Source organism: Phoca vitulina, unplaced genomic scaffold, assembly GCF_004348235.1.
Source record: "Phoca vitulina isolate PV1807 unplaced genomic scaffold, GSC_HSeal_1.0 scaffold41, whole genome shotgun sequence".
NCBI lineage: Eukaryota > Metazoa > Chordata > Mammalia > Carnivora > Phocidae > Phoca > Phoca vitulina.
In genome coordinates this window covers 16,267,477-16,333,179 of record NW_022589744.1, presented here as the reverse complement: position 1 = coordinate 16,333,179, position 65,703 = coordinate 16,267,477, and the positions used below count along the sequence as shown (strand labels likewise).

Genomic DNA, 65,703 nt, shown 5'->3' with positions numbered 1-65,703 from the left:
GGCAGCCTGCCCAGGCCAGAAGGGGCCAAGCAGTAGCTCCAAGCAGCCAGGAAGCTGGGACCACTCCCAGAGCCCTGGGAGACCCTGAGACAGACAGCGGGTTCCTGCTTTCAGGTTCATAGCTGCGAGGCCTTGGGCACGACGGAGCTGGACCAGCAACATGCAGGAGGCAAGTCCTGTGCAGAAACGATTTTCCTGAAACCTAGTCAGAACGCAGTGCACAAAGAGCAGCCCCAGGCTGGGCTCTGCAGAGCGGGTCAGGCCGGGAAGGGCAGAGCGGTGGGGGGTGTATCACTGCTACAAACCAGCCGCTGGTCTGAGCGAGGAGGGCACATCTCAGGTGAGCCAGGGAAGACACACATCAGGGTCACGGTGTGTGCGGGGGGCGGTGGGGGCGGGCAAGCAGGCCTGACCCGTCCAGCTTCATGCCTGAGCCAGGACTGCCCCTGCCCTGGGGCGGTTGGCTACCTCCTCAGGGACGGCTCTGCCGGAGCCAGAAACCCCCGAGACCCCACAGCTGGCTTCCTTCAGGGGCCCTGCTCCCACTGCAAGCCTCACGGGGAGCATGGCCCCCCAAGCACAGGGCCTCAGGGCCTAGGCTCTTCCTCCTCCCCGAGCCTCACTTTCTCCCCCACCCCCACCCCGGCGGCAGCGGATTGCGAGGGTGGACTCAGGCAAGGCCCACGGAATCCCTAAGAGGGCCGGTCCCTCACGTTGTGGGGTCAGGGTCCCAACCCTGCCCCTCCCCACTGGCCGCTGCCTTCCAGAAGGAAACCACGCAAGCAGAGGATGGGCCTAGATATCATCAGCTATCAGGATGGGGCTGACGGGAAGTCAGGACCTGAGGGTCTGCTTCCAGAGACACAGGGCAGGAGAGCATGTGTGGAGGAGGAACTGGTCTGCGGCTAGAGAACCAAAGGCACGGGCCTTTCCTTCATGAGGGAGATGCAGCCCTGGCCTTGGGAAGCGGAGAGGAACAGGGACATCCAGGGACCAACCTCACTCCACTCCAGGATCCTGGTGCTTGGAGCCTAGGCAATAGGAGGAGAGCAGGGCCGGGCGCCGGGACTGGGTCCAAGGGCACAGGAGGGGGGCCTAAGGCTGTGTGACCCCAAGGAGGCTGCAGGGAATGGAGCAGTTCCAGGTGCTCAAGAGGACAGAAGAGGCCCAAGTGAGAGCCAGGGACCCGGGTACCCATGGCCGACCTCCAGCTCCCAGTGCCGGGGACACTGCAGGCCCGCGGTGTGCACCACCTGTGTGTGCTTTCCGAAGCACGGGCCTTCTGCTGTCCCTTCGGCCTGTCCTCAGGCCTGGCCCGGGTGGGTCCCTGCCACGCGGCATCCCCCACCTGTGCTGCACGCCACCCTGTACCAGCCAGGCCCCATGTGGTCGCCTCCGAGACGCTGGGCACATGGTGTGCGTGTCACCCGTGTGTCTCGTGTGCGAGATGCTGGTGCCAGGCCCCACCTTCCCCCGTCTGTACTCTCCGGGGCAGCATTCCCATCCAGTGTGGACCCTCCTGGGGCTCCACAGACCCCGGCCCTACCTGCTGGGCCAACCCACAGGGAGAGCCACTCTGACCTTGCATCTTACAGCTGCTTCCTAATAACATCTTTTTTGTTTTGTTTTTACAAAAGAAACACACTCCTAGTTCTAAAAACTTGGCAACTAGAGAAGAGCTTGGAAACTGAAAGTCTCCTCCCACGCCCTAGTTCAGAGACACCGTGGTGGCCTCTTTGGAAGGGCTGCCCCTGCGTGTTGGCCCACGCGTACGGCATGTGGCCCAGGCTCCTGGGTCCTTGGCCTGTGCCTGGACACACACGTCAGGGCTGCTGGGCGGCTGGGGGTTCTGGTGAGCACGGCCAGCAGACAGAGGGTGCTTGACAGCTGGGGAAGGGCCCAAGACGTGCTGTGGGTCAACCATTAACCTGGGCGCCCCCAGGGGGCCCATTACGAAATGGTCCCGGCAGGAGATGACATTTTCAGGGCCAAATGTCCAGAGTGCCCAGTGGAGGGGCAGGCCCAGGCCCTGCGGTGCATCTGGAAAGCATGTGTCCCAGGGGCCTCTTGTGCCAGGACCCCAAGCCGCAGCTGCTGCCCTTGAGCACCTTCCCCGGGGAGGGCCTCTGGCCTGCTAGGCTCTGGAACGAGAGCCAGGGCGTGGGGTTTCTGGGTCCTGCAGGCTGGAGGCACAGCCGCTTGGCTTATACTCGGGGAGCCTAGGCTTCCCACCCCTTCCTGCCCTTCGTGCTGTGACAGGCCCTTCTCTTGCTGTTCTTCAGTAGAGTTCACGGCACGTCCAGCAGCCGACAGCCTCGGACACCCGGACAGGAGCCCTGTGGGGACATGGGCAGCCTTTGCCATTGAAGGGATGAAGATGGAAGCGCAGGCAAAGGCCAAGCCCACCAGACCCTCCAGGGCTCACCGTGCAAAAACTAAAGGCTGCCAGAGACCCCCCAAGATCCGTAACTACAATTTGAAGGACTGACTTCTAGAGCCTTCCTTCTCCCACGCCCTCCCCCTTCCCCTCCCCTCCCGTGTTGGTGCTTGGGGCCTGTGCTTTCACCATGCATCAGGGGGGTGTGTGTGCAAGCACCCACACATGCACGAGGAGAGTGCGAGTGCGTGTGTGCGCGCACAGCTGCAGGGCGGCTTCCCCGGGCTCTGACCGACCCAGAGCCATTAAAGGCCCTGCCTCTGGTGCTCTCGCTGGGCCCTGGAGTTATTGACCTGTCCTACAGTGCCCCAGTGACATGGGGAAGGAAGCCAGGAGGGCCCCCGGGGGCGGGGGTCACAGCGTGGCCTGATGAGGGTGTGGGGGCACGGGGAGCAGAATGCCCACCCACAAAGTAGGCGTTTCCCCACAGAGTGCTGCACGTGGGAGGGGACCTCCTGGAAGAAGGGAGAACCGGGGTTGTGGGTGAGCCAGCGGCCAGACCAGAGGCCTGCTCCCCTGCTCACGTCAGGGAGCTGATGGGGTGGGGGTGGCACTTCCAGTGCTCGTTGGCCCCGTGAGACCAACCCAGCGGGTCAGTCTGGAGCCTTCCACGTCCGCACCCCCCCCCACACCGCGTAGGACAGGAGTGGGGCATCCCCCACAGCTAGATGCCTGGGGCCCGGCACCTGATACCCTTCTCCAAGTACCACAAAACCACACCCACACTTCCCCGCCTGAAAAACGTCTCATAAACTCTAACCACACAGCCTTGACACTTGTGGATTTGCTCTACAGTGAACTTCATGCTCAAGATCACAATCTCCTGCCTCAGGAGGCTCAGCGTGGGAGAGGCTGGGGCAGGCGCTGCGTCACTCTCCCGGAGCCCTCAGCCCGTTGCCCACACCGGGCTGGCAGCACCGGAGCACCCCTTGCCCACGGCAGCTCAGAAATGGGGACAGCCTGTCCCCGCTCTAGGCAGAGCATGGTTGTGCCCTCAGGCAGCCTGGGCCCTCCCCACTGAGGCTTTCCCTTTCCGGACAGCCAGCTCGCACGGAACCGGGCAGACCGCTTCTCCGGGAGGACGGGAGAGTGCTGGGGGAAGGCTGACCTACACACGTCATGTGGCCTTCGTGGCTTCCGTTGGCCGTCAAGTAAAATGTGCACAGTGTCCTCTCCCTACCTGGCTCACAGGTGAGGGGCACATGAGGATGCAACATCACGGGGAGAGACCACAAACAGTAGTGGTGCATGCATGTGCCCGATGCAGGGTCATGCATGTGCCCGATGCAGGGCCACGAGATCACAGACCAGGCCCCAATGATTTGCAGCGGCTCCTGCCCCATTCCGTGCACCCTTGAGCTCCAAGTGACGGCACGCGGGCCTGAGGGACATCCTTGCCACAGGCTAAGTACGCAGCCTGGGCACGCTGTGCTTCCAGGAGCTGCGGAGGCAACGCTGGGCCGTTCCCGCCGTGCCAGGAAGCAGCAGCCTGGAAGCAGCTTTGCCGAGGGGTGGCAGGGGTCTCGGTGCTCGGCTGTGTCCGACGTGGGCCCTCAGAAGGGACGCACGGCTGTGTGACTCCCTGAAGCTGAAAACCTGAGCAGAGATGCCTTGTCACTTTCCAAAGAGGCACTTCAGAGCCCGTGAGCGAGTCTCCGAGCCCTCCCTCTAGGGTGCAGACCCAGGCCCTCCATCAAGGTTGGCCCAGCCTGGGATCAGCCCCCATCACCTGGGCCCCTGGCAGGCTGCGGTGAGCAGAGCCCCACTGATCAGCAAGAAATGAGCCTGGGATGATTTAAGTCACCAAAAGTTGGGAGCGTTACGCAGCATGGTCCAGTGACTCCTGGCCCAGGGTGCAAGGTATCTGAAAAATTCTTAAATTGGAAGAGAAAGAAAAACCCATGGGAAGGTTGTTCAGGACATTAATTCAGCTGGTGGGCCTTAGGGCACTCTCCCACCTCTTCCTGGCCTGCCCTTTCTTCTGCTGTCAGGAGTTAGAAGCCCCCAGTGACAGGATGCCAAGGGAAATATGGGAGCATCGGAGCATGGAGTGGCCACTGGGACCTAACGGGGCTGGTGAGCACTGTGGGGCATGCAGGAGCATGTGGCCAAGTGAAGCTGTGGCGTCTGGTTTCACCGTGCCAGTCCCGTTCTGTGCTGTCCCTGAGCGTCCCTGGCCAGTGTCCTGCTCCACACAGCCCCTGAGCTCGTGAAAGCAAAGCCGAGGGGTTGCCATGGAGCGCAGTGAGGAGTGCAGCGTTTGATTTCAAGACAATGAGGCGGTGGAGAGGAAGCAGGGCACTGGCCGTCCTGGGGACCAACAGGGACTCCGCTGGCCTCACAAAGGACCTGCTTGGGGGCCCGTAAGGGGGCCTGGGTCCTGCAGGGCATGGCCGCTAGGGAGGGAGGGCGGCCTTCCTGGACTCTCAGCTGACCCCTAGACCGGGGGTCTGTTTCGTTTCGGTCTGGAAGCCGAGGTCTTTTTCTAAGTTCGGTAACCATGTGAGCAGGGGAATGCACGGAGACGCAGGGCTGGAGCTTCAGCCGGGGCGTGTGCGCGCCCGTGGGTGCAAGTGGCCACGTGCGCGCGCGAGTGCCTCTGCCCAGGGGGGCGCCTTTGTTCGAACCACGCCAAGCGGTGTCCGTGCCTCGCTCCACCCGCGGGCTCCGGGAGCCGTGGAGCACGCGCGCGGGTCCGTAAGACTGGGGAGGCCGCGCCGCGCTGCGGTGACCGGCAGTGACCCCGCCCGGGGCGCCCTCGGCAGGGGTCAACGACCGCCGAGCAGCCCAGCCCATCACCCTATCGCCTAGCAACGCCCACTCGCGCGCCGCCATTGGGCCGGTGCGCACGCCCCCGGCCCCCGATTGGCCGCGGCGGCGGAGCGAGTCCCGCCCCTTACCCCCCCACCCCGGCCCGGCTCCGCGCGGCCAGACCGCGGGCCAGTCGGTCGGTGTTCCCGGGGGTCCGGCCGGTCCCCGGCGTGCCCCCAGAGTGCCCCCAGAGTGGCGCCCAAGCACATTCCCGTCCAGCTTCACCCGCGCGGCGCGCACACGTGGTCCCGCGGCCCGAGGGTGTGGGGGGCGGCCCCGGGAGGGGGCGGGGGCCCGCCGGGGGCTCAGTCCCGGCGCGTGCGCGTGCGCCTCCGGCGGTTCCGCGCCACGGACCCGCGGGGGCGGGGCACAGACGCCGGGGGCGGGGGTGCTGAGGCGCCCCTCCCGGCGCCCCCGGAGCGCTGGGTTCCCCAAGCCTGCGCGCCCCCGCGCGGGGTCCCGGCGGCTCGGCGGCGCGCGGCATCACCCCACCGGCGGCGGCGCGCCGGGTCCCGGGGCGCAGCCCCGACGCTCATTGGCCTGGGCGGCGCAGCCAAGCTGTCAGCCCATGTGGCGTGTCCGCGCGGGGACGGCCGCGGTTAAATAGAGTCGGCGCCGGCCTAGAGGGAGCCAGAGAGACGGCAGCGGCCCGGCCTCCCCTCCGCCACCGCGCTCCATCCTCGCTCCCCGCCGCCCGCTCCGCCGCCCGCGCCCAGACCAGGTACGAGCGGCCCGGCGCGGACCGGGTACCGGGGGGCCCTGGGGGGGGGGACGGCCCGGCTCCGGGGCGCCGCCGGTCCGCACCCTCCGGTCTCGGGGCGCTCCCGCGGGGAGGGGTCGGCCCGTCGGGCCGCGGGCTCCGAGGCCCCGGTCTGGCTGTGCGGGGCGCCGGCATCCCGGCGCTGGAGGGCCGGCGGCGCTGCGCCCGGGGCCCGGCGGGGCAGGTGGGCGATAGCGAGGGCCGGACGCCGGGCACGCCGCGAACAGCCATTTTGGTCGCGGGCTGGGCCACGCGGGCCGCACCGCCCAGCCCCTCCGCCCGCGCATCCCCCACCCCGGTGCCGGAGGGCCGCGGCCGGGCGGCGGGGGTGGTGTGGGGGGGGGGACCCGGCTCCCGTCACGTGGGCGCCGCGCGGAGCCCCGAAGCTCTGGAGGGCGGGCGGCGGGGCGAGGCCGGCGCCGCGGGGTCTCCAGCCCCTGCCCGGGCCGCGCCGGACTCGGCGTGAATAGCAAGTAGGGGAGAACAGCGGGCGCTCTCTGGAGGCAGCAAACGCCCCCGAGCCGATGCCTCTTGGGCCTCCAAAGGGCTCTTTATTCGGCGCTGGGGGTGGGGGCTCCCTCCCGGCGGGGACTCAGGCACGCCGGGCCACGCGAGGGAGACGCTGCTCTCTGCCGCGCGCCCTTGCTCGGAGAGACCGGGAGACCCGGGACGGCCGGAGGGTGGCGTGACCACCGGTCCTTAGCGCCACGAGACCCTGGGGCCTTGGCGGAAGTTGCCGGGCCAGCCCTGGCCTTGCCCCCTCGGGGCTACCCAAGAGCGCCCTTCCTCTGTGGCCGGGGCTTTCTGTGCAGGGGGGCCTCGGGGGACCTGGGTCTGGGTGGTCAAGCAGCCTGAGGCCTCACCTGCACAGGTGTGCGGGTGTGGGCAGCACTCGCCTGGCCCCTCACCAAGTGGCTCTCCAGGTTGGGCCCTGCTTGGGTGGTCAGACTGGCTGGGTGGACCCACCGCGGGGTAGGGGCCGTCTTTTCCCCAGAGCCCTGCAGGGACCCCTCCCCCCATGTCCCTTCCAAACCCTGGCAGTTCATGGGCTGCCCTGAGTGTGCCTGGGCCCCTGTCCCCAGCATGGAGAACAAGCTGGGATGCAGGGTGCAGGGCCCACTGGTCAGTGTGGGCTGGTGTTCCCCCCACTCTCATATGTTTTTCGCTCAAACTTCGGCACCCTTTCTTTTTTGCTTGCTTGATTTCCTGGGTCAGCTCTTAACACACTGATGGCCGAGTGGCCCTGTCCCAGGAAGGGTTCCGCTCTTCTGGGATGGCCCTGCCTGCTACCTCTCCCAGGACCCCAGCAGCAGGTTGCAGAGCCCACCGACTGTTGGGGGGCAGACACAGGGTAGCAGGGCCATGGTGTAGTCACCCAGGCCGGGGCCCCACATGTGACGGGTAAGGGCTGGCTGGACCAGCATGGACCCCCACCCCATGCGCCCTGGGCTTCTGTCCCAGCCAGCACAGCGCGCAGGAGCTAACCAACCGCTCTCAAACCCATAGGTGGTGCTGTGGGGTCAGGACGCCAGGGGAGAGGGTGGGAGGCTGCCTCCTGGTGGTGTGGCTGCCAGAGCTGACCAGCGTCAGGCTCCCACGCTGCCCTCCCTGCAGAGAGCAGCCATGGAGGAGGTGGTGATTGCTGGCATGTCCGGGAAGCTGCCCGAGTCGGACAACATGCAGGAGTTCTGGGCCAATCTCATCGGCGGCGTAGACATGGTGACAGACGACGACAGGAGGTGGAAGGCAGGTGAGTGGGTGGCCCTCGCGCTCCCCTCCCACACAAGGGGACCCTCTCCTGTTCTTGCTCTGGATGCGGCCTCCCGGCTGCCCAGGGCAGACCAGCTCCAGCCTGAGCCCCAGTCCCAGTGGCAGAGCCACTGGTCACCAAGGCGAGGCTGGGGACTGGGGGCCCACGGGAGGCTGAGGGCCAACCCTGAGCATGCATCTGCCCGTTTTATAGCCGAGCTGGGTGATCTGCTGGGGGAGCAGATCCAGGGTGAGGCCAGGTGGGCAGGCACCCTGTCCCTCCGAGCCCAGCCAGCTACCGCCACATAAGATGCCAGGCTCTCTCGGGAAGCTGGTTTGACTCCCTCCCGCCCAGTAGGTTGTTCTGCAGAGCAGCTCTACCTGATCTACGGGATGTGAGTCAGCGTGGCAGAGTCTGGCCGGCCTCAGCAGCCAGGCAGTTTAGGACAGGCACAGGGTCTCCAGCTAGGGCAGTGGTGGACAGGAGGAGGGCACTGTCCCCACTGGGCTCTGCTCCGAGGCCACCTCCCACATGGCTGCCCAGTGGGGCCCCTTCTCAGAAAGCAGGCTGGTGTCACCCAAGTGGCACCCCAGACCTAGCACCACCAGCCCCTGCCCAGTCTCCCCGGGAGCTCATGGCTCCCTGTCACAGCAGGGCCTTTGCCGTCGGTCACTCAGGGCCCACAGCCTTCCACCTGTCTATGTCTGCAGGACTCTACGGCCTGCCCAGGCGGTCTGGCAAGCTGAAGGACCTATCCAGGTTCGACGCCTCTTTCTTTGGGGTCCACCCAAAGCAGGCTCACACTATGGACCCCCAGCTGCGCTTGCTGCTGGAGGTCACCTACGAGGCCATCTTGGACGGAGGTGGGTCCTCCTGAGGCTGCTGGCCAGCGATGGCCACCTCGGGGCTAGGGGCCCGTCCCTGAGGTTCCCACCCCCAGGAATTATGACAGCATTACCTCTTCTCACTTTTAAAAGCAGAAGTCTGAAAACACAAAAATTACCAAGGAGGCAGCGCAAGGTGCTGTGGCTCTCCTGGGCCCTGGTGTAGGGCCCATGGGCTCGGGGAGGTGTGGGAGGCGTGGGCCTGGGAGCAGGTCGAGGTTTCACAACTACACACACGGTGTCCCTGGCATGCCCTGATGCCCCAATTTCCTCCCTCCCCAAAGTACAGCTGGTCTTGGGGCAAGGGTGGAGTGCCAGGCAGAGCAGGAGGTGGGGTCTGGCCCCCAGGACTCATGCTCTCCACTCTCCCCTCCTCTGGGCTGTGTCTGGCCTTGTACAAGTGCCTCGAGACAGCTGTCCCTTGTCACGGGGCACAGACCTGTCCCTACCGCCCCAGGGGCCTAAACGTCTTGCCTGGTGGGAGAGGAGGCCGGCCACGTGGGCGTGGCGCCTCCGCAGGTGGGTGGTGGGAGCCCGGGCCTGAGGGGGAGCCTGGGAGCCGGCCAGTTGTACCGCAGGCAGGCAGGCAGGCAGGCAGCCCTGGCCTTCTAGCTTGCTTGCTGCTCAGCGAGCCAGGCCTGGGGCCCGCACGGGACAGTGCTGCAGGCACACAGCGCCCTGGAGGGAAGGGCCAGCAGAGACCTTGGACGCCGTTCCCCAGAGGCTGGCCAGGGTCCCTCCCTCCTTTCCCAGCCTGGACACTCAGCCTTTGTCTCCCTGTGTTTCCTTATCTTAGCCTGTCCTAGGGTCGGCTGCCCTTGGTGCTTGGGTGCTCATTGGTCACTGGGGCTTGCCAGACTCTACTGGTGACACCAGGGGCCAGGGGAGTATCCTGGGGACAATGCTGCCTTCTCTCCTCACCTCCAGCTTTCTCTGGCCTCTGCCTGGCCCAGAGCCTGGAGCCCCACCTGTCTTCTGGGCCCTGGGTTCCTTGTGACCCAGTTATCTGTCCTCAGCCCTACCTGGGCAGGCTGCCCTGCTCGGGCCCCTCCAGAGCCAGGCTAAGAGGGAGGACTTAGCCCCAGAGCTGGGCAGCAGGCCCAGCTGCCATGTCTTACCGTTGCTTCCCGCAGGCATCAACCCAGCGTCACTCCGAGGGACACACACCGGTGTCTGGGTGGGCGTGAGCGGCTCCGAGGCCTCAGAGGCCCTCAGCCGAGACCCTGAGACCCTCTTGGGCTACAGCATGGTGGGCTGCCAGCGCGCCATGATGGCCAACCGTCTCTCGTTCTTCTTTGATTTTAAAGGTGGGTACCCACCCAGCCCCTCTGGGCCTCTGGTTCCCCCAGGAAGGCTGGCCAGGGCAAGGCGTTCGTGCCATGGGCTCCCAGTGGAGGGCACCCTGCTGGAGCCGCCGGGCCTCCCATTGTGCTCTTGCCCACAGGGCCCAGCATCGCCCTGGACACAGCCTGCTCCTCCAGCCTGATGGCTCTGCAGAACGCCTATGAGGCCGTGCGCAGCGGGGAGTGCCCCACCGCTATCGTGGGGGGCATCAACGTCCTGCTCAAGCCCAACACCTCCGTGCAGTTCATGAAGCTGGGCATGCTCAGTCCTGAGGGTACCTGCAAGGCCTTCGACGAGTCTGGTGAGCGAGCGGTGGGCGGGAAGGGCAGGGGGTGGCCCCAGAGCTTGGGCCCCCCCCGGGCCAAGAGCAGCAGAGCCCCTGGGCCTGAGGTGCCCTCTGCACACAGGGAACGGTTACTGTCGCTCGGAGGCCGTGGTGGTCATCCTGCTGACCAAGAGGTCCCTGGCCCGGCGCGTGTATGCCACCATCCTGAACGCCGGCACCAACACCGACGGCTACAAGGAACAAGGTGGGTGCCGGCGGGGGGCTGGAGGGGCCCGGGCCTGGCCGCGGCAGGTGGTCCTTGGTTGGGGGCTGAGGCCTGGCTCATCCCACAGGTGTGACCTTCCCCTCCGGGGAGGCCCAGGAGCAGCTCATCCGCTCCCTGTACGAGCCGGCTGGGCTGGCCCCGGAGTCTCTGGAGTATATCGAGGCCCACGGCACGGGGACCATGGTGAGCGCCCCGCCCACACCCCACACCCCACACCCCAGGCCTGAGAGGCACCCGGGCGGGATCCTGATCCTCCTCTTGTCTTCCACAGGTGGGCGACCCCCAGGAGCTGAACGGCATCGACCGAGCCCTTTGCACCACCCGCCGGGACCCCTTGCTGATCGGGTCCACAAAGTCGAACATGGGGCACCCAGAGCCCGCCTCGGGGCTCGCAGCCATGGCCAAGGTAGGTGGACGGGTCCGGAGCCGTCCTGCCTGCCACGCAAGGGGGGGTTCCCACAGACTGCGCCGAGGGGTACCAGCCACTGAGGCCCGGACAGCAGGGCACAAGCCTGTGACCGGTCTCTACCCTTGCTCCCTGTGGGCCAGAGGAGGGCGCAGGGGCTGCCCACCTGTCCCACAGTCTTCCTGACCAGCCGGGGGTGCTGGGTGGCCTGTGAGGAGACCACGCACTGGTAGCTTCTGGGTGCAGCGGGGGCTCCCTGGTGCTCCAGGCTCCTTGGGGCTGTGACATCGTAACCTGCTTACCGTTCCTGCAAGAACTGGGACCTGGAAGGAGCTCTGGCTGAGGGGGCCTCTGTGTCCAGGCCCACAGCCTGTCCGTCTGGGGGGCGCCCTGGGGCCCCAGGTGAAGGCATGGGGCCCAGAGAGGGGAAGGGTCCCTGGGTCCCTGCGCCGTGTCGGGTGGGCCCGACCCCAGGCAGCAGTGCAGGGAGTCCGAGGCCAGCTGCCCCACCAACTGCGAGCCCCCTGCAGGTGCTGCTGTCCCTGGAACACGGGCTCTGGGCCCCCAACCTGCACTTCCGCAGCCCGAACACTGAGATCCCCGCGCTCCGGGAGGGGCGGCTGCAGGTGGTGGACCGGCCCCTGCCCGTCCGCGGAGGCAACGTGGCTATCAACTCCTTTGGCTTCGGCGGCTCCAACGTGCACGTCGTCCTCAGGCCCAATCTGCGGCGACCCTCGCCGGCCACCCCGTGCGTCACCCTGCCCCGTCTGCTGCGGGCCAGCGGGCGCACCCTGGAGGCCGTGCACTGCCTGCTGGAGCAGGGCCACCAGCACAGGCAGGACCTGGCCTTCGTGAGCATGCTCAATGACATCGCGGCCACCCCCCCCACCGCCATGCCCTTCCGGGGCTACGCGGTGCTGGGAGGGGAGGAGGGCGGCCTGGAGGCGCAGGAGGCCCAGCCGCCGCCTGCCGGCCAGCGTCCACTCTGGTTCATCTGCTCCGGTGAGAGGCTGGCCGTGCGGGCCCTCCCGGGAGGGTGAGCGGGTGGCTGCCCCGCGGCCACCACCCCTGACGGCTCTCCTCGGGACAGGGATGGGTGCGCAGTGGCACGGGATGGGGTCGAGCCTCATGCGCCTGCACAGCTTCCGAGATTCCATCCTGCGCTCTGACGAGGCCGTGAAGCCCTTGGGCCTGCAGGTGTCTGAGCTGCTCCTGAGCACAGACGAGACCTGCTTCGACGACCTCGTCCACTCCTTCGTGAGCCTCACCGCCATCCAGGTGCGCCCTTGGGCTCCGGGGGCCAGTGGGCAGGACGGGGCTGGTGGCCGGGCGGGCGTGACTCCTCATGCCCCTCTCCCCCACCAGATCGCCCTCATAGACCTGCTGACCTCCATGGGCCTACGGCCCGATGGCATCATCGGGCACTCCCTGGGGGAGGTGGCCTGTGGCTACGCGGACGGCTGCCTTTCCCAGGAGGAGGCCGTCCTCACGGCCTATTGGAGAGGCCAGTGCATCAAGGAGGCCGACATCCCACCGGGGGCCATGGCGGCCGTGGGTGGGTGTCCTCTGTGCTCCCCGTCCCGATCCCCCCACCAGCCTCAGGGGCGTCCCTGGCCTTCTTCCTGTTCACACGGGGCGGACGCTGCGACCCACCCCAGCACCCTGCGGCCGACAGTAAACGCGCGGCCGTCGTCACCACAGGCTGGGCTGAAGCCACGTGGGGACAAGAGTGCCCCCCGCCCACGCAAGAAGCCAGGGAGCTTTTGATAAAGTCAGTGTCGGGGTGACTCGCTGTGGTTCCCTTCCGTGGGCACCTGCTCATGCCTCACGCAGGCTGGGCTGGGGACAGGAGGGACACCTCAGAGAGCCACCACCCTGAGGGGCTGTAGGGGAGGGGCCGAGGCCCGTGGAGGCCTGTCGGGGGCCCAGGACCTGGCTCCCCACCTGTGGGACAACAGAGAAGGTGTCCTCCCTCGAGATCAAACGCGGCAGGAGCGAAAGTGCCCCGTAAAAGCCCCGCTCCGCGGCTGTCATTACCGCACCCCTGTCATTAGGGCCTGCCCCGGGCAGTGCCTTCCTCTCGGGTGGGGGCCCCGGCTCCCTGCAGCCCGCCCCCTGAGGCCATCCCTGCCCACAGGCTTGTCCTGGGAGGAGTGTAAACAACGCTGTCCCCCTGGCATTGTGCCCGCCTGCCACAACTCCGAAGACACAGTGACCATCTCAGGACCTCAGGTGGGCCCTGGGAGGCGAGGCTCATCCCCAAGTCCCTTCCCCGTCCCTCGGGGGCAGCTCTGCGTGGGGAACCAGTCGCACTCGTCCAGCCCTTGACACCTCTGTCCTTAGGCCCAGGTGGTCACATTTATGGAGCAGCTGAGGCAGGAGGGCGTGTTTGCCAAGGAGGTGCAAACGGGCGGCATGGCCTTTCACTCCTACTTCATGGAGTCCATCGCCCCCACGCTGCTGCAGGCACTCAAGAAGGTGGGCTGGCCGCCCTGCGCGGGCTCCCTGGAGGCAGGGCGGTGGGGGCCGAGGCCCGGCACGGCTGACGGTGTCACGTGCGCAGGTGATCCGGGAGCCGAGGCCCCGCTCGGCGCGCTGGCTCAGCACCTCCATCCCCGAGGCCCAGTGGCAAGGGAGCCTGGCCCGCACGTCCTCGGCGGAGTACAGCGTCAACAACCTCGTGAGCCCGGTGCTGTTCCAGGAGGCGCTGCGCCACGTGCCCGAGCACGCCGTGGTGCTGGAGATCGCCCCCCACGCCCTTCTGCAGGTGCGCACCAGCGGGGCCGGGCGGGGAAGGCCGGCCGCTTCCAGGAGGGACAGTGGTCCTGGTGCGTCGGCCAGAGAAGCCGAGGGTCTGGGCCTGCGGTCAGGGGGGAACCAGTGAGGAAGGCCAAGCCCGTCTGCCTCCCCAGGGCGTCCTGAAGAGAGGCGTCAAGCCCAGCTGCACCATCATCCCCCTGATGAAGAAGGACCAGAGAGACAACCTGGAGTTCTTCCTCAGGAACGTGGGCAGGCTGCACCTGCTGGGGTGGGTCGGCTGCCCCGGCTGGGCCGCCGGGGAGGGGGCCGGGTTCCCGGTGGGAGGGGGGTGCGGTCCACCCGGAGCTTCTCCCCGACAGGGCTGCTCGGTGGCCTTGAGGTTGTCCTCAGGAAGTGGGCTGGTGGGTGCTGGGCCGCCTCGAGCTTCCTTGCTATGGCCCCCACCCCACCCCGTCTTGGTGATCTCTGGGGTCTTGTGGGAGACGGTTGGCCGAGGGTATGACAGGGTAGTCCCAGGCAAGGCCACCAGCCCAGGCGTGCGCCTCACACCTTTCCCCCACCCCCCAGCATTGATGCCAACCCCAATGGCCTGTTTCCACCCCTGGAGTTCCCGGTTCCCCGGGGGACTCCTCTCATCTCCCCCCACATCAAGTGGGACCACAGTCAGATCTGGGACGTGCCTGCCGCCGGGGACTTCCCCAGCGGCTCCAGCGGTTCTTCTGCTGCCACCGTCTACAACATTGGTGAGTGGGGGCTGAGGGCAGTTGAGGGACGGGGCGAGGGTGCCTTCTCCCTCCTGGGCGCTGGCACTAAGGTCCAGCCCACACAGACACCAGCCCCGAGTCCCCCGACCACTACCTGGTGGACCACCGCATCGATGGCCGCGTCCTCTTCCCTGCCACCGGCTACCTGTGTCTGGTCTGGAAGACTCTGGCGCGTGCCTTGAGCCAGAACATGGAAGAGATGCCCGTGGTGTTTGAGGATGTGACGCTGCACCAGGCCACCATCTTGCCCAAGACCGGTGAGATGGGGTGGCCGCCGGGGTCAGGGCAGGAATGCTGACGGCTGACCCTGCTGCTCATCTCCAACCTTGCTGTGCACAGGGACTGTGGCTCTGGAAGTGCGGCTTCTGGAGGCTTCCCGCACCTTTGAGGTGTCTGAGAACGGCACCCTGATCGTGAGCGGTGAGCAGAGGGCGTCCGGCCAGGCCACGGGCTCTCTGGTGGGGGTTGGCCTCTGAGTGGACCCTTGGTGGCCAGCTCCACTCTACGCACCTCAGGCTCTTCTGCCCCCCCATAGGGAAGGTGTACCAGTGGGAGGAGCCTGACCCCAAGCTCTTCGACAGCCAGGAGGGCCCGGACCCCACGGACCCCACAGCCGCATTCCACCTGTCCCAGGGGGACGTATACAAGGAGCTGCGGCTGCGTGGCTACGACTATGGCCCCTACTTCCAGGGCATTCTGGAGGCCGACCTGGGAGGTAGGGCGCCACATCCTCCCCTGACACTCAGGGCACGAGCCTTGGGGCCGCCTCCCTCCTTCAGGCCACACGGGGCCTGACCTGCTGCCCAGGATCCAGGTGCCACGTGGCTCCGTCACCGCCCGAGTCCTGTGGACGGAGGGCTGTGCTGGTGTGAGGGTGTGTGGAGGGCAGGGTGCCGTGAGCGTGAGAGACCCGGCCCGGCCACGCCGACGGTCCCTCTGCCACAGGCTGCACGGGCCAGCTGCTGTGGAAGGACAACTGGGTGACCTTCCTGGACACCGTGCTGCAGATGTCCATCCTGAGCATGGCCCAGCGCCCCCTGCGCCTGCCCACCCGCATCACCTCCATCCACATCGACCCCGCCACTCACCGGCAGAAGGTGTACTCGCTCAAGGGCCAGGCCCAAGGTAGCCCCGAGTCCCAGGCCCCCCCCCACCTGCGCCACCGGGCCAGCCGCGGCCCACGCTCACCGGCTCTTTCCCGCAGTGGCTGACGTGGTGGTGAGCAGCTGTCTGAACCACATGGTGGCCGGCGGCGCCCTCATCTCGGGCCTACACACCTCCGTGGCCCCGAGAAGGCAGCAGGAGCAGCTCGCCCCGATCCTGGAGAAGTTCTGCTTCACTCCCTACGTGGAGGGGGGGCTCCTGGCTGGAAACGCAGCCCTACAGGACGAGCTGCAGCTGTGCAGGGGTGAGGCCCAGCCCCTGCCCTGTGCTCCAGCCTCCATCGGAGGCCTCTGGCAAAAGGGAGTTTCTCAGCTTCCCACACAGCCCTTCGCTGGGACCCGTTCCAGCTTGACAACCTCCTGCTTCACAAGGAGCCGAAACTTGCCTCCTCGAGAGGCTCCCGGTCTTCAGGGATAGTTTAGGGCACAAGGACAGAGTCGGTCCTTCCTACCTGTGTCCCCAGCCAGCCATTTGGGTGTGACGCCACGGGGGCCTGGCCTGGCAGGCCCCGTGAGGGCTCGTACCCACGCTGATGGGTGGGGGATAACCGGCGCGGGGGATGTGAGGGCACTGAGCCCACGCTCCGTAGGGAGCCTACCCTCTGTGGAGCTCACGCCTCGACGACACCCACCCAGGGGGCTAGTTCCTAGTCCTAGAGGATCAGGCTGCGCACTCTGTCCCTCCCATCTGTTTGCTTATCTAGGGGCAGGGCCAGGCGGTGGGCCCTGGGAGGACAGGGTCACCTGGGTCCTGGTTACTGATGGATGCCTGCTCTAAGCAGACCCCTGCTGTATGGGGGTGCTTAGGGAACACTGGCCCGAGTGAGACCTCGCCTAGTGCCCATCTCCCCCTCCCCAGGGCTGGCACAGGCACTGCAGACCAAGGTGGCCCAGCAGGGGCTAAAGATGGTGGTGCCTGGGCTGGATGGGGCCCAGGTGCCCCGGGAGCCCCTGCAGCAGGGCCTGCCTCAGTTGCTGGGAGCTGCCTGCCAGCTCCAGCTCAATGGGAGCCTGCAGCTGGAGCTGGACCAGCTGCTGGCCCAGCAGAGGCCCCTGCTGCATGACGACCCCCTGCTCCACGGCCTTCTCGATTCCCCGGCACTCAAGGCCTGCGTGGACACCGCCCTGGAAAACCTGAGCAGCCCCAGGATGCACATTGTAGAGGTGGGTGTGTGGACCCAGCTCCAGGCAGGCTCAGCCGTGAGGAGTGCCAGGGCCCGTCAGAAGGTGTGCCGAGGCTGCCCTCGTGTCCTTGACCGTTCCGCCCTGCTTGAAGGTGGGCTCTGGGGGAGGACACTAGCTGGTGGTCTCAGCAGCGTGGGTGGCTGGGCCTCTCTGGCAGATGTCCGCCAGCTCGGATCAGGGTGCCTGCCCGGTGGGCAGCTGGTCCAGGAAGCTCTCCCCACCTGCAGGTGCTGGCTGGTGATGGCCGCCTGTATTCCCGCATTCCGGCGCTGCTCAACACCCAGCCCCTGCTCCAGCTGGACTACACAGCCACGGACCGCCACCCGCAGGCCCTGGAGGCTGTCCAGGCCAAGCTGCAGGAGTATGGCACGACCCAGGGCCAGTGGGACCCTGCAGACCCTGCCCCCAGCAGCCTGGGCATGGCTGACCTGCTGGCGTGCAACTGTGCCGTGGCCACCCTCCGGGACCCAGCCACGGCCCTCGGCAACATGGTAGCCGCTCTCAAGGAGGGCGGCTTCCTGCTGCTGCACACGCTGCTCAGAGGACACCCGCTGGGAGAGACGGTCGCCTTCCTCACCTGCCCAGAGCCCCAGCGAGGCGGGCAGAGCCTCCTGAGCCAGGTGAAGGGGCGGGGGCGGGGCCGGGGCTGCAGCGGGGAGGCTGGCTGAGCACTGACCCCGCCCCACCCACGCAGGACGAGTGGGAGGGTCTGTTTGCCGGGGCATCCCTGCACCTGGTGGCCCTGAAGAGGTCCTTCTACGGCTCCGCGCTCTTCCTGTGCCGCCGCCGGCTGGCCCCACAGGACAGCCCCATCTTCCTGCCCGTGGAGGACACCAGCTTCCGATGGGTGGACTCCCTGAAGGTCAGTCTCTGCTGGGCCCCCCAGCACCATGCCCACGGGCCTGGGGACCCACCCAGATGCCAGCCCTTCCCTCGTCCCGCAGAACGTTCTGGCCAACGACTCCTCCCGCCCCGTGTGGCTGACGGCCTTCAGCTGCACCACCTCGGGCGTCGTGGGCATGGTGAACTGTCTCCGCCGAGAGCCTGGCGGGCACCGGATTCGGTGAGAGACAGCCACAGAGCTGCAGGCCCCCTCTCCCTCCCCCCCTGCCCTGCCCTCTCTCCCTCCCCCTCCTCCAGCCTCCCCTCACCTGTGTGGCTGCCCACAGATGCATCCTGGTGTCCAACCTCAGCGGCACCTCCCCCATCCCCAAGATGGACCCAGGCTCCTCGGAGCTGCAGAAGGTCTTACAGGGAGACCTCGTGATGAACGTCTACCGGGACGGGTCCTGGGGGGCCTTCCGCCATTTCCCCCTGGAGCATGGTGAGCCCCCCAAGATGCCTCCCTGGCCCCCACCAGCTCCTTGCGTTATAGCCGGGTGGTCTGAGGGTGACAGGGGGCTGGGGGGCCCTGGCTAGGAAGCCCCTGTGGCAGCCGCACTTCCTGTCACCTTCAGGCCTGCCAGAGGAGCAGACCGAGCACGCCTTCGTGAACGTCCTCACCCGGGGGGACCTCTCCTCCATCCGCTGGGTCTGCTCCCCTCTGCGTCACGCCCAGCCCACTGACCCCGGCGTCCACCTCTGCTCCGTCAGCTACGCCTCCCTCAACTTCCGAGACATCATGCTGGCCACGGGCAAGCTCTCCCCTGACGCCATCCCAGGTGTGGGCTGCATCCTGCGGGCGTGGCCAGAGCAAACGCTCCCGGCCAGGGACTGGGAAGAGGAGGGCTCCTGGACCCATGGCCCTCAGGACCCTGGAGGCTCCTCAGGCCTGAGCTTGCGCACCGGGCGCCCCCACCCCCCACCCGGGGAGACGTAGGGCTCACCGCCACCATCTACCCCCAGGGAAATGGGCCTCCCGGGACTGTATGCTGGGCATGGAGTTCTCTGGCCGGGACGCCAGCGGCAAGCGTGTGATGGGGCTGGTGCCCGCTGAGGGCCTGGCCACTTCCGTCCTGCTGTCTGAGGACTTCATGTGGGAGGTGCCGTCTAGCTGGTGAGTCGGTGGGACCGTGAGCCCGGCGCCCCACGCGGCCACGGCGGAGGCTCAGGCCCGAGCTGACCTCGTGTGCCGCGCCCGCAGGAGCCTGGAGGAGGCAGCGTCCGTGCCCGTGGTATACTCTACCGCCTACTACTCGCTGGTGGTGCGGGGGCGCATGCAGCGCGGGGAGACGGTGCTCATCCACTCGGGCTCGGGCGGCGTGGGCCAGGCCGCCATCGCCATCGCCCTGAGCCTGGGCTGCCGCGTCTTCACCACCGTGGGTAAGCCCACCAGCCCTCCCGGGAGCCCGGCGCTGCCCCCGCCCCTGCCCCACGGCCTGGCTCAGCAGCACGCGCCTCTCCCTACCAGGGTCCGCCGAGAAGCGGACGTACCTCCAGGCCAGGTTCCCTCAGCTCGGCGACACCAGCTTTGCCAACTCCCGGGACACGTCCTTCGAACAACACGTGCTGTGGCACACAGGCGGGAAGGGTGAGCGCAGCTCGCGGGCCCCCGGCGGCGGCCCTGGCACGCCCACCAGTCGCTGTCCACCCGCGCTCCCACCGTCCTCCTCTGCCCTTCCTCACCGGGCCCAGGCGGGGACCAGGTCTGGGCCGGGGCCAGTGTCATGACGGGGAGGACCTCTCTTTCCCCGCACCCTCCCCCAAGGCGTCGACCTGGTTCTGAACTCTCTGGCGGAGGAGAAGCTGCAGGCCAGTGTGCGCTGCCTGGCCCAGCACGGCCGGTTCCTGGAGATCGGCAAATTCGACCTTTCCAACAACCACCAGCTGGGTGAGGCGGGCAGCGGGCGGGCGGGCGAGGTCCGCAGGGTCAGCTGGGGGCCCTGAGTGCTGAGCCCTCCCCCGCCCACCCAGGCATGGCCATCTTCCTGAAGAACGTGACCTTCCACGGGATCCTGCTGGACGCGCTCATGGATGACCGGGGCAGCGACTGGCGGGAGGTGGCGGCGCTGCTGCGGGCGGGCATCCGGGACGGCGTGGTGCGGCCCCTCAAGTGCACCACATTCCCCAAGCACCGTGTGGAGGACGCGTTCCGTTTCATGGCCCAAGGGAAGCACATCGGCAAAGTGGTCGTGCAGGTGAGCGTGGGGCCCCCGGCGCCCCCGGCTCCAGCTCCCCAGGGCAGTGCCTGAGCTGGGGGTGCTGCTTGGGCTGCAGGTGCTCAAGGAGGAGCGGGAGACGGTGCCGCAGGTGACCAGGCCCGCGCTGATGACAGCTGTGTCCAAGACCTTCTGCCCGGCCCACAAGAGCTACGTCATCACTGGGGGCCTAGGCGGGTTTGGCCTCGAGCTGGCCCAGTGGCTTGTGCTTCGAGGGGCCCAGAAACTCGTGCTGACCTCTCGCTCTGGGATCCGCACAGGTGAGCAGTCCCGAGGGCCAGGACAGGGTGGGGGGTGGTCGGCTCAGCGCTCGTGAGCTCTCTGGTCCAGAAGCCCGGCTGGCCCAACCGTGCTGCCCTGTGTCCCATAGGCTACCAGGCCAAGCAAGTCCGTGAGTGGAGGCGCCAGGGCGTGCAGGTCCTGGTGTCCACCAGCGACGCCAGCTCGCCGGATGGGGCCCGGAGCCTCATCGCAGAGGCCGCACAGCTGGGGCCTGTGGGTGGCGTCTTCAACCTGGCCATGGTGAGTGCAACTCTGAAGGGTCCAGAGCAGGCCCCCCAGGGAAGGGCCCTCCCAGGCTGAGCCCTCCAGAGCCGTGAGGTCAGGGCAGGTGCTGAGAACCCCTCACCCTCAGGTCCTGAGAGATGCCATGCTGGAGAATCAAACCCCTGAGTTCTTCCAGGATGTTAACAAGCCCAAGTACGACGGTACCGTGAACTTGGACAGGTGAGGTGTACGATCCCCCAACCCTGTCCCCATCCCCCAGCACAGCCTGGCTCTGACCTGGTGCATGCTGGGAGCAGCCGCCTCTCTTGACCTGTGTGTACCCTAGTGCAGAGTTCCCGCTGCCACTCAGGGACCGAGCAGCAGGCCTCTGCTGGGGCCTGAGCTGGGGGTTCAGGGAAGTGGAGGCTGCTGGGCACGCTGGCCGGGGTGGGGGCGGGGACTGGGCCAGCCAGCAGGGTGTGACTCGAGCACCCACAGGGTGACCCGGGCGGCATGCCCCGAGCTGGACCACTTTGTGGTCTTCTCCTCCGTGAGCTGCGGGCGCGGCAACGCCGGCCAGACCAACTACGGCTTCGCCAACTCCTCGATGGAGCGCGTGTGTGAGAAGCGCCGGCACGACGGCCTCCCAGGTGGGCCAGCTCGCTCCTCGCCCGGCAGCCCCCACTTGCCGCCGCCCCGCTGCGTGCCCCCGCTCACCCCCGGCTCGCTGGCCCTGTATTCCTGTAGGCCTCGCGGTGCAGTGGGGCGCCATCGGAGATGTGGGCATCATCCTGGAGACAATGGGCTCCAACGAAATGGTCATTGGTGGGACGCTGCCGCAGCGCATCACCTCCTGCTTGGAGGTGCTGGACTTCTTTCTGAACCAGCCCCACGCCGTCTTGAGCAGCTTTGTGCTGGCTGAGAAGAAGACCAGCGCCCAGGGTGATGGCAGCGCCCAGCTGGACCTCATGAAGGCGGTGGCCCACGTCCTGGGTGAGGGAGCCCGCCGTCCCCGCACTGTAGACCCTCAGCTCCCGCTAACTGCCGTTTCCCTGGCGGGAAGAGGCCGTGCTCTTTTGCTCCGGGAGGGGACAGGCTCCAGTGGTCGGCGCAGAGCTGAGGGCGGGGGGGGGGGGGGCGGGCGGTCACATGCCATAACCATGGTGATGGTGGTTTGGGAAGGGGACTAGCCGCCAAGGTGTCCGCGCTTACCCAGGGCCCCGCCCCACCTCCCTCCCAAATTGCCAACGGAGTACCTGTCCCCAGGCATTCGAGACTTGGCCACCATCAACCTGGACAGCACGCTGGCAGACCTGGGCCTGGACTCGCTCATGGGCGTGGAGGTGCGCCAGATACTGGAGCGCGGGCACGACCTGCTGCTGTCCATGCGGGACATCCGGCAGCTCACGTTCCGCAAGTTGCAGGAGTTTTCCTCGAAGGCGGGCACGGCTAACGGTGCGTGGCTGTGAGGGAAGCTGGAGAAAGGGGAAGGTCCCTGGGCCACCCTGGCCCCAGCTCTTCCTCCGTCCCCGGAGCAGCACGAGTGTTCCTCTGTGCCGCAGGCTTGCGAGCAGCCTAAGCGGCCCCCCCACCCCCCCAGCTCAGGGCTTGTCCATCGGGACCCTTCCTGTGAGCCCTGAGTGGGGCCTTGGGCCCCCACCCATTTCCCGCCCTGGCCACCAGCAGCCTGAGTCAGGGGTGGGTGTGTGCGCCCGTGCCCGCCGTCGTGTTTGTGCGTGGGGCATCTTGTGTGGCCCTGGCCCTCCAGCATCTGCCCCCTCCTTACAGAGCGGGCCGCCCCCACGGCCAAGGACAGCAGCCGTACCAGTCAGCAGGCCCAGCTGAACCTGAGCACCCTGCTGGTGAACCCCGAGGGCCCGACCTTGACACGGCTCAACTCGGTGCAGAGCTCTGAGCGACCCCTGTTCCTGGTGCACCCCATCGAAGGCTCTACTATCGTGTTCCACAGCCTGGCCTCCAAGCTCAGCATCCCCACCTACGGCTTGCAGTGTACCCGAGGTGTGACCCGTCCTGCGAGGCGGTCCCCACCCCCCAATAAGGCAGGGTGGTGTGCGTGTCCCACCCAGGGTCCCCTCCTGCCTGCCGCTGAGCCTCCTTCTGCCCCACAGCTGCACCCCTGGACAGCATCCAGAGTCTGGCCGCCTACTACGTGGAGTGCATCCGGCAGGTGCAGCCCGAGGGGCCCTACCGCATCGCCGGCTACTCGTTCGGCGCCTGCGTGGCCTTCGAGATGTGCTCCCAGCTGCAGGCCGCGCAGCAGAGCCCGGCCCCCTCACACAACAGCCTCTTCTTGTTTGACGGCTCACCCGCCTACGTGCTGGCCTACACGCAGGTGAGCGCCGCGGGGGCGTCGGTGGGCTCCGAGCCGCAGCCCCAGGGTCGCAGGCCAGGGCCCCGCTGCAGCAGCCCCTTCTCCCTCCACAGAGCTACCGCGCCAAGATGACCCGGGGCTGCGAGGCGGAGGCCGAGGCCGAGGCCATGTACTTCTTCACGCAGCAGTTCGTCGACATGGAGCACAACAAGGTGGGGCCGGGGGCGCCCTGCAGCCCCGAGCGGAGCGCACACGCGCGCAGCCCGCTCCGGACCCCGCGGGGCTTTGTGCCGGGCACGCGCCGCTCAGACCCCGTCCTGCACCCCCGTCCCGCAGGTGCTGGAGGCGCTGCTGCCCCTCGGGGACCTGGGGGAGCGCGTGGCGGCCGCCGCGGACCTGATCGAGCGCAGCCACGCGGGCCTGGACCGCCGCCAGCTGATGTTCGCCGCGCACTCCTTCTACCACAAGCTGCGCGCGGCCGAGCAGTACACGCCGCGGGCCACCTACCACGGCACCGTGACGCTGCTGCGCGCCAAGAGCGGCGGCATGTACAGCGAGGGCCTGGGCGCCGACTACAACCTGTCCCAGGTGTGCGACGGCAAGGTGTCGGTGCACGTGATCGAGGGCGACCACCGCACGCTGCTGGAGGGCAGCGGCCTGGAGTCCATCCTCAGCATCATCCACAGCTCCCTGGCCGAGCCGCGCGTCAGTGTGCGGGAGGGCTAGCCGCCCCCGCGGCCCGGGGGTGGGGGGTCCTGCCGGTGGGAGCCCTGCCCCCGCGCCCTGTGCGCCGCCGCCGACTCGGAGACCTGCCCCGGTCTGTGAAGGGTCGGCCGGGCGGACCCGGTGTGCCGCGTGGGGTGCGCCGCGTGGGTCTGCGCCTCGGTCCTCCGTTCGATCCTCCTATTTATTGCGTCGCTGGGGAGACGCCAGGGCCTCGTCCACCCTGTGAAGGCCGGCGGCGCGGGAGCCCCAGCCCTGGGGCCCCCATGATGCAGGGGCCTGTGGAAAGGAGCAGTCCAGGGCGCCCGGGCACCCATTCTGTGTTCGTCTGTATTCGTTTTTCAAGAAACATGATTCATATTGCTGCTTGAATTCTGGAGTTTACTGTAACTGTCCGTGTCCAGAACCACGTCTGGACTGTGTTCCAGCAGCGCTGCCCGTAAAGGCCAGGAGGTGTCCGCCAACCTGGGGGAGGCCCACCCGCCTCCCCACAACTAAACCCCACCTGAGCTCTGGCCTCCAGTCACCCCTTCTTCCCTCCTCCGACAGCTGCGTGAGGGCCCAGGGAGGGCGCCCCTCTGCTCCCCGCGGCCCTCAGACCCGGGGACAGCGCCTGGCTCCCGGAGGGCCGCGGTGGCTGCTCTGCTAGAGAAGCAGCCCGTAGGACAGGCATCCCGCCGGGCACTTCAACAGATCGGCCAGGGCAAGCGTGGGGTCCCCCCGCCCTGCTTCCTGCCTGAATTCCTTACTCCTCAGGGAAACCTTGGGATTGTTCTCCTTCCTTGAGGACACCTACCCACACCATTGAGAGTAACCTTGACCTGGAGTCAGGTGGTCATAGGTGTGAATCCCATCAACAAAATACCTTCACAGCAACACCTACGCTACTGTTTGCATAACTAGCCGAGTTGAACAAGAGACTGACCATCACACTGGTTTAGGCAAAGGTGGATCAGAGCAAGTCAGAGGGGCAGGGAGGTTCCCTGAGCATCTGAACCCTGAGAGCCGAGGGGTGAGGTGGGCACCAGTGGTGCAGGGGGGGTGTGAGTTCTGAGCCAGCTGGTGGGAATGAGCAGGGAAAGCTGGACCCTGCAGCCAGGGATCCAGGGGCCGGGGGGATCAGGCCCACCTCTAGCCTTCTAAAAGGATGTGCTGAACACAGAAACAGACCAGGGGCGCCTCCATATTCCTCAGAAAGTTCAGCATAGAATTACCATGAGCCAATAATTCCACTCGTAGGTATATACCCCCAAAGAATGACACACCGGGCTCGCACACGGCACTGCTCATAATGACCAGGAGGTGTCCGTACAGATGCGGTCCGTTCCTGCCTGGAGTACTCAGCAGTGGGAAGGGCTGTCGTTCCGGCACATGCTGCACGGGGCTCAACAGGTGCCAACAGTGAAAAAGATCTCAGAGCAAAAAATACACTCGGGATAGAAAGGGTTACTTCGTAAGAGTCAACTGGTTGAAAAGATGTAACAATCCTGAACTTTCATGCCCCATGATGGTTCCAAATCACAGGAAACAAAGGTTATAGATCTGAAGAGAGAAACTGACAAATCTGCAATGGAAGCTGGAGATTTCAAAAGCCCTCTCCTGAACTGGCAGAACCCAGAGCCCGGAAGTCAGGAGGGTGCACCAGACGGACCGTAACAACCAGCCCGTCTGCCCACAGTGACTTAGAACACTCCACCCGACAGCAGCATAACACATTCTTTCCAAATTCACATGGAACATTTACCAAGGTAGCACACATTCTGGGTCATAAAACCAGTGTCATTAAGAAATTCAACTTCTAGAAAATATTTTCTCTGACCACAATTGAATAAAATTAGAATCAATAACAAAAAAGGTCTCTAGAATATCCTCACGTGTGGAAATCAGATAACAGTTATAAAGAATCCTCGGGTTAAAGAAAAACTGGAAAGAGAAATTGGTATCTCGAGCTGAATCAGCGCAGCACCGCACCTGTTAGCGGACAGGTGTGGGCCTGAAGGCCCGTGGCAGGAATGAAGAAACCGCTCAAATTAACCTTCAGAAACTAAAACAAAATAAGGGCAAACTAGACCCAGCTAAGCAGAATAATGGAAATAGTACACACACCAGAGTGAAAATCAACTGAATAAAATACAGAAGAACAACAGAAAATTAATGAAACCAGAAGCAAGTTCTTTGAGAAGACCAGTAATACATAAACCTTCAAGCAGATCGAACTGGAAGAGAAATAAAGACACAAAGTACCAACATCAGAAACCACAGAGGTGACATCCCTGAGATTCTACACGTGTTAAAAGACTAATAAGGGAGAGCGCCTGGGTGGCTCAGATGGTTGAGCGTCTGCCTTCAGCTCAGGTCATGATCCCAGGGTCCTGGGATCGAGTCCCGCATCGGGCTCCCTGCTCCTTGGGAGCCTGCTTCTCCCTCTGCTCCTCTCTCTCTCTCTCTCTCTCTCTCTCTCTCTCTCTCTCATGAATAAATAAATATAATCTTTTTAAAAAAGAAGACTAATAAGGGAATATTATGAACGATTCTACTCCACACAATTGGACAACCTAGGTAAAATGACAAAATTCCACACAAGACACAAAGTCAAGAAGAAATCACAGCCCGAGTGACCCTGCATGTATGGAAGAAAATGAGTTTGTAGTTAAAACCTTTCCACAAAGAAAACTTCAGACCTGAATGGCAAATTCTGCTGGATACTTAAGAGAAAAATGTTACCCATTCTATCCAAACTCTCCCAGAATTCTGGCAGGGAAACCAGTCTCAGTTCAAAAGGATTCAGTTTGCATGAAATATCTGGGGACGTATTTGTCTGCTCATGCTGCCAAAACACGACACTGTGGACTGAAATTTATTTTCCCACAGCTGGGAAATCCACGATCGAGGTTCCTGCCAATTCAGTTCCTGGGGAGAGCTATCCTCCTGGCTCATAGGCTGCTGCCTTTTTGTTGTCCTCACATGGCAGAGAGCGACCACACAAGTCCTGGTGTCTTCCTCTTCTTGTAAGGACGCCGGCCCTAACAGATGAGGGGCCCGCCCTTAGGACCTCATTTTGCCTTTAACACCTCCTTATCGGCCCCATCTGCAGATACAGTCACTTTGGGGATTAGGGCTCCCACATGAATATCGGGGGACACAATTCACTCCACAGCAAGGGAGTAACGTACAGCTCTTCTACGAGGCCAGCATTCCTTTGATACCCAAACCCGACGTTACAGGAAAGCTACCAGTATCCATCATGGTCATACATGCAAAAAATCAACACAGAATTTTAGCATGCAGAATCATATTTTAAAAGGTAACACATCATGACCAAATGGGGCTTATCCTAGGAATGCAAGGCTGGTTTGACCTTGAAAAATCAGTCTCTGTAGTTCACCAGATTAATGGCCAAAACGGATCATCTCATTGGATGCAGGAAACAGCTTCTGCTGAACACAGATGCAGAACCCACACCCATTTGTGGGGCCAGCTCTCAGCCAGCTAGAGATGGGAGACCTCCTCCACCCGGTAAAGACGTCCCTGCAAAATGCCGCTGCCGTCGCCCCTAATGGCAGAAGGGCAGACGCCCCAGCTGCGACCAGGGACGAGGCAGAGACTCACAGTCCCGCCACGTCCAGTCAGCACCACGTTGGAAGTTCTAGCCAGCAAGTCACAGAACGGAGGTAAAGGTGTACAGACGAGAAAGAAGAAATCCAACCACCCCTGGTCGCAGGCAACATGGTCAGCCCTTGCTCAGAAGCTGACAGAACCCACAGAAACCTGCTAGATGTAAGCCGTGAGTGTGGGAAGACCGCAGGAGAGGTCGGTGTGCTGAGCCCAGTCACAGAATCACGCACAAGGAATGAACGGCAGGCGCTGATGTTAACAAGTCAACACCAGTCAGAGCAGTGCCCCTCAAAGAAGAGAGAGTTAGGGATGAGTGTGATGAAAGGTGTGCAAGGCCCTGCTGGGACCATCCTTTGCTGAATGGGATGAAAGGAGCGAGGAAGGAGATGTGCTGTGCTCGTGGGTTAGAAAACTCAATGTTAACGTGTAAATTCTCCCCAAAATGACCTATAGATTTTTTTTTTAAGATTCAAACTTTAAGCAATCTCTATACCCTACGTGGGGCTCAAACTCATGACCCAGAGACCAGGAGTCCCACGTGCTGACAGAGCAGGCCGGGTGCCTCCTGACCCATACATTTTATACTGTCTTGATCAAAATCCCAACAGGCTTTCTGTAGGAATCGACAAGCTCACTCTGAAATCGGTGCCAATGCAATTCGATACAGAGCAACAAAGCTGGAGAAGTTACGTTGCCTGATTCCAAGATTTTTCAAGATTTATTACAAAGCTGCAATAATTAAGACAGTGTGTTTATTAACATCAAGATACACAAGTAGATCAATGGAACAAAATAATGAGCCAAGAAATAGACTCACACATGTATGGACAGCTAATTTTCAATAAATGGTTCTGGAATAATTGGATATCCACATGCAAAAAAAAAAAAAAAAAGTGAGAAAAGAGACCTTAGATCCATAGCACAACACATACAAAAATAACTCAAAATGGATCATAAACTTAAACATAACTTTTAAAACTATAAAACTTTTTGGGGCACCTGGGTGACTCAGTCGGTTAAGTGACTGCCTTTGGTTCAGGTCATGATCCTGGAGTCCCTGGATTGAGTCCCACATTGGGCTCCCTACTCGGCGGGGAGTCTGCTTCTCCCTCTGACCCTCCCCCCTCTCATGCTCTCTCTCTCTCATTCTCTCTCTCTCTCAAATAAATAAAATCTTTAAAACTATAAAACTTTTTGAAATAAATATAGGATAAAATGTGAACTCAGGTTCGACAAAGGTTTCTTAACTAGGACACCAAAAATATGATTGATAAGAGAAAAAATTGTTAAATTAGATTTTATCAAAGCTTGACCATTTCTACTCTTTTTTTTTTTTTTTTCCTTTTAAGCAGTCTCCACGCCAAGCACGGAGCCCAACACAGGGCTTGAACTCACAACCCTAAGATCAAGACCTGAGCCGAGATCAAGAGTCAGTTGCTCAACCGACTGACCACCCAGGCGCCCCCATTTCTACTCTTTGAAAGACACTGTTCAAAAAATGAAAAATAAGTCACAGATCCCTGGAAAGTTTCTGACCAAGGATTTGTGTCCAGAATATGTAAAGAACTCTCAAAATTCAACAAAAAGAAAAGAAATAATTTAATTTTTAAAAATGGGCAAAAGAGGGTGTCAGTTGGCTCAGTTGGAAGAGCATGTGACTCTTGATGTCAGGGTTGGAAGTTCAAGACCCACGCTGCATGTAGAGATGACTTAAAAATAACATCTTTTTAAAAATTTGTTTAAAAATTTTAAATGGGCAAAAGATGTGAAAGACATTAGGAACAGACATAATATTTCATAAGGAAATGAAAATTAAGAACACAATGAGGGGGGCGCCTGGGTGGCTCAGTTGGTGAAGCATCTGCCTTCAGCTCAGGTCATGATCCCAGGTACTGGAATCGAATCCTGCATCAGTGGGGTCTGCTTCTCCCTTTCCCTCTGCAGGTCCCCCAGCTTATGCTCTCTCTCACTCACACTCTCTCAAATGAATAAATAAGATCTTTTAAAAAATAAAATAGGGGCACCTGGGTGGCTCAGTCGTTAAGGGTCTGCCTTCGGCTCAGGTCATGATCCCAGGGTCCTGGGATTGAGCCCCACATTGGGCTCCCTGCTCTGCCAGGAAGCCTGCTTCTCCCTCTCCCACTCCCCCTGCTTGTGTTCCCTCTCTCGCTGTGTCTCTCTGTCAAATAAATAAATAAAATCTTAAAAAAATAAAATAAAATCTTTAAAAAAAAAATATTACGTGTTGGAGGATGTGGAGCAACTGGAACTTTCCTGCGTCGCTAGCATAAATGAGAAACGGTGCACCGCGCTGGAATATTTTGGCAGTTTCTTAAAAAGTGAAATGTGCACTTACTGTGTGACCCAGCCATTCCATTCCTAGGTATTTACCCAAGAGAAACAGTCTGTGTCCACATGAAGACTTGTCCACAGACTTTTTTGTAGCCCAGAGCTGCAAACACGGAGACATCCATCCCAAGTGAACAGACGGGCGGATTGTGGTTCGTCTGGGCCGTGGAAGCCGCTCAGCAGCAACGCGCAACAGACGAAGGATGCACACGGCGGCGTGGATGGTCGCGAGAGGCTTATGCAGAGCGGAAACCCCAGACCAGAAGGAGTCCGCGCTGCATGAGTCCATGTCTGTAAAATCCTAGAGAGGCAAGGTAATCTCTAGCGACAGAAAATAGATCAGTGCTTTCTAGGGACAGGGGGCTGGGGGGGGGGCAGGAGGCAACATTGGGGGGTCATAAATATTTTCTTTTTTTGGTTGTGATAGTGTCACTGGCGTATGAATGTGTCATTGCTCATTGTGCCTCTGAAAGGTGTGTATGAACCAAAAGTCAGTGAGACCCCAGCGTACGGTAGGTAAGACACCTGACTTCTCTCACTGTAGGAGGAAGGCAGACCACCGTCACGCTGAGCTGTCAGTCCGGACCCGCGGCGCGGGCTGTGGGGACATGGGCTCCAGGCGCTGCTGGGAGCTCAGGCAAGGGCATGAGCCCCTGGGGGGAACCACCTTTGCACACCCGTCTTGGAATTTATCCCAGGGCACAGCGACCTGCGGCCACACGGGCACAAGCGTGCTCACTGCGGCGTTGGGTGACATTGCAAAGTATCAGCGAGCAGGTAAAGGGCAGGAGAGGTGGGGGACGCCTGAGCAGCTCCCGGGCCGCGTCTGGCGAGGAAGGCCGCCGGAGCTCCAGGGCTGGGTACGAAGTGGGGGGAGAGGCAGTGTGTGTGTGTGCGTGTGTGTGCGTGTGCGCGCGTGTCCGCGCTGGAGGAGTCACACGACGCACACGTGTGCATCGATGCTTATTTCCGCAGAAAGAAGCAAGGAGACTGGGGTGCAGGGAGTTGTGGCCAAAGGGACATGTCTCTGAACAAACCTTGCAGGAGTTTTGACTTGGGGAACTGCTCAGGACCTTGTGTGTTCAAAGAGTAAACTTAAATCTACACAGATGGGGACAAAATTAAAGCTGGAGACACAGAGAAAGACGTGAACCTGAGCGCAGTGCGCAGGGATGAGGCTGGCGCGCGGGAGCGAGCGGGGCGCCCTCGGCGGGCTGCGTCCCGCGCACAGGACCGCTCACCACCCCGACCTGGAGGCTGTAGCCGCGGGAGACACGGCCGAGGGGCCCCGGAGCCGGGCGCCCCCCACGGTGGGCTGGAGCCCCGCCCCGCTCAGTCGGCGGCCGGGGGGGGGGGGGGGGCGCAAGGACGCGCCCAGACCCGGGGGACGCCACCAGAGCCAGGCCCGCGACGATGGCAGGTCCACGCGTGCGGACGGCGGCCGGCAGCTCCGCGAACTCGCTGGAACCGGGCAGAGTCTGGAGCAAGTCATCCACAGTCTCGGAATCCGCACCGAGGGCGAGGGAGGGGCGCTTGTGCCGCAAATCTGCCGAGTCCGACGCGCCCCCGGCCCCACTCTGCTCCGGACGGGGCAGCCCCCAGCATCCCAGAACATCCCCCCGGGGCGGGGGGCTGAGCGCCGGGGGCCCCCACCCCCAGCGCGCTTGCAGAGCTGCCAGACCCTGGAGGAGGCTGCCTGGTGCCCCACTTGCGAAGCTGGACGGTCACTCAGAGTGACCTGTCCCCTCCCCGTCCCCAGCAGTGCTCCGGACGGGGTGTAGGAACAGGCGCCCCCCAAGTGGCAGACTTGATTTGGAGCAAAGCACAGGGCACGTGGCGCCAAGGAAGAAGCAGTCAGGAGGGAGGTCGGCTGGGAGCGGTGAGAACAGGGCAGAGAGAATGTTTGAAGAAATAATTGGCCAACACTTGCTAAAGTATCTTGATCTGTAAAGAGAAGAAGCTCATGGAAGCCCAAACATGATACATACCCGTAAAACCAGTCAGACGTAACATAAACAAACCGCTATAAACCAAAGATAAAGAGAAAATCTTGACCCTGAGAAAAAAAAGAAAAGCACATCACATACCAGGAAGCAATGATACGAGGACGAATGACGCCAGTTACAGCAGCTTCAGAAGAAAAGCTGCAACAGGACACACACGGGGAGGGAAGTCGGGGTGAGCCTGGTCCACGGGCGCCGTCAGGGCCCCAAAGACCCCGCGCGCCGCTCCCGCCTCTGTCCTCCCCAGTCCACCTGTAAGTTTAGCGTGACCCTAACCCGAGTCCCAGCAAGCTTCTCGTTTAACGTAGGACTTTGACAAGCTGATTCTAAAATGTATGTGGGAATGCAAAGAATCTAAAATGGATGGAACAGAAAAAGTACACAGTTGGAGGAATTAAACCCTTGATTTCAAGACTGAAGTTACCGTAATTCAAACAGTGTGGTGTGGGGGTAAAGACAGACATATAGATTAACAGAGAACGGAGAATCCAGAAATGCACCCTCACGCTTATGGTTGCTTCCATTTCTTTTTTTATTTTATTTTAGTTATTTGAGAGAGACAGAGAAAGCACACAGGGGCAGAGGGAGAAGCAGGCTCCCCGCTGAGCAGGGAGCCCCACGCGGCACTCGATCCCAGGACCCTGAGGTCACCCCCTGAGCCCAAAGCAAACGCTTCACCAGCTGAGCCCCCCAGGCGCCCAGTTTTTTCTTTTTAAACCTGAGATCAAATTGACCTCCCGCGCTGGGTGAGGTGAGGACATGCGGCGGGTGGTTTGACGGGCACACGTGGGCTAAGTGTCCCGCCAGGGGGCTCACGCACCCTCCACCTCACTGGATTTCCAGGTGGTGTTTGTCGTCACTGTGGCGAGAACAGGAAGGTGCCCTCTCTTAGCGGCTGTCAATTATGCGGCACAGTGTGGTCACCTGCAGTCCCCGCGCAGTCCCTCCGCTCCCTGGACTAACTCGCCTCCCGCCGGGAGCCTGGGCCCGTGCCCTTCGACCCACGTCCCGCGGGCCCCCCAGCCTTCCTCCACTCTGCTCCCCGTCTCTATGAGCTCGGTTTAGATTCCACACGCGAGTGAGATACTCCGTATTTGTCTGACTCCTTTCACGAAGCACAGGGTCCCCAAGGTCCATGCATGTGGTGGCAAACGGCAGGATTTCCTTCCTTTTTTTGGCTGAATAATATTCCATGTCACATTTTCTTTACCCATTCATCATCCGTTGATGGACCCCGAGGTTGCGTCTGTGTCTTGGCCATCGTGAATTATTGTTCCTTTTAACGAACCTTTAAAAATATACACGTAGATAGATTTACAGAAAGTGGCAAACAGGAGTACAGGAGACCCTCTGTCCCCTGCCCCTGCCCCCCCGTGATAACGTGTTTCTCCGCAGAGCCACACAGACGCCGGGAAGGGGCCCCTGGGGCGACGCCTGGGACTTGTGACATGTCGGCAACTCTACACACATTTGTGTGTGTGTGTTGTTCTAGGCAAATCCGTAAAACCACCACCACAACCAAGACAGAATGTCTCCTGGGAGCACCTGCCGCGGGGGCACCCAGCCGCCCCACCCTCTGAGCCGCCGTGCCGGCTCCTCGCGTGAGTGCGATTGTCCGCGTCTCCGGAGACTGTCCTCGAGAGCCAGGCCAGGCGCGGACGAGCGGTCTGTCCCTTGTGAACGTGCCAGGCATCGGATGCTGCCCCCCACTTGCAGCAGGTCCTGTCCCGGGGTCGGTTTCGGCAGCCTGTGTTTTTAGGCGTTTGCCCGTTTCCTGCAGATGATCACATCACCAATGTCAGGAGCAAAGGAGGGGGGGGTCGCTCCGTCACTAAAATCACCAGGAGAAGAACGGAGGGCACATCGGTGGGTCGGCTCTACCTTCTGATGTCCCGCGCCCTCCTTGCGTCCCTGTGGGCTGGAGCTGCACCCGGTGCCCTCGCCCTCGCCCTCGCCCCGGGGACCCTGCGCCCACTCGCCCACTCCGGGCCGCTGTGCACAGGTGCGCTCCATCCCCCTGTTTTCCACGACTGGTGTGAAATCCGTCATGGACAGAGAGGAGAAGGCATACGCATTTATAACGTCTTTCAGAATTATATCGTTACCTTTATCGGTTCTCTTTGTTGCTTCCTGTGGATTCCGACTCCTCCCAGGGGCGCTGGGCTCTGGCAGGCGGCAGCGTCTTGGGGACGCGAGGCCTCTGTTATTGGGTCCGCAAACGTGCTGTCCCCCCGGCTCCCACACAGCAAAGGCTTTCCATCTTAGTGCCGTGCGGCTCAAACATCATGACTTCGCGTCCCGTGCAGCTGTTGTTCACCCAGCCCTGGGCACCAAAGGTATTTCCCGATGTTTTATCTAAAATGCTTATAGTTGGGGCAACTTTCTTTTATTTTTTAAGATTTTATTTATTTGACAGAGAACAAGCAGAGGGAGAGAGAGGGAGAAGCAGGCTCCCTGCTGAGCAACAAGCCCGATGTGGGACTCGATTCCAGGACCCTGGGATCATGACCCGGGCCGAAGGCAGCCGCTTAACCGACTGAGCCACCCAGGCATCCCGTTGGGGCAACTTTCGAGCAAGAGAGGCGGCAGGCCGCTCGCCTTGCTCCTGATCAGAGGGAAAAGCCTCCAGGCTCTCACCGCTATGCTTGCTGTTAGTTGCACAATTTTTTTTAATGAATTTATTTATTTATTTGAGAGCGAGCACAAGCTGGGGGCGGGGGCAGAGGGAGAAGCAGGCTTCCGCCAGAGCAGGGAGCCCGACCCGGAACTCGATCCCAGGACCCTGAGCCAAAGGCAGACATTCCCCTATGGAACCACCCAGGCACCCCTCGTTGCAGGATTTTTTGTGGGTACTTTTTATCAATTTGAGGAAGTCTCTCCCTCTATTCCTAGTTTATTGAAGCCTTTTTCTTTCTTCTTTTTTTTTTTTGTAATCATGAGTACGTGTTGGATTTTGTCAAATGCCTCTTCTGAATCTATTGAGGTCATCATCAGTTTTTGGTACTTCATTCTATTAATAGATGGTATAGTAGGTTAACTGATTTCAGGCGGTAGATGGACTTTGCTTTCCTGGGGTAAATGCCACTTGGTCATGGTGTATGATTCTCTCTATACGTTCTGGAGTTTGCTAATGCTCATGGATGTCATGCTGGTGAAGCACATCAGAGTGCAGTTTTCTTTCCCCGCGAGGCCTTTGTCTGGTTGGATGTCAGGAGGATCCTTGCCTCACAGAACCGGTCGGACCATGTTCTCTCCTCTACTATTTTAGCAGCGTCTGTGGAGGATTGGTATTGATTTTTAGATCTTTCCTAGAACTCACCCAAGCCATCTGGGCATGGGCCTTTACTTCATGGGAGATTTAAAAAGACCGCCATGCTATCCCATCGGGCGTCTCAGCACCCCCGCCCCTCCTTATCTTCTTGGGGTCCACGATGATGTCCTGATTCTGCTGACCTGTGTCTTCTCTAGTCTCTCTCCATCCGTCTAGCTGAAGGTGTCTCAGTTTTGTTGACTCTTTCACAAGAAACCAGGCTTTGGTTTCATTGTTTTCACTATTATAGCTTTTCTGTTTCCTATTCATTTTTCTTTTCTGCTCTAATTTTTATCATGTCCATTATTCTGCTTGCTTTGGCTTAGTTTGCTTTTTTAATAGTTTCTTAAGGTGGAAGTTTAGATTATTGATCTGAGAACTCTCTTCTCACGAGGGAGTTTCTAGCTGCGTCCTGTAAACTGTGATATGTTGTGTTGCCATTCTCAGTCATCTCAAATTTTTTGTAAAATGTCCCTTGTGATTTCTTCTTTGACCCGTTGATCACTTAGAAGTGTGCTGTTAGGGCACCTGGGTGGCTCAGTCGTTAAGCGTCTGCCTTCGGCTCAGGTCATGATCCCAGGGTCCTGGGATCGAGCCCCACGATGGGCTCCCTGCTCAGCAGGGTCTGCTTCTCCCTCTGCCTCCGCCCCTCCTCCCTCTCTCTCTTTCCCCTTCTGCTCCTTCCCCCCCAACTCTCGCTCATGTGCTCTCTCTAAAATAAATACTCTTTCTTTTTTATTTATTTGACAGAGAGAGAGCACAGCAGGGGGAGGGACAGAGGAAGAGGGAGAAGCAGGCTCCCCGCTGAGCAGGGAGCTCAACTCGGGACTCGATCCCAGGACCCTGGGATCATGACCTGAGCCAAAAGCAGACACTTAATCGACTGAGCCACCCAGGCGCCCCCTAAAATAAATAATCTTTAAAGGATATTTTTTAACTGAATACTGGGCATTTTAGATGATGTGCTATAGAAACTCTGGGTTCTGACCCCTGCCCTCTGCCGACTTAGTGTTGTTATTGGTTCTGGTGTTGGTTTACTTAGTACTGAGCCTGGATGGTGAATTCGAGTCTGTCCCCTCTGCAGTGTGTGGCCACTGGGATCTCTACTAGGTTTCTTGTTTGTTTGTTTGTTTGTTTGTTTGTTTGTTAAGTAGCCTCCATGTCCAGTGTGATCCAGAGTCACAAGCTCTGCTGATGGAGTCGGCCAGGTGCCCCCCTGCTAGGTTTTTTTTTTAATTATTTTTAATACATAAGTCTGGTTTCCTAGGCTTCCCTGGGTCGGTATAGTTTAATGACAGTCAATTACTGGTTAGAGGTTACGCTTAAGTATCTTGAACAAGTAAGGACTCCGTCCTTTGCTGACGTTGTGTGCGTAGGTTGGGGATGCACTCAAAGTTCAAGCAGCTTACAGTTCAGCCGTGGTTTTTCCTTTTGCTTGTGCAAAGCCTCATATGCGGCCGGAGGAGAGTACAGAGCTGAGTTTACAGGCTTGGTCCCGCCTGAGCACAGACAGCCTTGCAGGCTACGGGGACAGCTGGGGGCTATCAGGGCCCAACTGCGGCTATTTTATTGACTGACTTTCCTTGTTCAATTTCCGGCTGGACTGTCTTTGCTTCAACCAGTCTCAAGGCCTCCGGCAGCTGAGGTGTGGGTCTCCGGCTAGCTGTCTGCCACCATGATGGCAACTTTCCCGACAAACACCCTGTGGGGCTTTCTGATCAGGCCAGCACCCCCAGTGTCAGGTCCTGGAGGCCTGCCTGACTCTGGTGAAATTACCACAGGGTGGGAGGAAAGGAAAGTAGCCCCCTCCTGAAACTCTACAGACTGCCACTGTTCTTACTTTTTTCCTTTTTTAAGACTTATTTATTTGACAGAGAGAGAGAGAGACAGCACAAGCAGGGGGAGGTCAGAGGGAGAGGGAGAAGCAGGCTTCCTGCTGAGCAGGGAGCCCGACGCGGGGCTCGATCCCAGGACCCTGGGATCATGACCGGAGCTGAACGCAGACGCTCAATGACTGAGCCCCCCAGGCGCCCCTTCTTTCTTTCTTTCTTTCTTTCTTTTTTAAGATTTTATTTTTGAGTAATTTCTACAGTCAACTTGGGGCTCAAACCCACAACCCTGAGATCAAGAGTCACACCTGGCCCCTGACTCCACTGACTGAACCAGCCAGGCCCACCTGATGTTCAGTAATTTTTTTCAAAGTGCTCTCAAATGTTGTATGCCTTTGGTCAAGAGTCCTGGAATGGGGGGGTGCCTGGGTGGCTCAGTCGGTTAAGCGTCTGCCTTCGGCTCAGGTCATGATTTCGGGGTCCTGGGATCGAGTCCTGCATCGGGCTCCCTGCTCAGTGGGGACTCTGCTTCTCCCTCTCCCTCTGCTGCTCCCCCTGCTTGTGCTCTCTGTCTGTCAAATAAATAAAATCTTTAAAAAAAAAAAAAAAAAAAGAGTCCTGGAATGGTTGCTTTTAACAATTTGTCCTGTTTTAACATTGCTTTTTGGGGAAGGGTTTTGGAAAACTCAATCTGCTATTCCAGAAATCCTGCCCACATACGTAATTTTAAATTTTCTAGTCACCATAAAAAAAAAAACAAAAACGCATGACATTAATTTTGGGTTTTTGTGTGTTTTCAAAAGATTTATTTACTTATTTTAGGCCAGTGGGAGGGAAGGGGCAGAGAGAGGAAGAGAGAGAATTCCAAGGAGACTCCCTGCTGAGTGCAGGGCCCGACGAAGGGCTCCATCCCACGACCCTGAGATCATGACCTGACCTGAGCGGAAACCAAGAGTGGACCGCTCAATCGAATGAGCCACCCAGGCATGCCTCCATGGCATTAATTTTAATAATGTATTTAATCTAAGTCAATATAAGAAATAGTATCATTTCAACAGGTAACCAATATTTTTAAAATTATGAATGCCTACACTTCTTTCTAAGCCTCTGAAATCTGGTGTGTTTCCCACTTACAGCAGCTCTCAGCTCAGACCAGGGGCATTCCAGCACTGGCTCCCCGGGCAGACACAGGAGAGATATTTGGTATGGTGGTTATTTTTCAAGTGTGTTAACATATCTCTCATGTTTGATATTCTTCTTGTTTTAATCCTTGTCCTTTGAAGATGCTGCAATATCTAAGGATGGAACGCCTAGCTTCCGTCCCTCCACCCTGTCGGGTTGGTGCGCAGGGGCCTGCGAATTAAACCAAGGGCGCGTGCACTCCGAGGCGCCGAGCAGGGGCTCGCGCAGCAGGCAGAGGCAGGGGGTCGGGTGCCTCGCTGAGCAGGGGAAAGGTGAGACCAAAAGGCTCCTTCAGGAAAGGGGAACGGGTTTCGGGCAACGCCATCGCAGCTACTCCTGCCGGTCGCTCCTGCCCCGACGACCCCGAACTCCCGGGTGCGCCTGCGCCAGTCCCCGCGGCGGGGAGAGCTCTGCGCGTGCGCGCTCACTTTCAAGCGGGTTAGCCTTGCGTGCACCAGGGCCTGGCCGGGCCCCGGAAGTGCAGGGGTGTGGCCTCGCGGACAGCAGCACTTCCGGCCTGTGGGGGGCTCCCTGAGGCTTCTGAGTGCTGGGCCGAGGCGGTGGGGGGGGACTTGCGGCCCTTTTAGGAGACAGAGGCAGGAGCTCAGAGTGGAAAGCGGGCGCCGGCCGGCCCGGGCCTCGGCGCCCGCGGTCGACGCGTCACCCTCCCCCGCCCGAGCGCGCTGTGGCGGGGCCCGGCCGACCTCTGGCCTCTGACCTCCGACCTCGCGGGGCGGGGCACCTCCGCGGCCGGGCGCGGTTTCCCGGGGACGCGTTTCCCGCCGCACCGCGGGCCGCCCGGACCGCCCTGGCGGAGGCACCTTCCGGCGGCCTCGGCGCGGAGCCCTGGGCCGGGCGGCGGCCCCGGCGTGGCGGCCTGCGGTCACCGAGGGAGCCCCCGCCGCGCCCTGGCTCCCAGAGGCCCGGCGGCGGTCCGGGAGGAGCCCGGGCCTGGGCGCAGGTAGGTGTCCTGTGGGTCCGGCCCGGCGGCCCCGCCAGCGCGAGGCGGCAGCGACGGTGACAGCGCCCCGCGCGCTCGTGCTCCGGCCGCTTCGGGGACTTTCCCGTGGGACCTCAGGGTCTCCGGAAGTGCCAGGCCCCCAGGTGCGCGCTCGGTCAGTGGCCAGGCCCGTGACATGGCTCGGTGATCGCAGAGCGCGGTGCGCGCCCCTCCGGAGACTGACGCTCCGGGGACTGCCCCTGGGAGCCCGCTGTCTCTGCGGGGTTCCGCTGGCTAGTTGCCCGTAGGGAAGGGCGGGTCCAGCGAGGGCATCTGCCAGCGCCGGTGGGACAAGCCAGGGAAGAGTCTGTGCACACGTCTCCTGTGCACAGGAGGCGGCCCGGCGGTCCTCCCTGACCGAGGTGTCCCGAGGGAGACGGAGCCGCAGAGTGAGCGGGACTAGGACTAGGACAGCGCATTCCCTCCTTCCTTGGCTCGCTAGGGAGCAAGGGGTGACAGCCTCCACTGGAAGGTGATGGTTCTGGGCCTGCGGCAGGTGTCACCCTGATGTTCCTGTCTGTGGCCATCAGGCTGCCCTGGAGCGGCCTCGAGGAGGGTAGCGCTTCCTCTGGCTTCGATCCTACGCTTGCGTGGACGCCCCGCCGCTGCGGCCACCAGTGGCTGAGCCCTTGGTCTCCCCCTTCAGCGTGGAGGCGATGCCAAAGCTGCAGGGCTTCGAGTTCTGGAGCCGCACCCTGGGGGGGGCTCGCCACGTGGTGGCGCCCATGGTGGACCAGAGTGAGCTGGCCTGGAGGCTGCTGAGCCGCCGACACGGGGCCCAGCTCTGCTACACCCCCATGCTACACGCCCAGGTCTTCGTCCGCGATGCCAACTATCGGAAGGAGAACCTGTACTGCGAAGTGTGCCCCGAGGACCGGCCTCTCATTGTGCAGGTGGGCAGGGGCCTGGCCGGGAACACCAGGTGGAGCATCTTTCCAGAAACAGCTTCCCGGTTGGGGGGGGTTGCTGTGATGAAGCAGCAGACTGCCAGGGGCCCCTGCTGCTGGTCTCCCAGAGATCTATCCCTTCCCCCGGAGCTGGCTCAGTTTGGATGAGGGGTTGCCTTGGGCACTGGGGAAGATTCGCAGCCCCCCCACCCCATTGCCTGCCTGCTGTCTGCCACGTGTTCTCTCGTTACCAGATGATCGGAAAGAACACTTTGCTCTCTAGTTAAAGTCAGTGATGCCAGCTTTCTGTTTACAGTCGGGACAAACGTGAATCAGTGATTCCCCCTCCTTGTGGTGTGCGCACATGTCCTGCTATAAATGTTGAGGACAGAATGCCATCCTGCAGTCAGCCCCGGGGACCCCCTGTGGGTCTGGGGAGCTGAGGCACCAGGGCCTGGCTCGGGCTCATGGCACCTTCTGTGTCTTTCCCAGTTCTGTGCCAATGACCCAGAGGTGTTTGTCCAGGCGGCTCTCCTGGCTCAGGATTACTGTGATGCCATCGACCTGAATTTGGGTTGCCCGCAGATGATAGCCAAGCGAGGTGAGTTCAGCTCCGGGTCACTGTATTGAGCACTGCTTTGGGCGGGGGCAAGGCCCTGAACCCACAGGGTACCCGGCTAGAGGCCAGGGTGTGGATGCAACCAGGGGAGGGCCTGGCGCTGCTCCGGGTGGCGTCCCAGCCCTTTCTTTGCTCCTCTCTCTGGAGGGACAGGGTTCTGCTGGCTCTCAGAGGCTCGGCACTCCCCTTAGTGCCCAGGGAGCCATCGGGCTCCCTGTGGGTAAACGCGCTTTGCAGGAAGGAGGACCCCCATCACCCTCCCCCTGCGGCTGTACGCTGCTAAGTGTGCAGTTCAGGGGTTAGGATCGTTCCCACCCCGTCTGGGGCTCAGACTTTGTTCTTCACTGAGTCTGAGGGGTTGCTGGTTGGTCAGATGCTGTGCAGGTTGGGCGTTGCGTTCGGTGCCCTTGAGCTCCGGCAGCTGGGCACACAGCCCCCACATGTGATGCTGAGAAACTGCTCAACCCAGTGACTGTTCCTGCTGCCCCTCGGGACTGGCTTGGCAGGGGGCTCGTGCCCTGGGTAGACGCGGGAGGAGAATGGGTGCCGAGGGCCATGCTGGTCTTTTGCAGGTCACTACGGTGCCTTCCTGCAGGAGGAGTGGGACCTGCTGCAGAGAATGAGTGAGTTGGCTGCGTGCTGCGGGGTCGTGGTTGGTGAAGGAACCCTGAGCCGGTGGCCGGCGTGTCCTGGCTCTGCTGCAGGGGGGGGGCTGTGAAACTTGGAGCCGGACAGCGGGTGCTGGAGGCAGGTGTTCTGGCCCTGGCCCGGCCCCTGCAGCGCCCTGGCAGATGGGAGCTTGCGCAAGGAGGGCTTCCCCACGGCCTGCCTGAGGTGAACAGCACGCTTCTCAGAAGCCGACTCTCCTTTTCCACAGTTCTGCTGGCGCACGAGAAACTCTCTGTCCCTGTCACGTGCAAAATCCGAGTCTTCCCGGAGATTGACAAGACCGTGAAGTACGCCCAGATGCTGGAGAAAGCTGGCTGCCAGGTGAGGGGCCTGTGGGCTCGCAGGGCTGCGCACTACTCCCCTGCCTCGTGTCCCCTGCACCCTGAACCAGGGGGGAGGGGTCCTTGCCCCCAGGAGCTCCCTTGAGGCGCTGACTCCCCAGGGTGGACCGGCATCATGGTGACCACGAGGCGAGGCCTGGTGAGGGTGGGTGAGCCACATGTTCTCAAGAGGGAGGCTGCTACTGGGCAGGGGGAGGTGCCAGGCCTCAGCTGCCCTCTCCCCACCTGCCCCCAGCCTCAAGGTCGGGTTGGTGTCCGCCCGCCCGTCCCTGACACGTTTGGAGCTGGGGTGCTGCCACTTCCAGGAAGACTGGCCCATGAACAGGGCTGGGCCTGTCCGCTCTGCATGCTGGGTGGATCCGTGGGACATGGGAGCCCTGGGCAGCAACCCACCAGTTGCAACCCAGGGGACTGGGGGGAAGGCACTGCGTGAGCCAGGCCCGGGGTTCGGTTTGGGGTCTGCGGCCACGAGCAGGGTGGAGCCGTGCACCGCTGTGTTCTAGTTGCTGACCGTGCACGGGCGCACCAAGGAGCAGAAGGGGCCCTTGTCGGGCACTGCGTCCTGGGAGCATATCAAGGCCGTGCGGTGAGTGGGCATGGCGGGGGGCGCGGCGGCCCGGGCTGGCAGGGAACGAGAAGCACCTGCTCGGGCAGAGTGTGGGGGATGGAGCACTGTCCTCAGGAGTGAAGGGACAGGGTCCCTCTCTCCTGAGTGTCTGCTGCCTGCTCCTGGCAGGCAGGCAGTGGCCATCCCTGTGTTTGCCAACGGGAACATCCAGAGCCTGCGGGACGTGGAGCGTTGCATCCAGGACACGGGAGTCCAGGGAGTCATGAGTGCAGGTGAGGCAGGACCACGGCTGGTAGACATCAGAGGCGCCGGGCCCCGTCGTGACGCCCCGGGCCCCGTGCTGGCCTCACTCACCCGCCTCGTCTGCCTGATGGGCCTGAGCACTCGGGCCAGCGGCTGCCCTTGGCTGGACACGGTGGGGGGGGCCGTCCCTCCGGGGACGTGAGCGCCTGCCGCCTTGAGCCCTCCTCCCCCCGACACCCCACAGAGGGCAACCTGCACAACCCCGCCCTGTTTGAGGGCCGCAGCCCTGCCGTGTGGGAGCTGGCCGAGGAGTACCTGGACATCGTGCAGCACTACCGCTGCCCGCTGTCCTACGTCCGGGCGCACCTCTTCAAGCTGTGGCACCACACGTGAGTTGCTCCTCAAGGCAGATGCCGTTGGGCCTGAGCCCTAGCTGGGGCACTGGGGGATTTAAGAGGGAGCTTTCTGGAAACGTGTAGCGGAAGAGCTTGCTCCCGAGTCGGGTCCGGGTCAGGAAAGAGACGGAGTGCGTGTGCAGGGTGCAGGGCTCGGGCTCGGCCTGGGGAGCGGGGCGGGAGGCGGGCTCAGCAACGGCGCCTCGGTCTCAGGCTGCAGGTGCATCAGCAGCTCCGGGAGGAGCTCGCCAAAGTGAAGACCCTGGAAGGTGTCGCGGCTGTGAACCAGGAGCTGAAGCTGCGCTGTCAGGCAGGTGTTGGGGCTGGTGGGGCTGCCGTGTGGCGCGCGGGGGCCTGGGCTCCGTGACGTGGGGCGCTCTGGGCTCTTGCAGGAGGATATATCCCGGCAGGAGGAGGGGGAGAAGCCCTCTGGCGGCTTGCCTTTCTTCCACTGGATCTGCCAGCCCTACTTACGGCCAGGGTGAGCTTTGCACCAGCCCGCGGGCCGGGGGTGGGGGGCCGGGGTGCACACAGAGGAGGGGGCGCTCCGCCGCTGCCGCAGTGGGAGCCTGGCCTGCTCTCTGCGGCCTCAGTGGGGGGTCCCGCGGTGCCCGCTTTGCCCTCACCCATCCGCGGGTGCTTTGGTTTTATGTCTTTCTTCCATAAGGTGATTCTCTTTAGTGCTTCTGGTCCTGGGTGGATCTGTCCTGGGGGCAAGCGGCGGACAGCCCTGAGTTCCCGCTGGGTCCTCGCAGCTGTGGCTGGGCTGTCGTGTGTGGCCACTCAGGCCCAGTCATGGCCTGGGCAGCCTAGGAGCCAAGCTGCTGGGGCGCTGTACGCACGTCCTCACCCTAGCGGGTCGCCTCTCGCGGGGGCCCCCAAGCTCTGCCCGCTGCCCTTCCCTTTCAGGCCCAGGGAAGGGAGCAAGGAGAACGGGGGTGCCCGCAGCAAGCGGGCCCTGGAGGAGGAGGAGGGCGGCACAGACGTGCTATCCAAGAACAAGCAGAAGAAGCAGCTGAGGAATCCCCACAAGACCTTCGATCCCTCGCTGAAGCGTAAGCTGGTCCCGCCGCCGGGGCCCCAGGAGCTGCTCCCCAGGGCAGGTGGGCGGGCAGTAGCAAGCGCCGGCCGTGAGCCAGGCTGCTGTTTCCCTGCCGGCCACGTGCTCCGTCGGCCACTGCTCGAAGGCACAGGTGGCCTTTGGGACCACCCTCCTGAGAAGGCTCTTCTAGTGGCAAACACCCGGTGAGCGGTGGGGGCCTGCGCGCTGCGTCCTCAGCTGGCCGCGGTGGGCAGGGGCTCTGTGGAGACGGCAGGTGGGGGGCGGGCTCACCTGCTCAGCCCGCATCTGCTCCTGTTCTTCTTTCAGCCAAATACGCAAAGTGTGATCAGTGTGGAAACCCAAAGGTGAGTGTGGCCGTGCTGCCCCAGAGGCGGTGGGCGGGGGGGTCCCCGCGGGCGCTGCCCAGGACCTGCAGGGGCTGTCCTTCCCCTGCCTGTTGAGGGGGCAGCCCGAGGGAGGGGGCTGCTTCCCGCCTCAGACAGCCCCTCACAGCATGGAAGGCAGGCCCTGGGCTGGGGTGTAGCCCCCTGGTGCTCCCGGCCAGGCCTGCGCTCTGGGGAGCCTGCTCAGGCAGTGGGGCACCAGCCACAGGCGCCCTGGTTTGCCCGGGTTCAGGGAAACCGATGTGTGTTCAACTTGTGCCGGGGCTGCTGCAAGAAGCGGGCTTTCAGAGAGGCCGCCGACTGCCCAGGTGAGGGCACCTGCTGCCACCAGCACCCCCAGTCCCTGGCCCCCAGGGGGCAGTGGGACCCTCCCTCCTGAGCCCCACTGCCTTCTTCCTCCGCCAGGTCACGGATTGCTGTTTAAAACCAAACTGGAGAAGTCTCTGGCCTGGAAGGGGGCCCAGTCCCGGCTGCAGGAGCCTCAGCCAGCAGGATCTGGGGAGCCAGGCAGCCTCCCCGAGGCTGTGGGCAGTGCCCTGGCCTGAGGGGCCGCTGGAGCCCGACGCACCGCCCCACCAGGCCCAGGACTGTTACTGAGACCTCAACATGTCCCACTTAAGGAAATGCCTTTACTCAGGGAATCTCCCGCTACTCAACACGGAAGGATGAGCTGGTCTTCCCCTCGGCCCGACGCTGGGAGCCCGGAAATGCTGCACCAGGGAGCAGGCTCCCAGGCTGGACCTGCTCCCTCCTTGCAACGTGTGTGTTCAAAAGTGAATAAACCCTTTCAAAGATGATGCATGTTCAGAGAGCCGGAGACGGTATGTGAAGGCCCCAGGCCCAGCGAAACATCGGAGCAAGGCTGAGTTGGGAGGGTGGAGTCAGGGCCAGCGAAGACTCCAAACACGCAGCCACGGGTGGGAGCCCTCTGCCTCGGGAACCTTCCTAAAGGAGGGCAGCGCGCTGGCTCAGCCTCCTCCCCGCCTGCACGAGGGGTGGGGAGCCCCAACCCCAAAGCCTAACCCCATAGACACGAGCCTCAGAAGCTCTCTTAGCAGGAAGGAACGACAGAGGGGGAGTGTTCTCAGGCTGCCCTTTAATGGACTGAGGTTGAACTTGTCTGCAACCCCAAATGACACAAGAACAGGGAGGCTGGGAGTCCGTGCCGCCGGGGTGCGCAGGGGGAAGGGGGGCAGGTGAGTCCTGCAGGCGTCTCCTTCCAGGAAGGGCCCTGAGCAGCAGCCCACGTCGCCAGGGCCCCCACCACAGGGCACAACAGGGTGGAGGGGGCCCGAGAAGCCAGATGTGGATGCCCCGGCGGGGGGTCTGCACGGGGGGGCACCTCCAGAAGCGCCACACGACCAATGGGGAGCCTGCGTGTCCGAGTCCGAGGGGGGGGGCGCACAGACTGTCCTGGAGGCCGACGGGCGCCCTCACATGTTGGTGCTCATCCGGGACTGGCTGTTGGCCGGCGTCAGCTCCCCCTGGCTCCCTTCTCGGGGAGGGGACTGGGGTGGAGACGCGGCTGCTCAGCCCAGGAACCGTGCGCGTGCCCGCCCTGCTGCTGCCCCGCGCGGGGGCCGCCCCTGCCCTCACCTTGACGTGAACCTGGTTGCGCAGCACGGCTGCTCGCAGGATCGTCGCTTTGGCCCGCCTCTGGAACTCCTTCCCCATCAGCAGCGACTTCTCAAAGGTGGTGCTGCGCTGATCCACATCCCTGGCGTACAGGATCTGCGGCAGGAGGGACGGGGCTCGGCGGTGCTCACCGGGGCGCAGGGGCCCCCTCCCTGCACCCATGGCCTGGACCCGGGCCTGGCCACCTTGCTGTGGGAGTCGATGCGGGCGTTGATGAGCCCCTCCAGGATGAGCTGCGTCAGCTCGTCCTCCAGCGCCGCCACGGTGGTGTTGAAGGCTGCGGCCATCTTGTGCATGTCCGCTGACACGTAGGGGCTGAAATACTGCAGGGCAGAGGGCACGTGGGCCTCCCGCGACTCCCAGGCCCGCCCGCGGTGCCCTGCCTCAGCCTTCGTGCCCCCACGTCTACCTGGATGAGGGCGCGGTTGCGGATCTGGGTGTACAGGGTCCTGACGTGGGGGGCCAGGTACATGTCCAAGAGCAGGTTGTCCTGGTGAGGGGACCCGGTCAGGCACCGCTGCCCCCCGCCTTCCGCCTTGACCCCCCCCGCCCAGAGGAGGCAGGTCCCTCACCTTCATCTCATCCAGCATCTTTAGGCACGAGGCGTACTTGGACTCATAGAATTTGAAGATGATGTCTCGAACCTGCGGCTCCAGCTCCAGGAACAACTTGAAGGAGCTGCAGGTGCACACCCCTCAGAGCCGGCCCTGTGCCTGCCCACAGGCCCTGAAGGCCGGAGGCGGGGAACCGGAGCCCCCCACAGGCCCGGAGAGCACCAGTCCTCAGGCTTCTGGGAGGGAGCAGGGCCAAAGAAAGGGCCCCCAACAGGGACAGGCTGCAGGGCGAGCACCCCACCCTCCACCCACCTGCTGGAGATGACGTTGCGCTGCAGCTCCTGCCGGTCAAAAGTGGCCAAGGCGCACAGGCCACCATAGACGGCCACGTTGCTGGGAGAAAGCAGCTGAAAGGCAAGAAAAGAGTTGGGTCCAGACCCCCGGGGTCACTGACAGTCGAGACAGAATCCAAGGAGGAAGCAAGCCCAGACACAAGGCTGGCTCATCCCTGCCCTGCCCACCACCCACCCAAAGAATCCGCAGGACTCCACGGAGGGGATACCCCTCAATAAAGAGCCTAACCCACAAGCCCTCCCCCTGCTTCCCAGCAAGGGCTCGTCCCCAGACACCCTCCTGTCCCTCACCTCGGGGAAATCACAGTGATCGAACGAAGCCAGCAAGAAGCACTTGGCAGCCTGCTTGTACTTGCGCGCGGCCAACTCGGCCAGGCCTAAGGGGGGGGGGGGGGGGGAGGCAGCCAGGATGAAGCCCGGTGCCCGGAGGAAGCTGCCAGAGCCACCCTCACCTCTCCCACCCCAGCTGCTGCTGCTCAGCGTCAGGGACAGCGAGTCTGGTCCAGCTGTGGCCACCCCCGCGAGCACTGACCGGGGCACTCTCCTCGAGTCAAGGGCCCAGGGAAGCCGTGCACAGCGGTGGTTACTCCTGCAAAGGACTCCCGGGCCCACCTGTTAGTCACACCTCAGCTCCCGGCCACTGGCCGCACGCTGGCCTCCCCGCCCAGGACCGGAGCCTGGCAGGCACCCCCTGGGGCCATGGGTGCAGGGCTCGGACGTTTCCTCGGCTGTGACGAAGGCCCACCACCCTGGCTGTGAGGACCCGACCTCCGGCATGCACAGGCCACCCCCAGGGCTGGGGTCAGCTGTGCGGCCTGCCGCCCCAAGACCTCACCTGCAGCACACTTGAGCTTGGTGAGGATCGCCTGGGTCTGGCTGTCCCGCTCCCCACGCTGCTGCAAGAGAAAGCGGGACACGTGAGCCCCCGGCCTCCACATCCTGGCCCTTCCCCGGGCCCTGCCCCAGCCTGAGAGGGACAAGGGCAGACCGGGTTGGACCAGGCCTGCCCGGGCCTCAACAGTCCTGGCACAAGGTCCGAGGAAGCAGAGAGGGTGGGAAGCCGGCGTTACCTCGGCAATCTCCGGGGTGGACTCGGCCTTGCTGACGTAGCTCAGCACGTGAGACCAGTTCTGCAAGTAGACGCTGACCTGGCGGGCGAGCGGGGTGGATTCAGCCTGGGACGCCCCCTCCTGGCTCAGGGGCAGTGCTGCCCTTAATCCCCTCCCGACCCGGCGAGGCAGGGCCCACCTTGATGACGTTGAGGCACATGTTGATGACATGCTTGGCGCTGGTGCAGTAGTCCCGGGCCCGGGAGTAACACTTGAGGGCATTGCTCAGGTCCCCACAGTCCAGATAGTGGTCACCAAGGTCGTCGTGGCCGCGCCTGTGGGCCCAGACATGAGCGGACCTGGACCCAGGGCCACGCGGGCCTCGCTGCCCGCCTCCCAGTCTCCCGTGAGCAGCACCTGATACTCTCCTTGATGGAGTTGCCCTTGTAGTTCTTTAGGTCCGTGTCCAGCTTCTCCAGCTTCAGCAAGGCCTTCTTCCGCGTGGCCTCCACCCAGGCTGTGTCGAGGGGCGGCGGCTCCACGCCACTCTCGGGGATGGTGTCAGGTGCGTTCTGCAGCTCCCTGAGGGAGTGCCTGGGCCATCAGGGGCCGAGGTGCAGGCAGATGGGTGCCGCCAGGGGGCCCCTGCCCGGCCCCTGCCAAGTGAGCACCCAGCCAGCACAGGAACACGGGGACCCCGGCCTGGTGTGGACGCCCAACGGGAAAAGGGTCGTGCATGCAGCCATGGCAAGAGAAGAGAAGCAAGGTGCTGTCTCCACAAACTCCGCGTGATGTCAAAAGAACTACACGTCACGTGCACACAGAGAAAAGCCAGGACGACGCAGACAGCATGTGGTGGACTGGGTGAGAACCTAGCCCGTTTTGCCATTTATCACCCTTCCTGGCTTTTCAACAAGGAAGGCCAGGTCACCACATCGAGGCAGTGATGCTACTAAGCGCCCACGTGCGGATGGTGTCAGGCGTCACAGGAGCACAGAAAAGGCCCCCGCACAGGCCAGACGCAAGGGGGACACACCACACCCAGCCCCTAGTGTCTGCTCCCATCAAGGGCCCTGCCTCCTCCTGCCAAGCCCCCGGTCTCACCTGGTGGCCTCCGAGAGCTTGCGGTGGATCTCTTCATACATGTCCACGTTGAAGGTCCTCTGCACAAAGGAGAGGGCCATCTTCAGGGCCTCCACCCGCAGCGGGGGGCAGTGGTCAGCAATGAACTGCAGTCGTTCGATGCGCATTAGCCCACTGTAGCTGGCCGCGTACTGCTCCAGATCCTGAAGTGGGGGTGGGGGGAGTGGATGGAGACTGTGCAAGGCGGGACCCCAGATCCCAAGCCCTGGCAAGTGAGTCAGGAGCAGGACCCAGATGCTGACCCTCCTGCAGTATCCGAGAGGCCCTATGCCGATAACAAGAACAACTGGGTACACGGGCACCAGACCGCTCTCCAGTGCTGGCAAAGGCCACCTGGGGTGGGCCAGGGCACAGGCCTCCAGGGTAGAGCTCTGCCCCGGGGGCTGAGGGGATGGATGGCCAGAGCCAGATGGGACCGCTCGTGCCTGCCAGTCCCCAGGCGGAGCAGTCAGGAGGCAGTGCTCCGTAGGCTGGGCCCCAAGAAAGACCCGACCTCGGTCTGAGGAAAGCTGCACATGGGCTCTAGTGTGCGGGAGAGAAGTGGGGTGCAGGGTCTCCGGCTGGACTACCACCCCTCGTCACCAGGGGGCAACTGAACAGCCTCAAGGTTTCTGGGTCAGAGAAAAACACGGGCTGGGTGGGGAGCCTGGCCTGGCGCCTTCCTGCCTGCCCCAGGCCCGGCCGGGGGGTTCCTTACCAGGGTGGGGTTCTCCACCACATAGTTGACATCGGGTGCGTTCTGCGGGTCCTCCTGGGGGTCCACATCGATCTGCATGGGCTCCACGGCCCCCTGCAACACAGGCGGGCACCTTGGCACTCGGACCAGACTGCCCAGGAAGGGTGAGAAGCCCTCACCGTGCCCGACTTGGGCCTGCCCACGGTGCCACGTCCCCGCGGATCCTGTCCAGGGGCGCCTGCCGTCCCTGCCCCGCCCTGCTCCCGGCCTGTGTCCAGCGCCGCCCCTCGCGGCCCGGCAGCTGCCGAGCACAGCGCCCAGGCGCCACATGCCCCGCCGGGCTCCGGAGCGGTCCCTCCACGGCCCAGCCGCCGTCCTGACGCAGCTTCGTCCGAGCCACCGGGAGCGCCCGGCAGCGGGGGCCACAGGGCCCGGCGGCGGCGGGAAGGGGTCTCCTCGGGGCGCCCCCCCGCGCTCGCTCGCTCCTGGGCCCCCTGTCCTGGCAGGTACCTCACAGAGCGGCGTACGGGCCGACAGGCTGGCGCTCAGGCTGAAGTCCCCGGCCGTGCCCGGCAGGAAGAGGTCTGACCTACTGCTGTGAGGGGTGCAGTACACATCTGTCACTGACGAGGAGGCCGAGCTGGGGGCCGGGCTCTCCCTCATTCTGGCCTGACTCTCTGCACCCCCCGACCCTGACACACAGCTGGCCTGCTGCCGAAGGGAGAAAGAGCGTTAGCGCCGGGCCGGGCCTGCCGGGCCGACGGCGGGGACCCTGCGCGAGGCCGCCGGGCCGCGCGGGAGCGGGGAGGCCGCGCGGGGGCCCGGCTCCGGCCCGGCGGCGGCGGGGATGGGAGGGTAGCAGCAGGGGCGGGGGAGGGCGCGGAGGGGCCGCCGGCCGCGGCTCGTTACCTGCAAGTTAAACACCTGAACCGGCAGCGGCATCTTCACCCACCCCGCCGCGGCGCGCCGTCCACTTCCGGGGCATCGCCCTCCACTTCCGGGACAGCGCTTCCGGGTCGCGGCGGGCGGGTGGGCGGGGCGGCTCTTAAAGGGGCCGCGGCGCGGCCTGGGCCCGGGCGGTGCCCGCGGGTCCCGCGGCCGCATGAGCCGCGTGCGGGGGGCGCTGTGCCGGGCCTGCCTCGCGCTGGCCGCGGCCCTGGCCGCGCTGCTGCTGCTGCCGCTGCCCCGCATGCCGGCGCCGGCGCCGGCCCCCGCCCCGGCCCCGGCTCCGACTCCGGGCCCCGGCCGGCGGGCGTCCCCCGCCCGACCCGCCACCGCCCCTCGCCTGCGGCCTGACGACGTCTTCATCGCTGTCAAGACCACCCAGAAGAACCACGGGCCACGACTGGGGCTGCTACTGAGCACCTGGATCTCCCGGGCCCGCCAACAGGTGGGCCTCGCCCCGGGATCCCCGATCTCGGCACCCCTGCCCCAGGATCCCCGGCCCCGAGATCCCCATGCCCCGGATCCCCCAGCCAGGATCCCGACCCCGGACTGCAAACGTCCGCGACCCCTGGCACCCCCGTCCCGGCAAGGGCTGCCCCAGGGACCCCATCTCCGGGACCCCCTATCCACTGCTGTGTCTCCAGAGTGATGGCCAGACCCCTGCTCTGAGTCTGTGGGGACCCAGGCCCGGCGCCCCTCCTACCTGGGTGGGTTCTCTCAGCTGACACTGGACCAGGACCCCACAGACATCCCGTGAGAGCAGGCCTGGTCCCAGCCGCACCAGGAGATGCCAGGGACAGTAGCAGGAAGTCGCTGGGACGCCACCCTCCCCTCTCCCCCATCCCAACCCCAAGGGTCCAGGCCGGTCCTGGGCACCCTCTTCTCATCCCGAAGCTCCAGCTCTGAAGCTCAGCTCACTCTCTGGCATCTCTGCGGCTGCATCCTGGTCCACCTGGGGTCTCACAGGTTGTTTCTCCCCAGACATTCATCTTCACGGACGGGGATGACCCTGAGCTACAACTCCAGGGAGGTGAGCGCACTGCCCAGCTCAGCGTGCACCAGGGCCCCTCACGTATGCTTTGGTGCAGTGACACCTGTCTCCCTGCTGTGTACAGAGGCCTAGGGCTTAAGTCACTTGCCCAGGGTCACATAGCTGGTAGAGCCAGGATGCCCACCTGCCACCAGCCCAGCAGCCAGGGCCCCACCCTGCCAGCCGGGCTCTGCCTCCCGCAGCCCCTGGCAGGCTTCCCAGGGCCTCAGGCTGGAGCCACGGTCCCTGAAGACGTTCCCTCCTGGCAGCCCCACTTCAGGCACGTGTCCTCAACCCTGGGGTGGCTTTGCACTCGTGGGATTCCAGATGGTTGTCACCTGTCTGGGTCCTGTGGGTCAGCAACAAGCTCAGCAAGTGAGGCCAGGCCTGGGGGCTTTGAGCAGGGCGAGATGGCAAGGCCCTCCGGACAGCCACATTGTGCCCTGATCGCCGTGGGGTGGCCCTCACGCTTCCCTGGTTTCTCCAACCCGCAGGCAGCCACGTCATCAATACCAACTGCTCGGCCGTGCACACTCGCCAGGCGTTGTGCTGCAAGATGTCCGTGGAGTACGACACGTTCATCGAGTCGAGACGCAAGTGTGTGGTGGCCACGCCCCGGTGCCCCCGGGAGAGCCCAGGGCTGAGGCCGGGCCCGCACACCTGGGCCCGGGGTGGAGGCTGCCAGCACCAGCCCCTCACTCGCGAGCGCTCCCCACCGCCCCCAGGTGGTTCTGCCACGTGGATGATGACAACTACGTGAACCCCAGAGGCCTGCTCCAGCTGCTATCCAGCTTCTCGCCCAGTCAGGACGTGTACCTGGGGCGGCCCAGCCTGGACCACCCCATCGAGGCCTCCGAGAGAGTCCAGGGAGGGGGCACTGTGAGTGCTGAGCCGGGGAGCGGCGGCTGAGAGAGGGGAGACCCGGCGGGAAGGGCCGCAGGGGCAGGGGTCTGACCCATCCCGGGGCTGGGGGCGCTTCAGGTGCTGTGGGAGGAGCTGGGCCCGGGGGACCGGGTCGCAGAAGCCCGTCCTCTTGTGCCCTGGGCACTGCTGCCACTTGTGTGGCGAGCCGCTGAGAGGCCGCTCGAGGACGACACCCTGCCTGGCACCTTTCTCCTCCCCAGGTGACCACTGTCAAGTTCTGGTTCGCTACGGGGGGGGCCGGGTTCTGCCTGAGCAGAGGCCTCGCGCTGAAGATGAGCCCCTGGGCCAGGTGAGCATGGGGGTGCCGGCTGCCTGGGCTGGGAGGCCCGGGGTGGTGGTGCCGAGGACTGAGGAGGCCCTGCCCCGCTTCCCCCGGCCCCCGCCAGTCTGGGCAGCTTCATGAGCACAGCCGAGCGGGTGCGGCTGCCGGATGACTGCACCGTGGGCTACATCGTGGAGGGGCTGCTGGGCGCTCGGCTGCTGCCTAGCTCGCTCTTCCATTCCCACCTGGAGAACCTGCAGAGGCTCCCGCCTGACGCCGTGCCGCAGCAGGTACGGCCCCTGGGTGCTCCTGGGGCCTCGCCCCCACCTGCCCCGAGGCGCCTGGCCCTTCGCCCAGACCCCAGGCCAGATCACCAGCCTCAGGGAGGCATTCCCAGCCCCGCAGCGAACTTGCTGCAGACCCTGTGCTTGGCCCGCTGGGACCCAGGGGCCTGGGCGTGGGGGATCGTCTGTGAGGCGCAGCCTCCGTGCTTTCCCAGGCCGACGGGCCCAGGGCAGCCGCCGAGGTGGGGACTGTGGTCACAGGGCCGGCCTCAGAGAGGGACAGGCGGCTTGGGCAGGGGCGCCCCCGCATGTGCACCAGCCACCCCCCTGAGGTGTCTCCCGTGTCGGCTGCGCTTCTCAGCGCTTCCACGTTGTTCCCAAGCCTGCCCTCGGGGGCCTGGGGGTGGGGGCAGGGGGCGGTCCTGCCCTGGGGGGCCCCGGAAGCCGGAGGCACAGCAGCCTCTCCTGGTTTGACTCCGGAGGCGGGCAGAGGGTGTGGGGGTCCTGGGAGAGTGACATGCCCCCCCAGGTCACCTTGAGCTACGGGGGTCCGGAGAACCCACATAATGTGGTGAATGTGGCCGGAGGCTTCAGCCTGCAGCAGGACCCCACACGGTGAGTGGGCAGTGGGGAGGGGCTCTGACGCCAGCCCCCCACAACACCTATACCCCAGCAGGCCTGACCTCCACGTTTCCTTCCCAGGTTCAAGTCTGTCCATTGCCTTCTCTACCCGGACACGGATTGGTGTCCTGTGCACAAGCAGAGTGACCTCGTTTCTCGGTGACCCTGGGTTCCCAGCCCAGGGAACAGGAGCGTGCTGACCCCTCCAGGCCTCAGCTCTCCCAGCTGGCCACAGCCACGTCCAGGGAGATGGGGGCTCCCTGCAGGCCTGGCCAGGCTCTCTGGGAGAGCTGCTTGCCCCACCCAGGGGTCCAGCTGTGCAGCGTGCAGGCTGCCCCGGAAGGCAGAAGGGGGAGATGCTGCTCGTCCTCCCGGCCCAGCCCCCGAGGTGTGCCCCCACGCAAAAGGTGTCCACCCTAGGACCTAGGGGCCTGGGAGGAGGCTGGCATCCGGTTCCCAGGGCTCCATCCTGCCCTCCTCACCCTGCTGGAGAGGGGGTTCCCCGTAGACTGGGCTCCCTGAGTGGGCTCCTGGCCAGGGTCGCACACGGGATCCGTCAGCTGGCCATCAGGGAGCAGAGGCTTCACCTGCAGGCCTGGGGCGGAAGAGCCACCGTCCCCCCACCAGGCTTGGTGCCCGGCCAGAGCATCGTGGTCTCTGAGGGAGCTGCTGTAAGGACTCAGGCCTCTGGCCAGCGGGGCTCGGGGCACAGCCTACTCCGAGCCAGGGCATCTCCATCCGGAGGCCGCTTCACCAGGTCCCCTTGGCCACGGTCTTATTTCCTCACTCTGACCCACCACTTAGTACTCCCCCCCCGCCAAGTCCAAAAAGGAGCAGGGCCCTTTTGTTTGGGGCTCCCTCTACAGTGTGGCGCCCCAGCCCAGCCGCTGACCCACCTTAACTGTGCCTTTCCACGGAGGAGAGAGAACGAGGGGACTCAGCACTTTGGTTCTGCGCCCTGCTGTGTCATTGCCAGAAATGAATAAAGGCTTGATTGTTACTCTGTTCGGCTCACTGGCTTAGACGACCCGACAGCACCTGGCCGCTCAGCTCCTGGCCGGGCCTCCAGCTGCTGCCCCAGGGAGGCTCCATCCAGGCCAGTCTGCATCCCTTACAGCCCTGCTAGCCGAGCCTTAGCTGCCCACGGGACTCTTCGGTGTGAGCCCAGCACATAGCCAGGGTTTGGGAGAGGGGTCCTGCGGCGAATGATGAACATGGCGCAAACCTGTCCCGGGAGGGTGGCCTTCCTGTTACGCTTGCTTTCTCAGCACACCAGACAAGTAGTGTGTGTGTGTGGGTGTGGGTATGTGCCTGGCTGTGCACGAGTGTGTGGACGTGAGTCTGGCTGTGCACGAGTGTGCGTACGTGTGTGGCTGTGAGTGTGTGCCTGGCCGTGCGTGAGTGAGCTGTGGGGGTGTGTGCGGATGGTGTGTGTGTAGGGCAGGCAGGCAATGCCCAAATAAGCAGCTTGGAGTCAGCATGGGCTGGTTTCTGTGCATGATTCGACGGTGCACGACCAGGAGGAAAACACATCCGAAGGTCACCTGGAGTCGAGCGTCATGGGTTTCAGAGCCCGGGGCTGCCAACAGTCAGGGCTGGGAGAGGAATACTGGGGGTCCAAACAAGCGTAAGGAGTGGTGAATTTCAGCAAGCCTGAAACCTCACCTCGAGGACGGCACATTCTTGACACGGGCCGCAGAAATATCTCGGCAACAGTGAAGGGATCCACGGCAGAAAGGGGCACCCAATCTCAGCCCTGGGCCAGCGCCTCCCCGTGTGGTCCACAGCCTGCGTCCTGTGGACGTGGGTGTGCTCGATGCTCCCTCCGTGGCAGACAAGGGCGTTCCCTTATCCCTCCTTCCTGAGCCTTCCTAACACCCCTCCCCTCAGCCTGGGCCGCGCCTGCACGCACTGTCCTGGGAGGGTGGGGTGGGGTAGGGGACGTGCTGACCAGCAGAGGGAGCGTCTGCGGAGGAGTGGTGGGTTATGCCCGAGGACCGGTGAGCAGGTCTCTTCTCAGGGCCACGTGTCTCCAGAAGAGTGGTTCGGTGTGCATTGCCCCTAGGATGGAGAATCGCGTCCACTCTACCTCTGTTCTGTCTACACCGGACTTACCGTTTCAGACACCATCAGGTATGAAACAGTCACTCTGCTCTCTAAACCCACTCTCCAGGGTTGGATTCGCCATGGGTTTGTGAGCCAAGCCTCTTCCATTTCTCCGTCTCTGGTTGGGGTCTAAGTTCACGTCCACTTACTTGGGCCTTCTCAAGGTAGGACTGGCCACAGCACAGCTGTTTTGTGTTGTTGGACTCAGGTTATGAAGTTTCCCAACGAGCAATTTTCCTCTTTGCTTCAAACATCTGTCCCCAGGCACATGGTCCCACCGCTCGGGTCTTCTGTGGAGAGCCCCTGGCAGTCCCAGCTGCACGCCGCTGCAGACCGGGCGAGCTGGGGGCTGCAGGGGACCATCAGCGTAGAGGGTCAGAGGGGAACCGGAGGCAGCTGGAACCTCAGACTGGGAATGGAGCCTGAGGACGGACAGATGTGGGCTCCAGGAGTCCAGGGTGGGGAGGGAGAAGCCGGCCAGGGTCCTCGGAAAGAGATGCTGTTAGACCCAAAGCAGCAAGTTGGCACAGGACCCAGGTCACTTGGGAGGGGTTCGTGGCAGGTTGCCAGGCACGGTCCCTGCTCAGGAGCTCCCCCCTCACACCCCCGGACGTGGAGCATGCAGCAGTCCCCCAAGACCGGGGCACTGGCTGAACCTCCCAGACCCCAGCCCACTCAGGCCACCTGCCTCTCCTGTGTGCACAGAGCATAGACCCAGGACAGCAACAGATTGGCCCAAATTGCCCCTCCCCTGGCTCCTGGAGCTCTAGGCTGGACCACCTCAGAGGCCCAGACCCCCCTCATCGGGTCAGGAGGAACAAATCGTCCCCGGACCCCCGGTGCCCTCCAAGGGGAGGTGGGACTGGCCAGCTTCCTGAGCTGCGTGGTCTGCCAGACCAGCCGGTGCCTTTGTTTTTCAGAGAAGAAAAAAAAGCCTGGAAAGAAACGCCAAAATGTTTAATTGTCTCTGAAAAATGCAAAAAATGGTAAAATGGATTTTTCTCTTTCCCCTTTACGGTATTTTACACATAACAAAGTATGTCTTATAATGGACATGCAGTAGATGTATCATCAGAAAAAGTTAAAATTTTGTAAATTAAGTTTAAAAATTCAATTGTGTGTCCTTGGACCTCCGTCTAACATTTTTTGAACGGGTATTTAATAAGCATCAGGACACCCCGTGTCACCGCGGGCTGGGCCCCAGGCTAGCGCTGGAGGGATGGTGACCCGCCGAGCAGGCCAGCTGCTGCAGGCTGGGGGGGGTGGTGTTTGGGGTGAACGGGAGCAGCTGCTGATGGGTGCGGGCTTTCCTGGGGCAATGAAACACCCTTGATCCCCATTGGAAGCTTGGGTATTTGCAAATTGGCCCACTTGATAACAGCTGTTTGTAATCCTAAGATAGTACTTACTTTCCTGGTCATTTGAAGACAGGTGAAGACTTGTGCATCCCCAGCTGAGGTGGAACTAGGCGAGGCCCTGCCTCAGAGCCCTGAGGATGAAGGTGGGGGGGGGATGGGGGGCAAATGGCTCCAGTTCTGGGGCCCGAGGCTCAGGTGCGAATCCCCACTCCTGGCAAGTTCACACAACACTTCTGAGCCTCGTTTTCTCTTTTGTCAAATAGAATCTGCCAGAATGAATTGTTTCTCGATTCCCAGGGTTCTTATCTACGTAAAGTGTGTGCGTGACGCCCGCGTGCATCTCGTCTAAGAGCAGTGGCTCAGCCTCAGCTAACTCGGTATTTGCGGTGACTTCGTCCCACCGTGAATAACAGGGATTAACCCTGTTCTGGGATCAGGTAGTCGTGGTGGTTACACAAGTCTGCGAATATAATAAAAACCACAGAACTGTACCCTTCAACTCCGTACACTTTTTGATGCAAATGATGTCTCAATAGAGACGTTGTTTAGAAAGTGAGCCACGATGAGATTCAGAATTGGAGCGGGCCCATATTTATTACATAATTTCAATGCATTAACAAAAAGCCTTCCCACAAAGAAATACCCAGGATCAGGTGGTTTCACTGGCAAATTCTGTCAAACATTCAAGGAAGGAGTAACATCAACATTACACAAAGCCTTCCCGAAAATAGGCTAGAAGACGACATTTTCCCTCATTTTGTGAGCCTAGTATAACTCTGGCACCAAACTCAGACAAATACATTACAAAAAAGTTGACCAGCTGAATCTAAACTTTATATGGACATGCTTAGCACGTGGGGTCTAAAGAGCAATCCTGGAAAAGAACGAAGCTGAAGGACCTCAAGACCTACCGTGGAGCGACAGTACGGAGAGAGCACGGCGCTGACGCACGCCCCACACAGAGGCCGAGGCCCCGGAGCAGAGCCCAGACACAGGGGCACACACGCACCGTCACAGGGGTCCCAGTAAAGTCCCCAGAGCAATCCAGTGGGGAAAAGTCTTTTCAACAAACACTGCCAGAATCAGTCTATGAATTAATTTGTTTTCACTTGGAAAAAAAAAAAAGCCAGCCCGGCGTGTTAGTCAGGATGGCCTTGGCGGTGGTGCAGGAAGGACTAAGTCCTAAACGTGCATTTGTTCACATGACACGGTGATTGCGTGGGTCAGGAACCCAGGGCGCTTCTACCTTTGGGGCCCACCATCTGTGGTTTCCAAGTCGCCCCGGCATCATCGGGTAAAACAGAGGCAGAAAGAAGTGTGATGAGCACCCGAGGCTCAGCACCTGAGCCCAGAAGGGACACAGAGTCCTCTTCCCACATTTCACTGGCTCGATGGGAGGGAAGCTGGGAAGTGTGGAGAAGCCCTTAGGTTTGGCGAGTACCCATGATGTGGGACACTGAGCAGACTGGACGGAGGGAGCAGAAGCCCCCGGGGCTCTGATGGTGTTCTGGCGGGGGGGCGGGGAGGGTGGCAGGGGGCTTCTTATGGAACACCTGTTACTTGTTATTACCAGACACACAAACTTCTATTTTCAGCCAGTGATAACCACCTTGTTCTCGGCCAAGTTTTCCTGATGGGGAATGTGAAGCCAGGCCTGCAGCGGTGAACAGTTCTGGGAGCAGAAGAAAGAAGGAGAAGGAATAGGGAAAAGGCAGGGTACAGAGGCCAGGCCCCTCAGCTCGCGGCTCCTGACATACACGGGGCGCGGGGGCAGCCGTCTTCTGTCTTCTCCGAGGAGGGGACGCCAGCACCACGTTTTGAAAGCTCAGTTGTGGGGAGTCACCGCGGTGAGGAGGGGTCTCCACGGGGTCCTGGCCTCCGTGCAGGGGTGCACCGGCTCGGGTTCCCGTGCCCTGCCCACAGCCACCATCTCCAGGTAGCTTCCCGGCACCTGTGCCGGTCCCGGGGCCCGCCCTGCTCCGCACCCCAGACCTCGTCGCCCCCTGGCCCGGCCGGTGGGCTTTCCTGAGCCTCAGTGACGTCCCTCCTCCCACCTGAGCCGGACCTCTGGCCCCACCAACCTCCTGGGGCCGCTTTCCCAGCTATGCTCTGGCCAAGGCCCTGGAAGGGTAGGCAGTTCTCTGAGGGGTTCATGTAAGAAGATTGAGGGGCACCTGGGGGCCCCAGGCGGGTAAGCGTCCAGGCCTTGATCTCAGCTTACGTCTTGATCCTTGGGGTCATGTGTTCAAGCCCCACGTTGGGCTCCATGCTGGGCATGGAGCCTACTTTAAATAAAATAAAATAATAAAATAAAATAAAATAATAAAATAAAAGCTTGAAGCCACACAGAGCGGCCTCGGGCCCCTAACCTGTCCCCATCTTCCCCCCAGCCCAGGAGAAAGGAGCAAAAACCCCAGAATGCACAGCGTTGGGAGGCCCCCTAGGCACCGCCCCCCCTCCTCTGAGGGCAGCTGTCCCTCCTGCCTCCCCCCCTCCCCCGTCCCTTCTTCCTGCTCGCCACCCTTCCTTTTCCTTCCCTTCCTTTCTTCTGTGTTTTTTCTTTCTTGGAAATTGTGCCAGGAATCACTTTCTCACTCCCCATTTGGGCCAGGCCGCCCCTCCTTTTTCATGCACTTGTTCCTTATAGCTCTGTCCTCTGCTCCCCACCCCTCCTGGAAGCCATTCATGTGTTTCGGGATATAATTGTGTGTTTGTATTCTTGTAAAGTGTGTGTCATTTTTTAAAAAGGTTTTATTTATTTGAGAGAGAGGAATATGTGCAGGAGCAGGTGGGGGGCAGAGGCAGAAGCAGACTCCCCGCTGAGCAGGGAGCCCCATGCAGGACTCGATCCCAGGACCCTGGGATCATGACCCGAGCCCCAGGCAGACGCTTCACCGACGGAGCCACCCAGGGGCCCCAGTGTGCGTCATTTGGCACGCAGACATTCTTGTGCTCACTATCTGCATGGTGCGTCTTTTCCTTTCCATTTATTTGTAACGATCGCGAGGATTCTGTAGACAGCATGTAGTCTTGCTTTTATATTCGGGGTGATGATCTCTGCCTTGGACGTATGTAGTTGGGTCAAGTTTGATGTAGTTACTGGTCTAGTTGGGTTCAAGTCCACCACTGGCAAGCAAATAGCTTTAGTGCTTTATTTCCTCATTTGGTTTCTCAGCCACATATCCAAAAAGTATTTCGTTGGCACTGCACGGTTAACAATATGCATCCTGAATTTATCAAAATTGGTTTGGGGTCAATATTAACCACTTCACAAATGTAGTAACTTTGCAAGAGTAGAATTTCTTTTACCCTCATTCTCCTTTGGGCTGTTGTTTTACTTTTTACTTTTACATATGCCATTTCACAAGGATATTTTTTTAATATTTATTTATTTAAGTCATCTCTATACCCAATGTGGGGCTCAAACTCATGACCCTGAGATCAAGAGTCGCTTCCTCCTCCAACCAAGCCAGCCAGGCACCCCTTTTATTTTTATTTTATTTTATTTTATTTTTAAGATTTTATTTATTTATTCATGAGAGACAGAGAGGCAGAGGCAGAGGAAGAAGCAGGCTTCCCACTGAGCAGGGAGACCGATGCGGGGCTCGATCCCAGGACCCTGGGATCATGAGCTGAGCAGAAGGCAGACGCCCAACGACTGAGCCACCCAGGCGCCCCTCACCCTCATTTTTTTAAGGTGTTATTTTTAAGTCATCTCTACACCCAACACGGAGCTCGAACTCACAACCCAGATCAAGAGTTGTGCACTCCACTGACTGAGCCCACCGGGCGACTCTTACCTCATTGCTGAGAGATATTTTTGCTGCATCTAGAATTTCTGGATTGACAGATTTTTTTTTCTTTTAGCACTTTGGAGATGTCATTTCACTGCCCCCTGGCCCCCTTGTTGGCTTATGAGGAGTCATCTTTCATGCTCCCAGTTCCCTCTGGGCAATGAGTGTTCCTCCTCTGGCCTCTTGCCACATCCTCCTTCTATCTTTGGTTTAATCAGATTGATAATGATGCACTTTGATGTCGTTCTTTTTATATTTACCCCGCTTGGGGTTCGGTGAGCTCTGGAGTCTATGTTGATTATTTTAATCAAATTTTGGGGAATTGGGGGCATTAGTTCTTCAGACATTCTTTGGTGCTATTCTCATTTTCTTCTTCTGGGAAGTCAATTACCTGCATGTTAGACCATTCATCTGACCCTCCCCTTATCCAGCGGGTCCTTGAGGGTCTATTCATTTTTATTTGGTCTTTTTGTTCTCTTTCTTCAGATTGGATCATTTCTACTGATCTGCCTTCAAGTTTAATGACTCTGTTTTCTGACACAATTTCCTGTTAAACCTACCCAGCGAATTTTCTTTTAGGTATTGTACTTTTAAAGTCACAATTTCCATTTGATTCTTTTTTATAGTTTCCATTTCTATGATAAAATTTTCTATCTGCTCATCAAAATGTTATTTTCCCTTAATTTTTTGAACACATTTATAATAGGTGCTTTAAAGTCTTGTTTGGCAAATCAGGATAATTTTTGTTTTAGTTGGCTGCTTTTTCCTTGACTATGGGCAATGTTTTCCTGTTTCTTTTCATTCCTAGAAAATTTTCATTGTGTACTGGACATTACAGATGATATGCCATAGAAAGTCTGGGTTTTGTTATCTTTCTCTGAAGAGTGTTGGTTTTTGTTTTGCAATTTAATTACTGACTAATCGTTTCGAACTTGTTTAGGTTTGGTTTTGCGCTTTATTGGGGTTATCTGGGGAAAACTCCTGGTGTTTCCCTGGGTCCTCTAACTTAGTGGGACTCAGCCTCCAAACTGTCTCCCCTGTATATTTTATTAGGGCTTTAGAGAGAGAAGAAAGAGTAAGCCTACCTCTAGTGGCCCCGACTCATAAGGAGGAGACTTTCCAGGTCATAGCTGGATGCCTAGGGCGTGAACTAGGTGTTGATGAGCTGTGTCCACTCTGGCTGGGCCAGAGCTCCCAGGTCCCCAGCACTACTACTGTTGGGTGATCTCATCCTGCACGTGTTCAGCCCAATCCTCAGTCATGCACTAGAAAGGAACCAGACAGAGACCACACACAGACTTGTGGGCACAGCCTCCTCCCCTCCCTGAAGATTCCAGCCCCTTCAGTTGCCTCAAACCCTGATCTGCCTCCGCTGCTTGGCGGGACCACGTGTTCTGCTTGGATTCTGGCTCCCTGCCCCTCAGTGAACGTGTTATCCTAGGCAGAACATCTGTGGGTCTAACCTCAGGGGTTTCTATCCACCAAGGACGGAAGTCTTGTGCTGCCTATTATCCATTTCCAGGAAACAGTTACTGGGTATATTTCTCAAGCTCCATGGTTATTTACAGTGGGAATGCTAGTCCGGGAACCAGTTAAAACATCACCACTGGAAGCAAATGTGCATGATTTTTAGTCTATGGGGAGAGGGTGTTGTAAATCTCAGTCACTTGTTCCATTCGGACCCAAGGGCCAAGTTACAGTTGCTCCTGAGGAAGCACTAGCTGGTGGAAGGGTCTGGTGGGGTCTAAGGAGACAGAAATTCATCTTAGTTGGGCCAACTCCCCAGGGGGTGGTTGGCCTCCCCAGAGACACCGTAAGGGACGAGCCTCTCCCTGCATGGAGAGAGGCCGAGGGGTGTGAGGACCCCGTGACTTGGCCTACAGACAAGAAACCCCTAGAAACCTCACCCCCAGAAAGTGACCCTGGACCCAACAGCTGGGCCCTCAGCTTCCAGACTTACAGTGCATGGGGCCTTGTGCCTGTAGGCTGGGGTCCACTCCCAAAGGGTGTGGGGACAGGCACAGGGAGGCAGCTTGCAGGCAGGAAGCTTGATGCCCCGCCCCCTAATCCTGGGAGTAGCCCGGATGGCTTTTCCCAGGGGCATTGCCTCAGGCCACCTTGGGAAAGAGCTTACTAGGCTCTTGGCAAAGGAGATCTGCCGGCAGGCCCTCTCCCTACACGTTATCCATTCGTTATCACCCCATTACATTGGGAGCAGGGGCCTGACACCTTTTCCCACCAGAGAAGCTGTCAGCTGAGGGCAGGCTCAGTCCCAAGGACCCAGGAGCTTTCGGGAAGGGGCCCCTGCCCAATAACCCTGACATCCAAGGCCTCCCTGTCATTCTCCAAGCCCCGGTGCCTGGCTGTGAAACAGTTGGCTTCTGAGAGGGCAGAGACCCACCCGAGGAGCAGGGGCCAGGGGCCTGCAGGAGATGGTGGAGGCCGGCAGGGTGGGAATTCCCTGAGAGGGACCGAAACCTCCGCTGTGGTTCTGGCCTCCACGCCCAGCCGGCTCAGCCAGTGCCGGGCGCAATCCCCTCCGCAGACATCCCGCACTCTCCTTCTGAGGGGGGGGGGGGGGGGGGGGGGGCAGCGGGGGGTAAGGACTGGCCACCGTGGTGAAGAAAAGAATCGACGAGGTGTGGAGGTGTGGTTTGCAGCTGACATGCCAACCGGGGCGGTGTGTCCCACGTGGCGAGACGAAGGCAGCATGCAGGGGCTGGCTCCCAGGTCCTCAAAGGAAACCTTGCAGGAACCCTTTCTCTGTGGTGCCCCCAGCCTGAACACCCGTCCACAGAGGGGGTGTTCGAAGCAGGAGAGGCCGGGCGTTGAGCCCACAGACACCCCCAGGGCAAAGCCCTCCCCAAACTGAACTCTTGGGATGGCCTGAGCCCTGGATCCCACTCCCAGGCGGGAGCACAGAGGCCCAGGGGCGAGATCTGACCTGGAGTGTCTCATGTGATTTTATCTATTCGTCAGAGAGAGAGAGAGAGAGAAAGCAAGCACAAGCAGGGGGAGGGGCAGAGGGAGGCGCAGTCCCTGCTGAGCAGGGAGCCCGATGCGGGACTCGATCCCAGGACACTGGGATCATGGACTGAGCCACCCAGACGTGCCAATAAATAAATAAAATCTTAAAAAAAAAAAGAATGTGCCATTCATTCATTCATTCATTCATTCATTCCTCACTCCCCAGACACAGTTGGAAGCGCACTCTCTGCCCAGCGCTGGGGGAACAGAGGCGGACAGCGTACCCTGCCCTCCCGGGGCTCAGGCTGTCGGGAGTCACAGAGCGGATGTGGTGGGGGTGGGGGCCACACCACAGGTGCAGGAGCCCAGAGGGGTGACCCTCAGAGAAGCTGACGTCCCAGCTCAGCTTCTTGGGCCCAGATGCCAAGACGGTGGGTGGAGCAAAGAGCCGAGCAGGCAGCGGCCAGCAGGGAGAGAGCCCGGGGCCTCTCCCGGCCGACAGGGCAGGAGCTGAGCAGGGCTGAGAGCCGGGCCGTGAGACTGCAGGTGACCTGGCCTTAGGGACAGGCAGATCCTCATGAAGTAGAACCAAGGGGGCCTGATGGGCAACAGGTGGCCAGTGGAGCACGAACAAAGGTCTGAACCAGTGCAGGCTCTGGGCTCTGGGTGGCACAGCAGACAGGTGCCACTCAGAGAGAAGCCACTTGCTCAGCATGGACAGCACCAGGGGCAGCCCCCCCCCACACCCCTCGTGGCACCGAAGCGCCCTTGCTTGGGAGACGGGCTTGGTCTCCAGGCCCTATGGCCATGTGCCCTCCCCACCCCCCAGCCCCGCCTGGCCACCTTCTGCATGTGCACAGAATAGTCGTGGGATTGCGCCTGTCCGCACCTCCCAGTCACAGAATGTTCTAGGTGGTGTCAAGCCTTCCCAACTGAGGAACTGGCCAGCCCAGGCAGTGGGGTGGAATCTGGCCTGCGGGGGGCCCTCCTGCCCAGGCCTCCCTGAGGCCCCCATGCCCTTCCTGAGTGCAGCCTGGAGCCCAGGCTTTTCCAGTGGGTGCCCAGGGTCTGGCCGTTTGGTGAGGAGCCCCCTCCCCTCAGAGCCCACCTGTCCCTGGCCCCAGCCAGCTCTGACTTAGCTCCACCCCACCCTGCTCAAGTGTCCCCTTTGGGGCTTGTCCCTGGCCAGGTCCAGTTTTGGGCAGGTCTGCTCATGCGTGCTCTCCTTGCCCTGAAAAACAAGAAAAGCAAATAAAACCTCCCTCTCTCTTAAGGAGGAAACCTGAGAAGTTAGCTTGGAGGCTTGGGAAGGACCTTTGTTCAGGTGCAGCCCAGGCCTTTCACGTGCGGCCCCTGGGTGCCCGAGGCCTCCCCCCACCCCCCCAGCACCTGCTGGTGTAGGATGCGACATCTGCCTCTTGCCATGACCAGGTTCCAGATGGCGCAGCTACTAGGGGGCGGAGCCTGCACCAGCCTGAGTCCCTGCACGGCTGGCCCCGAGCCCTAGTGGGAGTGGGAGAGAAGGCGTCCTTACACCAAGCCCCTGAGATCATGGGGCTTGTGAGTGCTGCATGGGTTTGGCCTGTGGCATGGGAGCTTAGCCAACGGCAGCCCCAGGGAGCATCCCCAGGAGACCACCCTCATCTCAGACACCAGGGGCAAGGTGAGGGGTCCCCAGGGCTACCCTCCTTGCAGACCAGCTGGCTACAAATTCAGGGGACCCCACAGACACCCTCAGTTTCCATAAGTCACTAGAATGATCCACAGAAGTCAAGAAGGTGCTATCCTTAGGATTACAGTTTTCTTACAGCAAATGGATACAGAAAATCACCAAAGGGAGAGGCAGAGGGTGGCACCTGGGAGAGGCCAACTTGCCCACTGTCTCTCCCCTCCCGGAGTCCTGACCTGTGACAACACGCATGAAATATCCCCAACCAGCAAGCTTGCCTGAACCTTTGGTGTCCAGGAGTTTGGGGGGTTCTATCACCTACTGCCCCTGTGGCTGGCCAACCTTTAGACTCCAGGCCCCCCCCAGAGATCAGGCCCGATACAACGTATCCCGAAACCCCCAGCATAAATCACACCTGAGACC

At 61.7% G+C, this 65,703-nt stretch overlaps 5 protein-coding genes across 9 annotated transcripts in view; 4 read left to right on the top strand and 1 right to left on the bottom strand.

Moving 5' to 3' along the window:
- CCDC57 (coiled-coil domain containing 57) overlaps positions 1 to 2,704 on the top strand; it is a 99,913-nt gene extending 97,209 nt beyond the window's left edge. Inside the window, exon 19 of the mRNA XM_032429573.1 lies at positions 2,283 to 2,704. Coding sequence (XP_032285464.1) covers positions 2,283 to 2,488 — 206 coding nt within the window. The 3' untranslated portion in view covers positions 2,489 to 2,704. The remainder of the gene's footprint in view (positions 1 to 2,282) is intronic.
- Positions 2,705 to 5,820: 3,116 nt separating this feature from the next.
- Positions 5,821 to 23,812, top strand: FASN (fatty acid synthase). Its single transcript, XM_032429485.1, has 42 exons — positions 5,821 to 5,969; positions 7,623 to 7,758; positions 8,469 to 8,621; positions 9,776 to 9,949; positions 10,087 to 10,287; positions 10,394 to 10,516; positions 10,605 to 10,720; positions 10,809 to 10,943; positions 11,474 to 11,945; positions 12,034 to 12,221; positions 12,309 to 12,498; positions 13,081 to 13,175; positions 13,287 to 13,421; positions 13,507 to 13,710; positions 13,856 to 13,971; positions 14,271 to 14,446; positions 14,533 to 14,724; positions 14,807 to 14,887; positions 15,003 to 15,182; positions 15,413 to 15,592; positions 15,672 to 15,875; positions 16,490 to 16,794; positions 17,043 to 17,435; positions 17,510 to 17,677; positions 17,760 to 17,878; positions 17,985 to 18,139; positions 18,273 to 18,476; positions 18,661 to 18,811; positions 18,899 to 19,077; positions 19,166 to 19,285; positions 19,463 to 19,585; positions 19,669 to 19,892; positions 19,972 to 20,173; positions 20,284 to 20,435; positions 20,548 to 20,639; positions 20,898 to 21,049; positions 21,147 to 21,392; positions 21,666 to 21,854; positions 22,188 to 22,418; positions 22,529 to 22,752; positions 22,845 to 22,943; positions 23,068 to 23,812. Exons 2-42 carry the CDS (start codon positions 7,632 to 7,634, stop codon positions 23,455 to 23,457), a joined length of 7,560 nt encoding a protein of 2,519 aa, XP_032285376.1. The 5' UTR covers positions 5,821 to 5,969; positions 7,623 to 7,631; the 3' UTR covers positions 23,458 to 23,812.
- Positions 23,813 to 38,588: 14,776 nt separating this feature from the next.
- Positions 38,589 to 44,874, top strand: DUS1L (dihydrouridine synthase 1 like). Of its 2 annotated transcripts, XM_032429666.1 has the most exons (14): positions 38,589 to 38,703; positions 39,389 to 39,635; positions 40,122 to 40,230; positions 40,821 to 40,871; positions 41,126 to 41,238; positions 41,762 to 41,844; positions 41,995 to 42,098; positions 42,314 to 42,458; positions 42,678 to 42,774; positions 42,857 to 42,945; positions 43,374 to 43,519; positions 43,834 to 43,871; positions 44,143 to 44,218; positions 44,316 to 44,704. In XM_032429666.1, the coding sequence occupies exons 2-14, from the start codon at positions 39,399 to 39,401 to the stop codon at positions 44,453 to 44,455; spliced, it is 1,428 nt and encodes a 475-aa protein (XP_032285557.1). In that variant the 5' UTR covers positions 38,589 to 38,703; positions 39,389 to 39,398; the 3' UTR covers positions 44,456 to 44,704. The 2 variants fall into 2 exon arrangements, with proteins under 2 accessions (XP_032285557.1, XP_032285559.1); XM_032429668.1 differs by lacking the exon at positions 44,143 to 44,218 and having other exon boundaries at positions 44,548 to 44,874.
- A 127-nt stretch (positions 44,875 to 45,001) lies between these two features.
- Positions 45,002 to 50,304, bottom strand: GPS1 (G protein pathway suppressor 1). 4 transcript variants are annotated; one of them, XM_032429663.1, is made up of 14 exons: positions 49,831 to 50,021; positions 49,342 to 49,434; positions 48,606 to 48,787; positions 47,919 to 48,083; positions 47,701 to 47,836; positions 47,523 to 47,600; positions 47,288 to 47,345; positions 46,744 to 46,829; positions 46,412 to 46,506; positions 46,118 to 46,223; positions 45,955 to 46,035; positions 45,731 to 45,868; positions 45,507 to 45,641; positions 45,002 to 45,418 (listed from the first exon to the last, which is right to left on the bottom strand). In XM_032429663.1, exons 1-14 carry the CDS (start codon positions 49,981 to 49,983, stop codon positions 45,344 to 45,346), a joined length of 1,581 nt encoding a protein of 526 aa, XP_032285554.1. In that variant the 5' UTR covers positions 49,984 to 50,021; the 3' UTR covers positions 45,002 to 45,343. The 4 variants fall into 4 exon arrangements, with proteins under 4 accessions (XP_032285554.1, XP_032285553.1, XP_032285556.1 ...); XM_032429662.1 differs by having other exon boundaries at positions 45,004 to 45,418; positions 47,288 to 47,348; positions 49,831 to 50,020; XM_032429665.1 differs by lacking the exon at positions 49,831 to 50,021 and adding an exon at positions 50,230 to 50,291 and having other exon boundaries at positions 45,005 to 45,418; positions 47,288 to 47,348.
- A 118-nt stretch (positions 50,305 to 50,422) lies between these two features.
- On the top strand, positions 50,423 to 54,370 carry RFNG (RFNG O-fucosylpeptide 3-beta-N-acetylglucosaminyltransferase). The gene is made up of 8 exons (XM_032429661.1): positions 50,423 to 50,710; positions 51,247 to 51,295; positions 51,790 to 51,892; positions 52,021 to 52,174; positions 52,420 to 52,508; positions 52,606 to 52,771; positions 53,295 to 53,380; positions 53,468 to 54,370. Exons 1-8 carry the CDS (start codon positions 50,423 to 50,425, stop codon positions 53,547 to 53,549), a joined length of 1,017 nt encoding a protein of 338 aa, XP_032285552.1. The 3' UTR covers positions 53,550 to 54,370.
- Positions 54,371 to 65,703: the final 11,333 nt, after the last annotated feature.

What these genes read in the sequence shown, in the direction of transcription:
- FASN (XM_032429485.1), top strand. Translation starts at nt 7,632, where the DNA reads ATGGAGGAGGTGGTGATTGCTGGCATGTCCGGGAAGCTGCCCGAGTCG. An exon ending in CGACAGGAGGTGGAAGGCAG is followed by an intron (nt 7,759 to 8,468) that starts GTGAGTGGGTGG and finishes CTATGTCTGCAG; the next exon opens with GACTCTACGGCCTGCCCAGG. An exon ending in GCGTCTTCAACCTGGCCATG is followed by an intron (nt 20,436 to 20,547) that starts GTGAGTGCAACT and finishes CCTCACCCTCAG; the next exon opens with GTCCTGAGAGATGCCATGCT.
- DUS1L (XM_032429666.1), top strand. Translation starts at nt 39,399, where the DNA reads ATGCCAAAGCTGCAGGGCTTCGAGTTCTGGAGCCGCACCCTGGGGGGG. An exon ending in CAGCCCTACTTACGGCCAGG is followed by an intron (nt 42,946 to 43,373) that starts GTGAGCTTTGCA and finishes CTTCCCTTTCAG; the next exon opens with GCCCAGGGAAGGGAGCAAGG. An exon ending in CTTCGATCCCTCGCTGAAGC is followed by an intron (nt 43,520 to 43,833) that starts GTAAGCTGGTCC and finishes TTCTTCTTTCAG; the next exon opens with CCAAATACGCAAAGTGTGAT.
- GPS1 (XM_032429662.1), bottom strand. Translation starts at nt 49,983, where the DNA reads ATGAGGGAGAGCCCGGCCCCCAGCTCGGCCTCCTCGTCAGTGACAGAT. An exon ending in GCATCGACTCCCACAGCAAG is followed by an intron (nt 45,642 to 45,730) that starts GTGGCCAGGCCC and finishes CTCCTGCCGCAG; the next exon opens with ATCCTGTACGCCAGGGATGT. An exon ending in GCAACCAGGTTCACGTCAAG is followed by an intron (nt 45,419 to 45,506) that starts GTGAGGGCAGGG and finishes TCTCCACCCCAG; the next exon opens with TCCCCTCCCCGAGAAGGGAG.
- RFNG (XM_032429661.1), top strand. Translation starts at nt 50,423, where the DNA reads ATGAGCCGCGTGCGGGGGGCGCTGTGCCGGGCCTGCCTCGCGCTGGCC. An exon ending in TGAGCTACAACTCCAGGGAG is followed by an intron (nt 51,296 to 51,789) that starts GTGAGCGCACTG and finishes TCCAACCCGCAG; the next exon opens with GCAGCCACGTCATCAATACC. An exon ending in CTGCAGCAGGACCCCACACG is followed by an intron (nt 53,381 to 53,467) that starts GTGAGTGGGCAG and finishes TTTCCTTCCCAG; the next exon opens with GTTCAAGTCTGTCCATTGCC.